Raw genomic sequence first — 71653 nt, forward strand, 5'->3', positions numbered from 1 at the left:
CATATATAGATGACCTTGTCATCGCAAATTGCTTGATAGATGCTAGAATTGGTTGTGCATGCCTTGTCACATATTTCATTTGCCATCTTATTGTGTGAGCATGCTGGTTGCATATTTTACTCATTTGAGGACATCCACTTGTTGTTTTGATTGTTTGGTTTTATTTCCTTTTGCCAAGTGGATGGACAAGAATGCCTAAGAACCTCCTCTAGCTATCTATGCTTTTCTCGTCTCAAACTCTATTCATGCTACATCACAAAATTTGATCAAGTCAGATTCGAACCACTCTGTGTGAGGAGCGCTCGGAGTCCCCGATTCGTCATAGACTTAAACTTCCAAAACCTCTTTATGATTCTCGGTCTGACCGATACCCTACTTTCGGTCCTACCGAGATCATTAAGTTGATCTAGGTTTTCGATCTCGGTGCAACCGATTTGAACCATTCGGTCACACCGAGTTGCAACAACTGTATATAGTTTTGCATCTCGGTGCCACCGAGTTGTTCCACTCGGTCACACCGACAGGGTCGGGCTATATAGTCACGGGTCAAAATTTGGAAATTTCTCCGAACCCCTTCGCCCGCGCGATAGCCTGCTCTGCCAACTTGGTCTCCGGATCGTCTCCTCGCCGCTAGCCGCCTCCAGTCGCTGGTCTCCGTCGCCGTCAATGGAAATTCAACCCCGCCGTTGTCGCCGTAGCGAGTCTCCGCCGAACTAGGGTATGGACTCGATCTTTGCGCTATTCCCCAATCCGATTCTTAGCACATTGTGATCATCATGATTCTTGCCACGTTTGTTAAACTTCTATCTAGTCAATGAACTCGTAGATTAGGTTTAATTCGAAAATTTTAGGGTTAGGTTTCCGCCGAAACCATCTCGGACCCACCGAGTTGAAAAACTCGGTCCCACCGATTTGGCTTATGCCATTGCACAAGTGAGACTCGGTCTGACCGAGAATTACTTATCGGTGTGACCGATTTTGGAACTCTGTGAAACCCTAGCAGTCTCAGTGCCACCGAACTATGACTCGGTCTGACCGAGTTCACTAGTTTAGGTGCCAAAACTGCTTCGGTATCACCGAGTTTAGAAATCGGTAGATCCGAGATGCTTTCAGTGGGAAACTAAAACTAAGTTTTTGAATTATTCTTTTGCAAAAATCTCTGCATTTTGTGATGCTTATCCACTCTATCTCATCTATAACCTATTCATAGGGTCAGCAGTCAGAGTTTGCATCATGTCAGACCAAAGTGATAGCCAGAACTTGCCAGAGCAGCAAGTGCAGATGAGTGAGGGCACTAGTCCCTCAAGTTCCTCAGATGATGGCAGCAGGAGCACCCCTAGCAATCTGCCTAAAGCTGCCACGAGACAGAGAAAGAAGAGAACCTCAGACTCAGAAGATGAGGATTATGTGGCAGAAGAGGAAGCAACTTCCAAGAGAGTTGAGCCAGCACAGGGCATAAAACCAGGGATGAAGATCAAAAGGCCAGCAGGCAGGCAGCCTATGTCAAAGGCCAGAGATTCAACTGAGAAGCCCACTCCCATTGAGCCAGTTGCTGCTGAAGGCAAGAAGAGGAAAGAAAGGGTGAAGAAAACTGTAGCCAGAGTGCTTGGCAAGGCTTCCATCATGGAAGATGAGGAGGAAGAAGAAGAGGTAGCTGCACCAGCACCTAAGGCACCCAAGCTGATGGGTGATGCCATAAGAACAGGGGCAGCTACTTCCAAGGCCAAGCTAGCTCCAAAGCCAAAGCCAAAGAGGAACACAAGAAGCATCCCAGCTACTAAGAAGAACAAGGCCCCAGTGCCTGAAGCTGCAGAAGAAGAAGAAGAGAATGTTCTTAGAAAGCTCAAGCCCAAGATCCCAGACCACAACGATGCTCATCCTGTGGCTGAGGATATGAAACTCAGGAGAGATTCAGGGCTCCGGAAGTGGAGAGAAGCAGACACGTATGCTTCAAGGAGAAGGACTGCAGTTGACTACATGTTTCACACCAAGGAGCAGCAAGACTTTTATGAGATAGTGCTGCTAGACAAGAAGCCAATTGTCTGTGATATGAGATGGGTTGATTGGCAATACATCAAGGACAACGAAGAGTACTACCCTGGAGTGCAGGACAGCTTCAAGGCATGTGGAGTAGAGGACTTTGTTGGGCAGAAGCTCACAAAGTGGAACGAGGAACTCATCATGCAGTTCTACTCCACAGCCCATTTCTATCCAGATGGCAGGATTGTATGGATGTCAGAGGGTACGAGGTACCAGTCTACAGTTGCTGAATGGGCTCAGCTGATTAATGCCCCAGAAGAGCATGACGATGACTTGGACATTTATGCCAAGAAGAAGATGGACCACAACTCAATGTCAAACATGTACAAGGAGATTCCAAATGAAGCACTTGATACGTTCAAGTTTGGCTCAGTACACTATCTTCTGTCAGGGCTGCCAACCATCAACTGGACTCTTAGGCACACCCTATTGCCCAAGTCTGGAGATCACAAGATGATCAGGGGCCACGCGATCAACTTGCTTCATATCTTTGACGTGCCACAGAAATTCAAAGTCATGAGCCTTATGATTGAAACAATCAAGAGGACAGCAGCAGACCAGAAGAGGAGCTGTGGATATGCCCCCACAGATTCAGGAGCTCATCAACTCTAAGATGGGCACGGGCATATACTTATTGGACAAGGAACACCTGCCCATCCGTCCAGACTTTGAAGATAATCAAGTGGTCATGACTGAGAATGAGCCATCATCTGCCCAAGCACAAGCCAAGAAGGAGAAGGCGGGGAAGGAGAAAGCTGCCAAGATGCCTACTCAAGAGGAGGCATCTGAATATTTCCTGAAAACCAAACAAGAGCAGCTTGGTTACTTGATTGCATCCACCCTGCGGATTGAGCAAGGACTAGCCACCCTAACTCAGAACCAGGCAAGCTTAGAGAGGATCATGGAACAAAAGTTCTATGACTTGGATGACAAAGTGACAGAGATTCAGACTGCAGTGGAGCAGCTCCAGGATGACATGCAGGAGAGGAGAGGCAAGACTACAACTGATGCCTTTGCCAGAGTGCCACGAGGTCCGAGGTCGTCTGCAGTGCCAGTTGCTGACCCCAGAGCCACCACGTCTGCACCAGCTACAGCCTCAGTTCCACCAGCTCCAGCGTCCACTTCAGCCTCGACTCCGACCACGTCTACAGAAGGCTTCGTCCTTGGAGTGCTCCGGACTCCACCACCACCTGAAGATCAAGCCTGAGTGTCGACTTAGCACTATGCATTTTCTAGAAACTTTTTGGTAACTTGTTGCCAAAGGGGGAGAAAATGTATAGATCATAGGCTTCGAGAGAGAGTGTTGCTTTTATTCTCTCTTGTTTTATTTGGTGGTTTTTCGAACTTTGTTTGCTTTTGTGTGAGATACTATGTCATTGCTCGTGAGACATTGATGATCATGTGTTTGATCATAAGCTACACTTAATGTTTGCTTAATATTATCATCTTATCTATCTTATGTGATCATTCACTATTCTTGGTGATGAGTGCATGTATTTCATTCTTATCATTTTAAGCGCTCCACCAAGATGTATGTGACATGGAAGAGTAACCCATGACTCTAACTCTTTGTGCATTTGCAGTCCAAAGCAAATTTTAAATATGCACAAATTTAGGGGGAGCTCTTACTTGTCACATACTTCTCAAAGCGACGATATATTTCATGCTTATTATCATTTGTCGAAGCTTTGATCTATATGTTGTCATCAATTACCAAAAAGGGGGAGATTGAAAGTGCAACTATCCCTAGGTGGTTTTGGTAATTCATAACAACATATAGCTCATTGAGCTAATGCTATTCCAAGATGACTATTTCAGGAAAGCTCAATGATTGGCATGGCATGGATGTGAAAGTGGAACCCTCAAAATGCTAAGGACAAAGGATTGGCTCAAGCTCAAAAGCTCAAGACTCTTCATTTTATATTTTAGTGATCCAAGATCACATTGAGTCTTTAGGAAAAGCCAATACTATCAAGGAGGGATGAGGTGTTGCTTAATGAGCCTCTTGCTTCATGTGCTTAGTGATATGCTCCAAAACCCTCAACTACTTTCCCATATCCACATATGACCTAAACCCTAAGCCAAACTCGGTCCTACCGATTCTTTCTATCCGGCGCCACCGAGTTTCACTTGTCATAAGCCACTGCCAAACCCTAGCAATTCGGTTCTACCGATAGGGATCTCGGTCTCACCGAGATGGGATTGCAAACTCTCTGTTTCCCTTTCGTAACTTTTCGGTCTCACCGAAAGAGCGAATCGGTCCCACCGAGATTGCAATGTAAACTCTCTGTTTCCTTTTTGTAACTTTTCGGTCTCACCGAAAGAGCAAATCGGTCCCACCGAGTTTACCTGACCAACTCTCTGGTTAGCTTATTACCAAACTCGGTCTCACCGAGTTTGTGTAATCGGTCTCACCGAGATTACGTTATGCCCAAACCCTAACCATATCGGTCCTACCGAGTTGCATGTCAGTCCCACCGAAAATCTCTAACGGTCACTAGGTTTACCTTTTCGGTCCGACCGAGTTTGTTGATTCGGTCCCACCGAGATTGGAAAACTGTGTGTAACGGTTGGATTTTGTGTGGAGGCTATATATACCCCTCCACCTCCTCTTCATTCGTGGAGAGAGCCATCAGAACACATACACAATTCCAACTCATATGTTCTGAGAGAGAACCACCTACTCATGTGTTGAGACCAAGATATTCCATTCCTACCATATGAATCTTGATCTCTAGCCTTCCCCAAGTTGCTTTCCACTCAAATCTTCTTTCCACAAATCCAAATCCTATGAGAGAGAGTTGAGTGTTGGGGAGACTATCATTTGAAGCACAAGAGCAAGGAGTTCATCATCAACACACCATTTGTTACTTCTTGGAGAGTGGTGTCTCCTAGATTGGCTAGGTGTCACTTGGGAGCCTCCGACAAGATTGTGGAGTTGAACCAAGGAGTTTGTAAGGGCAAGGAGATCGCCTACTTCGTGAAGATCTACCGCTAGTGAGGCAAGTCCTTCGTGGGCGATGGCCATGGTGGGATAGACAAGGTTGCTTCTTCGTGGACCCTTGTGGGTGGTTGCTTCTTCGTGGACCCTTCGTGGGTGGAGCCCTCCGTGGACTCGCGCAACCATTACCCTTCGTGGTGGAGCCCTCCGTGGACTCGCGCAACCGTTACCCTTCGTGGGTTGAAGTCTCCATCAACGTGGATGTAGGATAGCACCACCTATCCGAACCACGGGAAAAACATCCGTGTCTCCAATTGCGTTTGAATTCTCCAAACCCTTCCCTTTACATTCTTGCAAGTTGCATGCTTTACTTTCCGCTGCCAATATACTCTTTGCATGCTTTCTTGAATTGCGTGATGATTGCTTGAATTGTCCTACAATAGCTAAAATCTGCCAAGAACTAAAATTGGGAAAAGGTTAAGTTTTTATTTGGTCAAGTAGTCTAATCACCCCCCTCTAGACATACTTTCGATCCTACAAAACGGGATTCGAATTGAGTTGGCACGGTAAACATGCACTCTGCAAAATTTGAACGAAGCGGGGAAAGTCGCAGTAACCGCCCGAATCCAAAATCTGCGAGATGGAAATCACTACTGCCTATCCCTGCCACGCAAAGCCTATATGCTGGATTTCTATAGGTTTCGATAGGGGTAGGTTTGTAATTTCACCCAAACATGACGTAACCGCCTCTCACCCGGATTCATACACGGTGGGCGCCAAAACACAGTGTGTCCTCGGCCGAAATCGACTCCCTCCCTGATTCATATTCATACATGGTGGGCGCCAAAAAAAACTCTCGTCGGCAAATATTCGGTGTATGCGAGATTACCGTCCTATCCCCAACCGACTAGTGTTGCTGTGATGTAGTAGAAATTTGAAACGGGGGCTAAGTTTGTAAATTTCCTCACATTTGAGACAATTGCGCCCTGAATACATGGTTCCCCCCTTCCTCTCTACCTCCCTTTTCCCCATTCGTACTCCGTGGGCGCCAAAACACCCTCTCCACCCCACCCTCCTCCGTCTGCCACCGTCCGCCACCCCATCCACCGCCGTCCTCCTCCACCATGCCGGAGATGATACCCCGACGCCGCCGTCCATTACAAGAGATCGACCTCTCTCATCCACGGCTTCGGACCGGGATCCTTGCATCTCGTCCTCTCGCTTCATCCCCGCCGCCGTCCACCTTGCCGGCGCCGCTCCTACGACCGTCTCGTCCACCGCGCCCCGTCGCCACCGTCTACCCTCCTACATCTTCTTCCACGCCGCCGACAGCCATCGCTACCGTAGCACCGTCAAATTCTCAGCAGATGCTTACACGGCACCGCACCAGAGGCGGTACTCTTTCGTATCTGCTCAACTTATTTATCGCAGCAAGAAAATAGATCGCCATTGCTTTACTCTAATTTCTTGTCTTGGTTGCGAAGTTGCCTTTGTCCGGTTTGCACCTTCAGATCCGCCATGGCACGCTCAACACCATACTCGCAATACTTATGGTTTTCCCCTTTTATATTCCACACTAGTTAAATCACAGTAGACTAAATTTCAAAATTGGGTCAGTCGATTTTTCAGAGCTCGCCGGAGTTCGCCGGTGCAATCGAAGGGGGTCGGGTGGTTGTGGGGCCTCGCCGAACGAAGAAAACTCGACGCGGGTGGGGGTTGGGGTGGGGGTGGGGGTGGCGGAGGAACACAGACGGTGGGGGCCGGTGGTCCGGCCGGCGGCCCGTGCAGTGTTCTGTATGGGAAGAATCAGAGACGAGGAAGAAGAAGGGTTAGGAGACGTATGATCTTCATCAAACCGCCTGAAATGGTCGAGAGACAGCTAGGAGTTGCATTCTTAATGCACTCTGGTTCATCATGTTTGGGCACTACGCAGCCAACATTTTATTATCCAAAATCTGCTTGCTCTTCTTTACCATGTTCCTCTTCCGTTCTTCTTTAATATGTACTCTCTCCGTTCCTAAATACAAGTCTTTGTATAGATTCCACCATGGACTACATATGGAGCAAAATGAGTGAATCTACACTCTAAAATGTACATGGATACATCTGTATGTGATCCATAGTGGAAATCTCCACCAAGACTTATATTTTGGAATGGAGGGAGTATGATAGTAGTACTGTATGTTCCTTGTACTGAAGATGAGCAGAGACATTTGCAGTGTAGAGGTCTATACGGTCGATTGTGATGGACACTTTGAGCCTCTTTGATTTGTAGGATCTTGTAAACATAGGAATAGGATTTGTAGTGGCCTGCCCACTTGAATCCTATAAGAATAGCAAGGAAATGCGGGGAGTTGTGTCGCCTTTGAGAGTTACATTGATATTAACAGTACCGCACCTTCACTTGAAGAGATATGGTATCTGAAGCCTTTCTAGCCATACCGGCAATACTAGCACATATATTCCAGCAAGTTCCACTTTGCTGATTTTACTCTGCTTACAGTTTTCCCATTATATCTACACTATGATCTGTGTAGCTGCTTTGTGTCGCACTAGCAGCAGTCCATTTTTGAAGCTAAACACTGCAATGACTTACAAAAATGGCACCAAGGCATTGAGTGCCATTCTGGATGCAATGAAACTCATACGCTCCCCACCTGTTGATTCTTGTTCAGAATATGATCCTAATGACTATTCTAACCTCGACGAGTCGAAGGCAGATGGCCTGTCCTGTTCACCCATCAAGGTGCTTGTTCTAATTTGTCAATGTTTTATTGATTGCGGGTATCTTGCATATGTTGTCTTGCATTTCTTCTACTCTGTTGCACCGCCATCTGCTTAGTTTACTCATCATATATGTCGAGATGCCATGCCCATCCATTATCAATACATATTCCATCTGTCATCATACCATGTTTTTTCACTCAAATGCGGTTCTTGTGCATCAGACATCAAAAAGGAAGAGGGTGATTGCCGAACCTGAAGGAGCACCAGCAAAGTCCTTGAAAAACATGGTGGTGCCGGAGAAATCAGACAGCACCCCACTTATATTAGCTGTACAACCAGTGACACAAAACATAGGACCGACTCCAGCAGACTGTACCCATACTTCACTGGCCACACCACTAGCCCCGCCACACAGGACCTACACTCCAGCAAAAGGTATACCGATTTCATTTGCCATAGCACCAGCTGTACCACAGAAAAATCCCACTCCAGCAAAAAGTACAGCAAGTCCACCGGCCGAAGACCTATCCCAACTGCAGAGACGGCCAATTCCTGCAGATTGGAACCCCATTCCATTTATTCCCAGTTTAAAAGACAATGCTTTCAATGTTGTTAGGGACTACGTGCATATATTCCCATCATGGGAAGATTATTGTGAAGACAAACACCATTTTCACATCTTCCTGTCCAACTTACGTGTAGGTGCTATTATTCATGGCTATTATTTCCTATTTTCTGCTGATTGAACACATCAATGATTTACATTACATTGTTGTAACTAGGCGAGGGTCAATCTGGACAGTCATGACGAGCAAAGCTTGCTTGTGCTTTTTAAGGAAGCATTGCAGCAGTATCGGTGTTAGCTGAGGAAATCACACTTTGATGGCAAGTCTATAAACAAATTTTCGGTGAAGTCTCCTGTGCTAAATTTAGAAGATATTGAATGGGAAAACCTTGTTATGCACTAGTCTCGTTCCCAGGATGAGGTACTGTCTATGAAATCACATGACAATTTGAACTTCTACTTTTCCGCATGTGCCTTACGGATCTTTTTTGCAGGAAATCTGCTCGAAGAAGAATTCCGGTTTGACAAGAATGACGGGATATCGCAAATATGCTGCCTGCTGCTTTGCTCTTGTTAGTACTTGTTGTCCTGTATCACTGTACTTGCATACATACCTGGTTCATTATGTGACAGCAGTATGCATGATAGCTTGCTTATCAATTGTTCGCTCCAAATTATCTGATCTGTATGAATGGTTACATTAGTGTAGAATATATCCAATGCCAATGTTTTTTAGCTCTGCATTGTTCTTGTAAGTACATGCTGTCCTTTATCAATGTACTTATAATGACAGGTAGTTGTTCATGTACCATCACTCTGCGGCTTATTTTCCTTTGCCCTCCATTTTCTACACATCAGATCTATATTTACTCTTACCACAAGGTTGGTACTGAAGAAGTTTAGTTGTGCATTGCTCTTGGCTGTACCTTTTGCCTGTATCCCTGCACTTACATTTATAGCTACTTGTTTATGTAGCAGCACTCTTCATCTTATCTTAAATATTCTCCATTTTTTCGTATATTATCACATCTATATTTACTCTTAACAAAATGTAGAATAAAGGCAATGCTTTTGAAGAAGATTCTATGGTAAACTTCTTGAATTGCCCCCCCCCCCATCAGCATGGACAAGGCCTTATACAGCATGTCTTCACCAATAATGTAAGTTTGTCCATCTCAAGCCTTCAAACTTTGTTGTATATATTTGGTTAGGCATGACTACAACAGCTGTTTATTTTTGGTGTTTGCATCAAATTTATTCTTTAAAGTTTATTATATGTAGTTCATAAACAAAAGTTTGTCCTTTCTCAATTTAAGTTTTCAGTTGTACAACCAAGTTCCTTCTTCATACCATGTAAATTAAACTATACAGAGCAAGTGATCTTCTTTTGCACTGCATGTATGCTTCTGTTTTTCATCTGTAATCCAGTGGTGTGGTGAACCTACCCACTACAGCACAATGTCATATTCTGCAATGTCTTAACTATGAAAAATATCATATCATTCTACTATTATTTAAACCGTCTCTTTATTTGCCAATCTGAAATGGTATAAATTGACAGCACACTAACCATTGATACTTATGAGTTTTTGATCTTTAATCGAGTGGTGTCGTGAAGCTGCCAACTCCTTCACAATGTCATTTCCTGCCATGTCTTGACCTGAACAATACCATATTGTGTTAATGCAAATTTAAACTATGTCACTTTATTTGTCAGTAAGAAATGTGATGAGTTGTCAGCACTGATACTTTTATGTGCAAAACCTGTCATCTGTCTGCTTGTTTATCTTTCAGAGTGAGGAAGATATAAGTGTTGAACAAGCACAGTCTCATCATCTTGCTCAGCTGCTTGCGCTGCAGCTCCCTAGCATGGCTAACCTTTCTTGAACTCTATTGAAGTGTTGTCGGTTTTGTATATTATTTTGTCGGCGTGTTTATTTGCACTGGTGGCGATCTTTGATGCCCGTGTATGTAATCTGTTGTCTGCTTGTGCTTTATTATCATAGTGGCGAACTTTGATGCCCAGTGGATGTAATATGCCGTAATTTCTTTATTGTATAGTATAGGTTTTTTCTTATTCACGATGCTTCAGTTATTTAACTGTTTATATATCCTGTCTTCGCAGTAAACCGGCCAAACCGTAAAATTACGGTACATAATCGGGCCGTCATGCAATCACGATGTAGGTTGGGCCTGAAACGTGCCGATCAGCTCACGGGCCGGCAGCAGCCCGAAATGAACCCCGACCCATGATTGTGCGAATCAAATCACGGGCTTTTAACAGGCCGAAAAATTGTCTCGGTCCTTGTTTGGCCCAATCAGATATCGGCTGCGAGCAGGCCGGATGCAAACCGGGCTGTAGTTAGGCCCAACTATATGACGGGCTTTTAACAGGATGAAATTAATATAGGGCCGAAATGTTAAACGGGCCCTTAACAGGCCAAAACTAATATCAGGCCGAATTACTAAGTGGGCCTTTACCAAGTGGGCCCAAAAGCATAGTGTCCAGTTGACGGGCCGAATCTAATATGGGCCATAATTAGGCCCAAAACCTCTTAAAGGGTCGGACCTGATCTGGGCTGTAATTTGGCCTAGAACGTGGTAGGCTTTTAACGGGCCGGATCTCATATGGGCCACTATTAGGCCCGGGGCGTGGCAGGCCATTAATAGATCGTATCAAATATGGGTCGGCATTTGGCCCAAAACATGGCAGCCAGTTAACGGGCCGGCCTACTAGGGTCCTCAAAATCTTGTGGGCCTACAGCTAGGCCGGCCCATTAATGTCGGCGAAATCTCATGGGCCTTTAGCTGGGCCGGCCCATTATGATCCGCAAGAATTTTGTGGGCCTTTACCTGGACCGGCCCATTATGGCACACATAAATCTTGTGGGCCTTTACCTGGGCCAGCCCATTATGGCCCGCGAAATCTTGTGGGCCTTTAGCTGGGCCAGCCCATTATGGTCCGCAAAATCTCATGGGCCTTTAGCTGGGCCGGCCCATTATTGTCCGCAAAATATTGTGGGCCTTTAGTTGGGCCGACCCATTTAAACTTGTTGGGCCGTGCCATGTGTCGACGTATCATAGGCGCCTTCTGTCCAGTGAGTGGATGACATCTGTACCGACGATGAGCCGACACGTGTTTCCTCTAGCCAATGATGATTTTACACGTGGAAAATCCCCATTGGTCGGGGTTGTTAACGGGTTATCGGATCCAAAACCCGACCCGATAGCTTAACGGTGTTCCGTTACGATGGATGCCACGTGTCGGTCACCCTTGACGAAAGCACTTCTGTGACGCGCGATTTATCGTCATGGAAGTGGACACTTCCGTGATGATAATTTTGGTAATGTCATGGAACACTTCTACGACAGCATAGGTATGACTATCTTGATTCTGTCATAAATTTGTCACGGATGTACATGCATGACAAAAAAAGCGACCTACTGTGACAAACATGTATCATCATGGAAGTGTATTTTTTTGTAGTGTGTTCTTGGACTTGGGCACGTACCCAATCCCTTCCTTGGCCACAACTTCCTTTTGGTTGGTCAAGAGGTCGTTGAGGTTCTTCTCGCCTTGTATGCAAGATGCAAGACCTTTCTCAAGTTGCACCTTTAGCTTAGCGTTCTCCTCAACAAGATGCACATGCTCACAACACGGGTTAGTAGCATTTGCATTATCAATTAACATCATACAAGGAAAAGTGGCATTTTCCTTCGTTAGCTTTACTTGAAGTTGATCATGAGACTCTTTGAGGCTAGCATGAGCACCCTTCAAGACCTTGTGAGCCTTGTCAAGTAGATCAAACTCCTCTTTGAGTCTAGCAAGATCAACCTCAAGTTCGGCCTTCTCGGAGTTTAGCACACGAGAAACAATGAGATCATGATCAAAATCTTTCTTTAACTTAGCATGATCAACGTTGTGTGACTCCTCAAGAGCCAAACGAAGACCACACTCTTCCTCAAGAGCATTGGAAAGATCCGAGATCTCATCGGCATAGTCACGACTATGCCCCTCCATCTTGGAGATAGTATCTTCATGAGACTCGATCTTGTCATTGGCTTCACCGAGTTGTTCCAAGAGAGCAATAAAATGCTTCTTGGATTTACCCTTGAGTTTACCCATAAAGGACTCAAGCTCATTTTCCTCCACATTAGATCCCCCACATTCATCAATGCAATCTGTCAAGGAAGGATTATTAATGATGGTAGTTTTGATGTTGGGAGTTACCTTGTTGGTGGCTTTAGCCATGAGACACTTGGCGGTGATGTTCTCATTGGGTGAGTCGAAGAGAGATACTCATGGAGTTTTTGCAATGGCAACAGATGCCATGGCCACCGACTCACCATCATCATCATCATGGTACTCTTCTTGAACCACCAACGCCTTGTGAGGGATTTTCTTGGTGAAGTTGTTCTTGTTGGGGAAAGACTTGGCTTTGTCCTTTCGAATGAGCTTGCCACCATTGTCTTCCCTCTTCTCATACCGGCACTCCGCAACAAAGTGACTCACATTGCCACAATTGTAGCAAGTCCTTACACATTGCTTGCTCTTCTGCCACTTGAGTTGTTCTTGTTGAAGTTTGGCCTTGAGTTTTTCTTACTCCAAAATTGCCTTGAAGCAAGTGCCATGTGTTCATGATAGGCATACTTTGTATCTTCGGGGTTGCTTTCCTCTTCTTCCTCTTCTTCTTCCTCTTCACCGCAAATCTTGGCCTTTAATGCAAGGTTGGGCTTCTTTGCCCTTTGAGAGCGAAGCACCACATTGTCGGCGGTCTTGTCCAAGATGTTCATAGCCACAAACTCATCCAACACTTCACCTGAGGTCAAAGTGTGGAAGTCCGGCCTTTGACGAATGACGGAGGACATGGCCTTGTGGTAAGGCATCATTGCCTTGAGGAACTTGCGCTTGATCCAATTGCCATCCGTGTCCTTGCTCCCGTGATCTCGGAGTGAGACCGCGAGTTTGGTTACTCTCTGATAAAGCTCATGGGGTTCTTCATCTTCTTTCATAGCAAACTCATCGGCTTCATCTTGCACTACTTCATAGTTGGAGCGTTGAAAGCTCGTGCTTCCTCGGTAGAGACAACACAAAGCCATGCATCTTTGGCCAAGGCGAAGGGCCGAAGATGAGGAAGATCTTCGGGTGGAATTGCATCTTGTATGATGAACAGAGCATTCTCATTGAATTGATTATCCGTGGCTTCTCGAGGAGTGAAGTTGCTTCGATCATGCGGATGAAAACCTTCTTCAATGATTCTCCAAAGATTAGTGTTCACATGATTTAAATGATGCTTAAAGCGATAAACCCAAGAATCAAAGTCCTCATTTTTCACAATCTTAGGGGGAGGACCGGCATGATTCAAATGAGTGGAAGGGATCGGTCCACCATAAACAAGTGGTGGTTCCACATGGGCAAAGATGTCGGTGCCAATTTTACCACTAGAAGAAGGGGCCTTTTCACTACTAGCTTCCCCCTTATCGGAGATAGCATCCGTCACCTTGTCGGTGGGATCACCCACTTTCAACGGTGCGGTGGATAGTTTAAGCCCTTCAATGAATTTAGTAAACATGCTTTCAACCTCGATCATCATTGAGGTTTTCAATGTCTCCGGGGCTACATTGAATTCCTCATGGGAGACCAAGGTTCCCCCATCACCCATAGACGAGATCGGATTTACACCAAAGTGCTCCTCCACACCATCCACGGTGTCAACCATACTCTTCGGACGGCAAAGTCCTTAGTAAAGAGACGAGGCTCTGATACCAATTGAAAGGATCGATATGGTTGACTAGAGGGGGGGTGAATAGGCAACTAACAATTTTTAGCTTTTCTTTAACAATTTAAACTTTGCATCAAAGTAGGTTGTCTAGATATGCAACTAGGTGAGCAACCTATATGATGCAACAAAGATAGGAACACAAGAAAGCAAGAGATATATCACAAATAAGCTTGCACAAGTAAAGGCACGAGTTAACCAAGAGTGGAGCCAGTGGAGACAAGGATGTGTTACCGAAGTTCCTTCCCTTTGAGGGGAAGTATGTCTCCGTTGGAGTGGTGTGGAGGCACAATGCTTCCCAAGAAGCCACTAGGGCCACCGTATTCTCCTCACGCCCTCACACAATGCGAGATGCCGTGATTCCACTATTGGTGCCCTTGGAGGCGGCGATCGAACCTTTACAAAGAAGGTTGGGGCAATCTCCACAACTCAATTGGAGGCTCCCAATGACACCATGAAGCTTCACCACAATGGACTATGGCTCCGCGGTGACCTCAACCGTCTAGGGTGCTCAAACACCCAAGAGTAACAAGATCTGCAAGGGATTAGTGGGGGGAATCAAATTTCTCCTAGTGGAAGTGTAGATCGGGGCCTTCTCAACCACTCCCGAGCAAATCAACAAGTTTGATTGGCTAGGGAGTGAGATCGGGCGAAAATGGAGCTTAGAGCAACAATGGAGCTTAGGGTTGGAAGAGGTAGTCAACTAGAGGAAGAAGACACCCCTTTTATAGCTTAGGACAAAAATCCAGACGTTATCCACCTACCAGCCCGCGACCAGCAGTACTACCGCCCCAGACCAGCGGTACTACCACAGGGCCACATGGTACTTCCGCTTGCTGACAAGCAGTACTACCGCAAGGCCACGCGGTACTACCGTGCGGACCCGCGGTACTACTGCAACAGTCGCAGCAGCTAGGGCAGACCTGTAGCACAAGAGCTGAGGGCGGTACTACCGCGGGCGCGGTACTACCGCTCCCCCTTGCGGTACTACCGCAATGCAGGAAACCCCTAGCCTGGGAAGAGCGCGGATAAAGATACATCCGTGCCTACTTCCGCTGGTAAATGGAAGAAGCAAAAATCCGACACAGTACTACCGCAGAGGAGCGGTACTACCGCCTGGAAGCTGAGCCAAGCTGAGCACGGTACTACCGCGCAACAGATGCGGTACTACCGCAGTGGCGCGGATGTAAAAAATTACATCTGCCCCTACTACCACAAAGGTACTGCGGCTCTAGAGGAGCGGTACTACCGTGGGCACCTGCGGTACTACCGCGCTGAAGTGCGGTACTACCGCGGGTGCCTGCGGTACTACCGCTCAACAGGGAGCAGTACTACCACAAGCCCACCAACAGCAGTCAGGACAAGGGAAAGGAGGATCAACGGAGGATGCTCCAAAGAGCAAGGGAAAGGAGGGGACAAGGAAGAAAACATGTACGTGATGATTCCACCCAAACCTTTCCGACGCGGACCCCCTCTTAATAGTACGGCTTTCCTACGACTCAAATCCACCAAAAAGAAACATAGAAAAAACGCCGTCTTCAACAGTCTTCGAGGGGCACCAAACCGTCTTGTGCCTAGCGATGAAACGTCTGGGAAACTCAAGGCACACGATTAGTCCGCAAAAGCATTGTCATCAATCACCAAAACACCTTAGGGATAAATATGCCCTTACACCAGGGGCTACTCCAGTTAACGTTAAACCCTACAGGTATAATCCTATGCAGAAAACTGAAATAGAAAGGCAGATCACCACTATGTTACAAGAAGGACTTATTCAGCTGACCACTAGTTCCTTTGCCTCTCCAGTGTTGTTGGTAAATAAAAAAGATGGCACTTGGCGTTTTTGTGTGGATTACAGGCATCTCAATGCTATAACAATAAAACACAAATATCTTATGCCTATTGTTGAAGAATTGCTGGATGAACTAGCAGGGGCTAAGTGGTTTACCAAGTTGGACTTAAATCTGGCTATCATCAAATAAGATTGGTGTCTGGTGAAGAGCACAAAACTGCCTTCAAAGCTCATCATGGGCTGTATGAATTCCGAGTGATGCCCTTTGGGTTGACTAATGCTCCGGCCACCTTTCAAGCAGCTATGAATGCCCTCTTTGTTGTTCTGCTGAGGAAGTGTGTGTTAGTTTTTGTTGATGATATTATTGTCTACAGTGACACTCTAGAAGAACATTTGGAACATCTAGCACAAGTGTTTGCGATTCTTAATGAAAACAACCTGCATGTCAAATTTTCCAAGTGTACATTTGCTCAGCAAGAGCTGGAGTACTTGGGCCACATCATCAGTGCGGAAGGCGTGAGGACTGACCCTGCTAAAATTCAGGTTGTTCAAGAGTGGACAACCCCAGTGAATGTCAAACAGGTCAGGGGATTTTTGGGCCTTGCTGGATATTACCGGAAATTCATCCAGCATTACAGTCTCATTACTGCAGGCACCTGTTCTAGCCCTGCCTGATTTCACTAAGGCTTTTACAATTGAAACTGATGTTAGCAACATGGGAATAGGAGCAGTGCTCACGCAAGCAGGCCACCCTATTGCATATCTTAGCAAAGCCTTGGGTCCACAGGCTTAGGCCTTGTCCACTTATGAAAAAGAATGTCTGGCTGTTATTCTGGCAGTGGACAAATGGCAATCTTATTTGCATCATGCTCCTTTCATTATAAGTACTGATCATAAGAGTTCGCACCACTTAACAGAACAAAAAGTGAGCAAATCCATGCAGCAGAAGGCACTTCTCAAGCTTATGGGATTTAACTACACTGTGGTGTACAAGAAGGGTGTAACGCCCCGAGACCGTTGCGCCAGGTGTCTTCCAGTTATTCACTGTTGTTGCCATCTAATTTGCTTGCGTGTTGCATCTTGCCATGTCATCATGTGCATTGCATCATCATGTTTTCAAAACTTGCATTAGTCCGGGTCTCCCAGTTCCGTCCGTTGTCCGTTCTGAGCCCAGACACACTTGCACGCGCCCGCGGCATGTCCGAAATATTATTTATAAGTGGCCGAAAAATGTTCTCGGAATGGGATGAAAGTTGGCGGGTGGTCTTATTATAGTGTAGATAGACCGTCTGTCAAGTTTCATCGCATTCAGAGATCGTCTGATGCCCCAACGTATAACTATAGCGGCACCGCTGCCGGTCTAACGTCAGACATTTTCGGTCTCCAAAAACTGCTGCCGGGCCCTCTCTCTCTCTCTCTTCTCTCCTCTCAGTCTCGCCACAGCCCACCTAGTCCATCCACCTACCCCTCTTCGCGTCCGGAGCCTTCCGATGTGATCGCACGGTCCGAAAACCCCTCTTTGCACAGTGCACCGGCCCCCCTCTTGCGCGCGCCCGAAAACTACTCCGAACCCGAATCGGGCTATCGTGACCGATGAGTCCAGATCATCCCCAATCATCTCTAAAATATATTCGGTATATTTTTTGAACTCCCCTAGTCTGTTTTTCCCGTCCGTCCGATTTAAATTGGTTGTCCCAAAATTCCCCTCATTTTCACTATATATAGACCACCCCTAACCTAATCTAGACACGCCACCTAATTTTTAGGGATCCTCCCGAGCGCCGCCACTCTTCCTGTCTCTTCCTCATCGGGATCCTCCATGATCCAAAATCCCTTCCTCGTTTTTAGATCCACCCAATCCCTCCATCGATCCAACCAGCAGCTCCCCTCGAGCTCCACCTACAGGCCATCCTTCCCTGCTTCGTTCCCGAAGTCGTTGGCACCGAACTCCCCTTGCCTAGCTCGCCTCTGGTGCCAGAGACCTCTGCTCCCGCGCGTCTCCGACCCTCCCGGAGCCTCCTCGCCGGAGTAGCAGCAGCCGGCAACCACCTGGTCGCCACGCCCTACCTTCTCTTCATTTACTCCCCCTGCTTCTCTCCCTCTCAACCTCTCCAATCTCTCGCCTCTCCCTTCTCTAGCAGGGACCCGATGCCAGGGACGCTTGCGTCCCTAATCTTGTTGCGCCATCGCCTGGAGCTTCCCCGCCGGAGGCCTCCACCTCATCTGCGTCGCTGGCGTCCATCCCTGCTTGAACCTCGCTGCCTCTCTGAACCCTATGACCGCTGCATCGTCTCTACTTCGAACACGCCTCTGTTAGCAATCACAAGAGGTCGCCTCCTCTGTTGTCGTCCCCGACCTTCCTCGATCCATCGAGAATCCATTCCCGTCCTCCTCCGCGCTAGATACGGCAAGCACCGACCGGATCATGCGCCCCAGCAAGCCCCGCTGCCGGCCACCAAGTCCCCTGCGCCTCCTCTGCATCGAGCCCGCGGCACCAGCTTCCCCGCGCCACCGCAAGCAGCACCACCACCGGGACCCTTGCGTCGTTGAGCACCACCAGGACCAGCCCCGGTGCCACTCCGGCCTCCCGAGCCACCTCGTGCGGCTCCACCTTGAGGGCCCAGCCCTGCTGGACCCGCCATCGTCATCAACCCAGCAGGAGACAACCAGGAGCCGCCATGGATGGCTGAGCCCCTCGCCGAGTTCCTCCCTCCGCCATGGCCTCGCACTCTGCCGCCCTGCGTCGCCAAGCCAGCGCCCAAGACTTCCAGGAGCCCGCGGCCTTCTCTGCTTCCCCTCCTCGTGCCTCGTCGGCAGCAAGCTCCGCAGTGCCAAGTTCCTCGCATGCGTCCTCCTGTCGAGCAACAGGAGGAACGACAGTAGCTCCAGCCTCGCCTCGGCCCTCCTCGACCTCCTTCGCACCGGATCCGTCCCCCTCGTCCATCCACACGTCGCAGGAGGTCGCCACCATGCCCTGCATCCCGCATCGCCAGCAGCCGTCCCCTGCTTCACGAACGAGACAGCCAGCGCTGCCCCTTTGTTGACTTGGTCCAGCGCCAGCGTGGCCGGTCTCCAAGTACAAGGCTCCAAGGCCCCAGCCGCCCACTTCGTCAGCCCGAACCGCTAAGCCTGCAGCCAGCTCCACCGACTGGGTCTGGCCCATAGTGAGCACCCAGTCCGCCCAGTTTCAGCCCGATAACATTTTTTTTCAAGTTCTGCGAATTTATCTATTTATCCAGGAGTTTGCAGATTTACAGAAAACCCCTCCTTGTTCATGCATATAATAACTTGAGAACCGTGCATCGGATTAAAACAAATTATATATGTAAAATGCTTAGAATCTTGTGTAGATTAATAATTTGCAACTTTCATCTATGTTAAAAATGTTTAAAATGTTGTTTGTTTAAATTTGCTTAAATAACTTATTAAAATGTTTTAATTCATAACTTACTAACCGTAACTCCAAATTTTAACAAACTTTACATGTAAATAGGGTAGAAAAATGCCTAGTTTAACATGGTGGCTTTACATTGCATGTTTAAAAACTCCAAAATATGGTTTAGGGCGGAATAGTATCAAACCTTAAAATTTGCATATGAGGATTTTTACGGACTTGTTGTTTGTTGTTCCGGCCTCATTTAAACTTGCCTAGATAGGTAGTTTTTCATATGCTTCACCTCTTGCCATGTTAATCAAAATTTAATCTTGTTGGGTACATAAACGAGAGAGAACTAAATAAGTCATGTGGTGTTTCGTCAATATGCAACGGAGTTGCATATTGAGCTCCACTTAATAGGATTGCTTGTGCACTTTGCCATGCCATGCTTCATCAATCCGGACATGCATCATACTTGGTTGTGCATCATGCCATGTTTATGTGATGGTTGTTTTACTATGTTGTTTGCTTCTTTCCGATGTTGCTTCTTCGGGTTGGTTCCGATAAATGTCGCGTTTATGAGGATCCGTTTGACTACGTCCGTTTGTCTTCTTCATGGACTCGTTCTTCTTCCTTGCGGGATCTCAGGCAAGATGACCATACCCTCGAAATCACTTCTATCTTTGCTTGCTAGTTGCTTGCTCTATTGCTATGCCACGATACCCACCACTTGCTATATCATGCCTCCCATATTTCCATGTCAAGCCTCTAACCCACCTTTCCTAGCAAACCGTTGTTTGGCTATGTTACCGCTTTTGCTCAGCCCCTCTTATAGCGTTGTTAGTTGCAGGTGAAGATGAAGTTTGTTCCATGTTGGGATATCACGATATCTCTTATTTAATTAATGCATCTCTATACTTGGTAAAGGGTGGAAGGCTCGGCCTTATGCCTAGTGTTTTGTTTCACTCTTGTCGCCCTAGTTTCCGTCATACCGGTGTTATGTTCCTTGATTTTGCGTTCCTTACACGGTTGGGTGTTATGGGGACCCCTTGACAGTTCGCTTTGAATAAAACTCCTCCAGCAAGGCCCAACCTTGGTTTTACCATTTGCCTCACCACCACCTACTTTTCCCTTGGGAGTCACTCTCTCGAGGGTCATCTTTATTTTAAGCCCCCCCCCCCCCGGGCCAGTGCTTGTCTAAGTGTTGGTCTGAACTAGAGTCCTTTGCTGCGCCACCTCGGGGAAACTTGAGGGCTGGTTTTAGTTGTACGGAGTACTCATCCGGTGTTGCCTTGAGAACGAGATATGTGCAGCTCCTATCGGTATGTCGGCGCATCGAGTGGTCTTGCTGGTCTTGTTTTACCATTTGTTGAAATGTCTTGTAACCGGGATTCCGAGACTGATCGGGTCTTCCCACGAGAAGGAATATCCTTCATTGACCGTGAGAGCTTGTGATGGGCTAAGTTGGGACACCCCTGCAGGGTTTTGAACTTTCGAAAGCCATGCCTGCGGTTATGGGCAGATGGGAATTTGTTAATGTCCAGTTGTGGAAAACCTGAAACTTAACTTATTAAAATGCATCAACTGCGTGTGTGGCCATGATGGTCTCTTTCCGGCGGAGTCCGGGAAGTGGACACGGCATTGGAGTTATGCTTGAACGTAAGTAGTTTCAGGATCACTTCTTGATCACTTCTAGTTCACGACCGTGCTTTGCTCCTCTTCTCGCTCTCATTTGTGTAAGTTAGCCACCATATATGCTAGTGCTTGCTGCAGCTCCACCTCACATACCTTTTACCTACCCATAAGCTTAAATAGTCTTGATCGCGAGGGTGTGAGATTGCTGAGTCCCCGTGACTCACAGATTACTTCCAAAACCAGTTTGCAGGTGCCCATGATACCGTGTAGGTGACGCAACCGAGCTCAAGGAGGAGCTCGATGAAGATCATATTCGTTATGTTGTTCTGTTTCCAGTTGATCGGTAGTCGAGTCCAGTTGGGGCGATCGGGGATCTTTTGCATTAGGGGTAGTCTTCTTTTATTTTGGTTCCGTAGTCGGACCTTGATTGTATCTGGTTGATGTAATGCTATATTTATGTATTGTGTGAAGTGGCGATTGTAAGCCAACTCTGTACCTCTTCCTTATTCAGTACATGGGATGTGTAAAGGTTACCCCTCTTGCGACATGCCTACAATGCGATTATGCCTCTAAGTCGTGCTCCGACACGTGGCAGATATAGCCGCATCGTGGGTGTTACAAGTTGGTAATCAGAGCCTTCCCCGACTTAGGAGCCCCCTGCTTGATCAAATCGTTGGCGTTGTTGAGTCTAGAAAAAAAATGTTTTGAGTCTTATAGGATTATATATATCGGAGAGTAGGATTCTTTTTACTCCTCAGTCCCTTCGTCGCTCTGGTGGGGCATCCTGACGTAGAGTTTTGATTCTTCTCTTCTCAAATTTCACTAAAAAAATTGGATCACGCGGGTATCTTGGAATCGTTTAAATGATTTTGTGACGAGAACATTGTTCTTGGTGCCTCCTGACATTTAGGGGTTGTGGCAGTGTCCCGGGGAGTTGAGCTCTGAGGTGTTGTCGTCACAATTTTATCATTGAAGTTCTGGAATACCTGAGTTTCGCCGACATCGAAAATCTCTTTTATGAAGTTGTTGGTGAGATAACCTCGACGCCACCCAGTACTGGGGCGGGAGTTCGGGAGTATTGCCATAACTCGTATAACGGATGGTTTTTGAAGGTTGAGGTAAACGATTTCCGAAGGTTTCTTGGTTATGTGTTGAAGGATGGATACAGCTGGATGTAGGATTTGCTAGTTTTGCGTGAGATATTATGCTTCCCCTGTATCCCCAACTCCTGATTGCATAATCGGAAAGTTTCGGGAGTTTATAAGTGGGAATTCAAGTAGCTCCTAGGATATCTTTCCGACAGATGTATGATATGAAATTGGGGTTTGACGTCTAGTGGTCCGCCTATCCACGGTTGATTTTACAGTGGTCTCGTTGTGTCTTAAAGAGTCCTTGGCTATGCTGACTCGGGGACACTTCGTATGTCATGTCACTGCCTTGTACATGACTGTGCTGTACGATCGAGCCCGTGTGGGCCCCACCATGAAAACTTCGTACGAAATCTCTATCATATGTTTGTTCCGGCTTATTCTGGAAGCCAATCCTTTGTTTTGTTTTGAGTTGTGGTATTCGAGTTGCTTCAATGTAAAATGTGATTTCATACCTTTCCTAAGAGGTGTTCTTATACTCCTATGTGATTACCAATCTTTCATGATAATCGAGATTGTCATGTCAATCCTTTTCAACCAGCGTGTTTCTCTTCAAGTGGATCCGATCATTTTCAACATCCGCAAGATCTATTCTAAGTTCTCGCAACGGTGTTTGTTTCATCCTTCCCAAGTTGCCTTTTGTTTTACCCACCCTCCCACCCTTTTTTCTTTAAGGACTTAGATTTCTTAATCAAGTATCCATCTTATTGATGTGAAGTCTCTCCATTCTTTTTCGTCAATGTTCTTATCTGGTGATTCTCATGAATATGTTCTACAAGTTCATCATTCTTCGTTCGTATTCTTCTCCGGGGGACTCAATTCAAGTTTTTGGTGTTGATCATATTCCTTTCATTGTTTCAAATGCTTTCCCATGCCGTTGCACCTATTTATCATTCACCTCTCACTATTCATTTGTTCTGGGGTGCTCAAGATATCTCAAGAGATTCGTCTTTTCATTCAAGATCCGTTCAACGTATTTCAAGGTTGTTATCTCATTCAAGCCTTTTTAATTCAACCGGTGCAATCTCCTTTTCAAGTAATTGTTCAACGGTGTATCTTTTCAGTGGGCCCTAACCCATAGGTTTTTACCAGGATCTTACCTGACTCTTGTAATTTTCCCGGTGTTACACTCAAATTCTTTTCCAAGTTTGACGTAAGAATGAGTTATCATCAGTCAAATGCTTTCTCCAAGATCTTTCAAATTCTTTTCATCATTGGCTCAACCTTTCTATTCTTCATTATTCCGGAGTGCCTCAACAATTCATGGTGTTGTTTCTCATCGTCATTCGCAACACTTGAAGACCAAAGAAGAGCTTTTCCTCCAAATCTTATCTGTTCTCCCAAAGATTCGTGATTCTAGCTTGATGCCATCCTCTCATAATTGTTTTTGATTGTGAGAATTCTTTTCACCTATCCGGAGCAATTCAAGATTCTTTTCAATTTGATTCTCCAAAGGCCATCTTTTCAAATATTAATCATTCTCAGCTTTCACCTTTTGTTCTCCAAATCTTACCGGTGCATCGCTCAAGTATCCGTTAATTAGTTCAAGATCTCTTCATTATCTTGTTTCTAAATTCTCTCAAGTATCTTCATTCATTTTCCCATTATTCCCGGTGAATTGTGCTTTTGCTACTTTTCTTGTTCAACTCTTATGGTGGTTCGCTCAAGAATTCTCTTCCGTTGCTATACTATTTATTCATTCGTTGTTCCCTAATCCTACCGGTGGTTCGTTGAAGAATTTCTCAAGTGGGCACTATAACTATCTTAATCCTTTCTACGAGAATAAGTAGTATGCCAAATCCGTTGCTTGTCATCAATTAAATTGGTGAAGGATACGCATAACATAATTCTTATTCTTGTTTCATCCAAGTGATAAATTCCTTCCTTCGGAGTTTTTTCATGATGAATAAATTCTTGATTTTCTTTTGTTCATCTTTTATTTATCGGAGTTCCAAGCTATAATTATCACGGAGATCCATCTAAATCATTACAAGGTTTCACCTTGTGTTTTCAACTTCTCTTTCTTTTCGTTATCCTTTTGTTTACCGGAGTTCTTCATGGAGGCGCTACATGATGGTTCATAAAGGATTTAATTCCTTCTCGAAGTGTTCATCAAGATTCTTTTCGGAGGAGCTCAAGAATTCTTTAGCTTGCGTTCCGAAGTACAATTCGTTCTATCTTATCTTTTGAGATGGTGTTATGTCATTCTTGGTTCATGATTCACAAGTTATCAAGAATGAGGTATTTTAAATCCATCAATTTCTTCTTTGGATTTATCTTGGGTTATATTTCACCTAAAGCCTTCCCTAAGGATTGTTGCTATCTATGGTGCTCATAAATGATCCAAGTTCTTCTTTCATCCTCCCGGTGAAATAAGTTTCTCGTCTCCTTGTTCATATTAATCCAATCTGTTGTTTCCGCTAGTGGAAAAATTTCACCTCGTGATTTCAAGATGTTTTCCATAAGGCCATAACAACCTTATTATTTCGTGGTTGTTAGTCCAACAACTCCGTTCTAGCATCTCGTGTAAGCGTGTTTTTTAAGATCTTGTTTTCTCCATTCAGTAAATCCATTTCTTTCATTTCTTCTGGAGGCATGGTGATGTTGCTCTCTTCCTCCTATCATCTTGTTTTGCCAAGATCATGTTCTTTCCTTTTGCTTATCCACTCAACCGGAGTGTCGTGTTTTCATTCGAGCTCTCTCATCTTATCAAGTTTTACCTCCATTCTCAACCGGAGTGCCGTCTGAAATCTTTCTTACCCCTTGTGCCATTCTTTCAATAGTTTCGGAGGCAGTATGTTGTTGGTTTCATTAAGTATCTTCTCATCTTGTCAAGCTCATCTTCAATTCCTTACATTTACAGTCGGTGTGCTGTCCAAATTATATCATTCTTAATCCTTCTCTATCTTGTTTTAACCGGAGTGGTTTCAATATATATCTTGCCCTTCAACCTCAAGGTGTTTCCCAATGTTCTTTGTTCCTCTTTTCTAAAGGAGTGTTTTCGACTTTGTTCACCTTCGCTGTATTCTTTCTCGAATTTGTTCAACCTCGCAAGGTTCTTTGGTTTCACTCATTTGTCAAAGAAGCAACTTAGTTTTTACCTCTTCCTCTTCCTCTTTCGTTTTCTCTCCGGTGCCATCTTAGATCTCGGGACGAGATCCTCTCGTAGTGGTGGAGTGTTGTACTGCCCCGAGACCGTTGCGCCAGGTGTCTTCCAGTTATTCGCTATTGTTGCCATGTCATTTGCTTGCGCGTTGCATCTTGTCATGTCATCATGTGCATTGCATCATCATGTTTTCAAAACTTGCATTAGTCCGGGTCTCCCAGTTCCGTCCGTTGTCCGTTCTGAGCCCAGACACACTTGCACGCGCCCGCGGCATGTCCAAAATATTATTTATAAGTGGCCGAAAAATGTTCCCGGAATGAGATGAAAGTTGGCGGGTGGTCTTATTATAGTGTAGATAGACCATCTGTCAAGTTTCATCGCATTCGGAGATCGTCTGATGCCCCAATGTATAACTATAGCGGCACCGCTGCCGGTCTAACGTCGGACGTTTTCGGTCTCTGAAAACTGCTGCCGTGCCCTCTCTCTCTCTCTTCTCTCCTCTCAGCCTCGCCACAGCCCACCTAGTCCATCCACCTACCCCTCTTCGCGTCCGGGGCCGTCCGATGCGATCGCACGGTCCGAAAACCCCTCTTTGCACAGTGCACCGGCCCCCCTCTTGCGCGCGCCCGAAAACTGCTCCGAACCCGAACCGGGCTATCGTGACCGATGAGTCCGGATCATCCCCAATCATCTCTAAAATATCTTCGGTTTATTTTTTGAACTCCCCTAGTCTATTTTTCCCGTCCGTCCGATTTAAATTGGATGTCCCAAAATTTCCCTCATTTTCACTATATATAGACCACCCCTAACCTAATCTAGACACACCACCTAATTTTTAGGGATCCTCTCGAGCGCCGCCACTCTTCCTGTCTCTTCCTCATCGGGATCCTCCCCGATCCAAAATCCCTTCCTCGTTTTCGGATCCACCCAATCCCTCCATCGATCCAACCAGCAGCTCCCCTCGAGATCAACCTACAGCCACCTATAGCCCATCCTTCCCTGCTTCGTTCCCGAAGTCGTTGGCACCGAGCTCCCCTTGCCTCGCTCGCCTCTGGTGCCGGAGACCTCTACTCCCGCGCGTCTCCGAGCCTCCTCGTCGGAGTAGCAGCAGCCGGTAACCACCAGGTCGCCACGCCCTACCTTCTCTTCATTTACTCCCCCTGCTTCTCTCCCTCTCAACCTCTCTAATCTCTCGCCTCTCCCTTCTCTAGCAGGGACCCGACGCCAGGGACGCTCGCGTCCCTAATCTTGTTGCGCCACCACCTAGAGCTTCCCCGCCGGAGGCCTCCACCTCGTCTGTGTCACCGGCGTCCATCCGTGCCTGAACCTCGCTACCTCTCTAAACCCTGCAACCGCTGCATCGTCTCTACTTCGAACACGCCTCTGTTAGCAATCACAAGAGGTCGCCTCCTCTGTTCCCGTCCCCGACCTGCCTCGGTCCACCGGGAATCCATTCCCGTCCTCCTCCATGCTGGATACGGCAAGCACCGGCAGGATCGTGCGCCGCGCAAGCCCCGCTGCCGGCCACCAAGTCCCCTGCGCTGCATCGAGCCCGCAGCACCAGCTTCCCCGCGCCACCGCAAGCAGCAGCACCACTGGGACCCTTGCGTCGTTGAGCACCACCAGGACCAGCCCCGGTGCCACTCCGGCCTCCCGAGCCACCTCGTGCGGCTCCACCTCGAGGCCCCAACCCTGCTGGACCTGCCGTCGTCATCAACCCAGCAGGAGACAACCAGGAGCCGCCATGGATGGCTGAGCCCCTCGCCGAGTTCCTCCCGCCACCATGGCCTCACACTCTGCCGCCCTGCGTCGCCAAGCTAGCGCCCAAGACCTCCAGGAGCCCGCGGCCTTCTCTGCTTCCCCTCCCCGTGCCTCGCCGGTAGCAAGCTCCGCAGTGCCAAGTTCCTCGCCTGCGTCCTCCCGTCGAGCGCCGGGACGAACGACAGTAGCTCCAGCCTCGCCTCGTCCCTCCTTGACCTCCTTCACACCGGATCTGTCCCCCTCGTCCATCCACTCGTCGCAGGAGGTCGCCACCATGCCCTGCATCCCGCATAGCCAGCCGTTGTCCCCTGCTTCACGAACGAGACAACCAGCGCTGCCCCTACGTTGACTTGGTCCAGAACCAACGTGGCCGGTCTCGAAGTCCCAGGCTCCAAGGCCCGAGCCGCCCACTTCGTCAGCCCGAACCGCTAAGCTTGCAACCAGCTCCACCGACTGGGCCTGGCCCATAGTGAGCACCCAGTCCGCCCAGTTTCAGCCCGATAACGTTTTTTTAAGTTCTGCGAATTTATCTATTTATCCAGGAGTTTGCAGATTTACAGAAAACCCCTCCTTGTTCATCCATATAATAACTTCAGAACCGTGCATCGGATTAAAACAAATTATATATGTAAAATGCTTAGAATCTTGTGTAGATTAATAATTTGCAACTTTCATCTATGTTAAAAATGTTTAAAATGATGTTTGTTTAAATTTGCTTAAATAACTTATTAAAATGTTTTAATTCATAACTTAATAACCGTAACCCCAAATTTTAATAAACTTTATATGTAAATGGGGTAGAAAAATGCCTAGTTTAACATGGTGGATTTACTTTGCATGTTTAAAAACTCTATAATATGGTTTAGGACGGAACAGTACCAAACCTTAAAATTTGCATATGAGGATTTTTTCGGACTTGTTGTTTGTTGTTCCGGCCTCATTTAAACTTGCCTAGATAGGTAGTTTTTCATATGCTTCACTTCTTGCCATGTTGATCAATATTTAATCTTGTTGGGTACATAAACGAGAGAGAACTAAATAAATCACGTGGTGTTTCGTCAATATGCAACGGAGTTGCATATTGAGCTCCACTTAATTTGTAGGATTACTTGTGCACTTTGCCATGCCATGCTTCATTAATCCGGACATGCATCATACTTGGTTGCGCATCATGCCATGTTTATGTGATGGTTGTTTTACTATGTTGTTTGCTTCTTTTCGGTGTTGCTTCTTCGGGTTGGTTCCGATAAACGTCGCGTTTGTGAGGATCCATTCGACTACGTCCGTTTGTCTTCTTCATGGACTCGTTCTTCTTCCTTGCGGGATCTCAGGCAAGATGACCATACCCTCGAAATCACTTCTATCTTTGTTTGCTAGTTGCTCACTCTATTGCTATGCCGCGATACCCACCACTTGCTATATCATGCCTCCCATATTGCCATGTCAAGCCTCTAACCCACCTTTCCTAGCAAACCGTTGTTTGGCTATGTTACCGCTTTTGCTCAGCCCCTCTTATAGCATCGTTAGTTGTAGGTGAAGATGAAGTTTGTTCTATGTTGGAACATGGATATGTTGGGATATCACGATATCTCTTATTTAATTAATGCATCTATATACTTGGTAAAGGGTGGAAGGCTCGGCCTTATGCCTGGTGTTTTGTTTCACTCTTGCCGCCCTAGTTTCCGTCATACCGGTGTTATGTTCCTTGATTTTGCGTTCCTTACACGGTTGGGTGTTATGGGGACCCCTTGACAGTTCGCTTTGAATAAAACTCCTCCTGCAAGGCCCAATCTTGGTTTTACCATTTGCCTCACCACCACCTACTTTTCCCTTGGGGGTTGCTCTCTCGAGGGTCATCTTTATTTTAAGCCCCCCCCCCTCGGGCCAGTGCTTGTCTAAGTGTTGGTCCGAACTAGAGTCCTTTGCGGCGCCACCTCGGGGAAACTTGAGGGTTGGTTTTAGTTGTACGGAGTGCTCATCAGGTGTTGCCCTGAGAACGAGATATGTGCAGCTCCTATCGGGATGTCGGCGCATCGGGCGGTCTTGCTGGTCTTGTTTTACCATTGTCGAAATGTCTTGTAACCGGGATTCCGAGACTGATCGGGTCTTCCCGCAAGAAGGAATATCCTCCGTTGACCGTGAGAGCTTGTGATGGGGTAAGTTGGGACACCCCTGCAGGGTTTTGAACTTTCGAAAGCCGTGCCCACGGTTATGGGCAGATGGGAATTTGTTAATGTCCGGTTGTAGAAAACCTGAAACTTAACTTATTAAAATGCATCAACCGCGTGTGTAGCCATGATGGTCTCTCTCCGACGGAGTCCGGGAAGTGGACACAGCGTTGGAGTTATGCTTGAGCGTAAGTCGTTTCAGGATCACTTCTTGATCACTTCTAGTTCACGACCGTCCTTTGCTCCTCTTTTCGCTCTCATTTGCGTAAGTTAGCCACCATATATGCTAGTGCTTGCTGCAACTCCACCTCACATACCTTTTACCTACCCATAAGCTTAAATAGTCTTGATCGCAAGGGTGTGAGATTGCTGAGTCCCCGTGACTCACATATTACTTCCAAAACCAGTTTGCAGGTGCCGATGATACCGTGCAGGTGACGCAACCGAGCTCAAGGAGGAGCTCAATGAAGATCGTGTTCGTTATGTTGTTTCGTTTCCCGTTGATCGGTAGTGGAGCCTAGTTGGGGCAATCGGGGATCTTTTGCATTAGGGGTAGTCTTCTTTTATTTTGGTTCCGTAGTCGGACCTTGATTGTATCTGGTTGATGTAATGTTATATTTATGTATTGTGTGAAGTGGTGATTGTAAGCCAACTCTGTACCTTTTCCTTATTCAGTACATGGGATGTGTAAAGGTTACCCCTCTTGTGACATGCCTACAATGCGGTTATGCCTTTAAGTCGTGCTCCGACACGTGGGAGATATAGCCGCATCGTGGGTGTTACAAAGGGAAAGGAAAATACTGCAGCAGATTCCTTGTCCAGAGTGCCTGAGTCTGCTACACTTCATTCCATGACTTTTGGTACCCCTCAATGGTTGGACACTGTAGCCGAAGGATATTTGCAAGATCAGCAGGCCAAGGAGTTACTGTCTGAGTTGAGCCTCAAAGGATCTAATGACAAGGGGTTTACATTGGTGCATGGTATCATCAGACATCATGATAGAGTATGGTTGGGCAATAACAAGGAGGCCCATCAGGCTATTATGCTCTCTTTACATGCCAGTGGAGTGGGTGGGCATTCAGGTTTTCAGGCCACATATCACAGAATTAAGGCTTTGTTTTCCTGGCCTGCCATGAAGCAACATATTCAGGACTATGTCAAAAGATGCACCATTTGTCAGCAAGCCAAGTCTGAATATATCAAGAAACCTGGGTTGCTTAGTCCCTTACCGGTGCCTAAGGAAGCCTGGAACATGGTGAGTATGGATTTCATCTCTGGACTTCCCAAAAGCAAGTCTTATGACACTATTTTGGTGGAAATTGACAAATTCAGCAAGTATGGTCACTTTATTCCTCTAGCCCATCCCTTCACGGCCCTAACAGTTGCTCAATTGTATCTAGACAATGTGTATAAACTCCATGGGTTACCTCAGGTACTGATCACTGATCGAGACCCTCTCTTCACCAGCACAGTTTGGCAAGAGTTGTGTAGGTTGTCAGACACTAAAATGAATATGAGCACTGCCAATCATCCTGAGACTGACGGCCAAACCGAGAAGCTCAATCAGTGTTTGAAAATGTTCCTGCGGTGTATGGTTCAGTCGGCACCTAAGAAGTGGGCACACTGGCTCCCTCAGGCAGAGTATTGGTATAACACCAACTATCATTCGGCGTTGGGTGCTACTCCCTTTCAGGTACTGTATGGCTATCTTCCGCGTCATCTGGGTATTTCCAATCTGCAGAGTTCTACTTCTAGTGATCTCTCGAGCTGGTTAGCGGAGCGTAGCGCTATGACAGCGTTGATTCGGGATCACTTGCTGCGAGCGCAGTCCAGGATGAAGATGCAGGAGGATAAGCATCGCTCAGACAGAGTGTTTCACCCCGGTGATTGGGTTTTCCTGAAACTTCAGCCTTACATGCAGCAATCGGTATCGCGGCGCTCCAATCATAAGCTTGGATTCAAGTTCTTTGGACCGTATCAGGTGCTTGCTAGAGTGGGCGCAGTGTCCTACCTCCTGCGCTCCCACCATCAAGTAAGATTCATCCCGTCGTGCATGTGTCATTGCTTAAACCAGCTGATCCACCAGTTGCAGGTACCGACACTGGCGACAGTCTGCAGTATGCGGCGGTGGCGACTCAAGCATCCAGACCGGTGCAGGTACTCCAGTCAAGGCTCGTCCGATTTGGTGGGGGAACACGGCGCCAGTACAAAATTGCTTGGAGTGGTCTTCCATTAACCATGGCTACCTGGGAGTGGTCGAGTGCTCTGCCGGAGCTGGCATCAGCGTGAGGGCACGCTGTTTTCAAGAGGAGGGGCATGCTACATTCCCTGTGTATGGGCTGAGTGTAAGTGGGCCGGGTATGCTGTAGGCCGACTGTAGGCGACTGTAGGCGTGTGTGCCGTGTGGTGGCTACAGTACAAGTAGTCGTGAGGCAGTCGTGTGTGAGGAGAAAAGAATGTATTGAGCAAACCTTATCTTCTTCCTCCTGTAATCGAACCTCCTTCTTGGGTTCTTCCTTCCTGTCCACGTCTCCTTCTCTGAATTCGACGATTCCACACCCCGGCCATGGCTAGGGAGTTCTACCCGAGGGTAGCATCTACCGCTACGGGCTGCGCACGGCTGAGCTGACGGAGGTGTGCGAGTTGGGAGCTCTGAGATACCAGCGTCGTAGAGCTGGCACCTTCGAGCCTCATGGCCAGGATATCTTCTTCTTCAACGTAATACCTTACGTGGAAAGTATGGTTAGACTTAGGTCCTGTTTGGATGTCCACCTGCTTCCTGAAATTTCGGAATCTGTGGAGCACCCACTTGCCCGCTCCGCGAATTTTAACTGGAGCTCCGCCCGCTCCGGGAAGTGGCCTCGTGGAGCGGAGCGTCTCCGAACAGGCTCTTACTGCTTAGTCAGCCTAGCTTCATTAGAGGCATTTACTTTCAGCTTGCGATAAGCCTCATGTGTTTTTTCATGCGTATTCCTCATATGTAAAACGGTATTTGTACTGGTTGGGATAAAATCTGCAACAATATTCTAATAAAAGCTAAAAAAAAGTGGGTCCATCCGCATCCACCAGATCCACCTCATCCTGAGACAGTGAGATTGACACCGCACCCAAGTGCGCGCTGCTTAATTGTAAGTTAAGTTTCTTCAGTTCCTTATCTGAAATTTCTTTACTTTCCTGTCAACACTAAAAAATCAAGAGAATTGTTGTTGACTCCTTAAAATGCCTCTGATGGAGGCTCTTCAGCTTTCAGCGTCTTAGTACAGAGTTAAAACGACTAGCTTTTTCGAGTTAGAATAAAAGGAAACATATTTTCTCATTTTCTATCGAATCAGATTCTAAAACCATTGCTTAAAGCAGAAAACATGCATGATCCTCACAAGCATGCTTCAGTATGCCTTGGCTATATTTTGCCAATTCACCAAGGAGATCACTAATGCGCGTAAAACTTATCTCTGATTATCTGCAACTCTCTCAATGCATCTCCAATTTGAATGCGTTCAGTTGGCGTCTCCTTGGAGCATGAAATTCCAACCTGCAGAATCGAGACGATGCAACTAATTCTCATGTCTTCACTGCTCTGATACCCCCCTTCTGTCCCTTTGCCATTACTTTCTGCTTTTAATAGGTCTTGGTCGATGACAGTAGCCGCTTGGTCTGGCAGTGCCATTTGTACGTGCTTATGAAGGCTAAGCACTTCTCCGAATTCAGAACTTGTGGGTCTTTTACCGGTGAACATCTCGAGCAGCAGTATACCGTAGCTGTACACATCACCATGGATTGAAGCTTCATTGCCAAGTCCATATTCTGAAATTAACAAACGTGGCAAATTTGATACTAAGTGCTTCCTTGGATGGAGGGTAAAATGTGAAAAATCAAATGCAACAATACTACAATAGTTGAGAGTAGAACTATGCTCACCTGGAGCCACATAACCAATTGTTCCTCTTATTGCGGTTCGACTACTAGTTGGTGTCTCTGACTTGTCATTATGTTCGTCATGTAGGAACCTTGCAAGCCCAAAATCACCGACATGGGCAACCATGTTGTTGTCGAGGAGAATATTGCTTGGCTTGAGGTCACAGTGAACAATTGGAAACGGCTTCTGATGATGCAAATAGTCAAGCGCAGAAGCCACGTGCATGGCAATCTGGAGTCTCTGAATGAGATCTAGCATCTTGGGTTCGTTATCTTCCTCGAGATGCTTGTGTAGCCACTGGTCTAGATTTCCATTTGGCAGAAACTCAAACACAAGAGCCTTGAAGTCGCCACCTCGAGTGTCAATACTTGAGCACACTGTTATAACCTTCACAAGGTTCCGATGGCGGATACATCTCCAAGCCTCACATTCCGCATCGAAACTTCGGGATGCGCCAGCATGTTGCAGGTTGAGTACCTTCACTGCCACCATCACTTGTTGGCCAGAGATTTCCATTCTTCCCTTGTACACTGCACCAAAGCTGCCCACCCCAATGAGGTTTTCGGATGTGAAACCATCTGTTGCCTTGACCAATTCAGCATAAGAAACTCTTATGTATTTGTCATTGAGGAGAGTTATCTGTGGCTTTGCTCTTATAAGCTTGCTTCTTTTACATAACACGAACATTGCGGATAGTATGACCAACAGAATTCCGGCGCCTGCTGCGATAATCATGAGAAGCTTTGAAGATATTCTCCTTTTAGTGGGACTGGAGCACATTTTCAACTTGAGTTGAGGGATCCCACCACACAGAGCACTGTTTCCCATGACCGAGGTTGCAGCTGCATTGAGGAATATTCCGTCTTTCGGAACTTCACCTTCAAAATCATTGGAAGAGAGATTTAAACTAGCAAGGCCTTTCATGGTGCCGAGGAACTCAGGAATGCTCCCAGATAAATTATTCCGAGAAAGATCAAGCACTACGAGGCCCCGTAACTGTCCTAGTGACAGCGGAATCGTCGCGTCGAGATGGTTCCCAGATAAATTGAGGTACTGTAAGCTTCGACACTCCCCAATATTGGTAGGAATCTTTCCTGAAATCATATTGTCAGAGAGATCAAGTTCACCTAGATTCCTGAGATTTCCCACTTCTGAAGGCAAAGTCCCAGTCAGTGAATTATGTGCAAGATACATGGAACTCGACAAGCTTGAGATGAGGAAGAGTTCCTTAGGTGTTGGGCCGGAAAGATTGTTGTAAGAAAGATCCAGCTCCTCTAAAGGACAGTTGCTGAGAGCAGAAGGGATGGCTCCACTGAGCGCATTAGTATTAAGCAGAAGGGTTGTAAGCTTTGTAAGATTTCCAAGAGCCACTGGGATAGATCCTGACAAGTTGTTATTTGACAGAGATAACCGATTCAACTTCTTAAGCTTGCCGAGAGATGCTGGGATGGTGCCCTGGAGAAGATTATTTTCCATGTCAAGTTCATCCAAGTTGATGAAGTTCCCTATTGCTTCAGTTATCGTCCCTGCTATGCTGTTGGATGCAATGCCAAGAAACTCCATCTGTGTCGACAAATTGCCGATTGATTTCGGTAGCACACCTTGGAGCTTGTTTTCACTAACATCCACTAATATCATATTGCTGCAGTTGGTCAGACTAGTAAGGAAGCCCCATTCAGCATCGTTGGTTGCTTCAAGCTGATTCCCCGCAAAGTTCACCACAGAGAGCATCTCCTGGCGAGCCCCCAGGCACCGAGGGATCGTTCCCGACAGGAAGTTGTTTACTGTCTGAACCATCTGTAGCATGGAAGCATTGCACAAGGACGGCGGGATCACGCCATGAAACTGGTTATCAGACACAAGAAAGGACTGGAGACTCGTCATCGTGTCGCCCATGTCGAGCGGAAAGCCCCCGGTGAGGTTGTTGTGCTAGACGTTGAACATCTCAAGAGAGGAGAGGTTGAACAATGAGAGTGGCAGAGGGCCTTGTAGCTCATTGTTGTCCAGGTAAAGCTCAGCGAGGGCATGGAGGTTCCCAATGGCGTCCGGTATCTTGCCGACAAGCTTGTTCTCCGCGAACGAAACGGCTTCAAGCAACCCAAGGTTCCCTATAGACTCCGGGATGCGCCCCACAAAGCCATTGCTCTGGAGGTTTAAGGATGCCAGCGACGAGAGGTTGCCTAGCCAAGAAGGTATGGTTCCGCCGAGGTGGTTGTCTTCCAAATGGAGCGTGCTGAGGGATGACAGGCCCTGTAATGAGGAGGGTATGCTCCCTGACAGCCGGTTCGAGAAGGCGGTGAGGGCGGTTAGCGCCGACAGGTTCCCCAGCGAGGCCGGGATGGAGCCTGACAGCTGGTTGGACGCGAGGCCGAGGCCGACGAGGCTGGCGAGGCTGCCGACCTGCCATGGGATCTCTCCTGTCAGGTTGTTGAACTCCAGGACCAGCAGCTTGAGGTTGACGAGGCCGCCGACGCCGGAAGGGATGCTTCCTGTGAGCCTGTTCTGGCCGAGGTTGAGCACCTCGAGGCTCCGAAGCGAGCCCAACAGCTCCGGCGGGATGTGCCCCTGAAGCTTGTTGGTGTGGAGCAGGACGGTCCTGAGCCGCCTGCACAGGGAGAGCGACGGCGGGAGGCGGCCCCCGATGGCGTTGCCGCTGAGGTTGAGGTGGCTGAGCTCGCGCAGGCGGCCGAGCTCCGGCGGCAGCGCGCCCTGGAGGCGGTTGCCGGGGAGGTGGAGCCGCCTCAGGTGCGTGAGGTTGGCCAGCGCCGGGGTGAGCGTGCCGAGAAGGCCGAGCCCGGGGAGGTCCAGCGCGACGACGCGGCCACGGCGGCGGCCCCTCATGCCGCAGGACACACCGCGCCACTGGCACGGCGGCGGCGCGGGCCCGTCGTGGGCGCTGCTGCTCGTCCATGACGCCAGGGCCCGTGTCGGGTCGCCCCTCACGAGCGACCTGAAGGAGAGCAGCGCGTTGTAATCCGCGGCGCTGGCGGCATCGGGCTCCGGTGCGCCGGGCAGCGCGTGAGTGGCGACGGAGCACGCGAGGAAGAAGACGGCGACGAGGAGGGGGGACAGTGCTGCCATTGCCATTGCCGTTGCCGCCCCGGCCGACGGTGCTGTGGCAAGCAAAGTGATTGTGGAGTGTGGACTGGACGCGGCGGAGAGCATACGTGCGAGACAGAGAGGTAGATAGAGAGAGAGAGAGAGAGATATTTGGCTCGGGTGAGTGTTGCGTATAAACAAACTGTAGCCACCGGTGGCGACGCGTCGTCGTCGTTTGGCAACGGCGGGTTGAATTTTTCTGGGACGGGGGCCACCGGCAGCGTGATGCGATCCGTGGCTTGTTTCGTCTCTCTGAGGACTCTGGGCCAATGAGCCATGAGTAGTCGAGGTCAGTGATATGAAAAGCTGGTGGCCGCTTTTTGACGATGTTTCCTTTCACACTGACCCTGCCCACAACCGCTATCCTATCGCCGTCTTCTCCTTAGCGCTCGCTCATCGTGACATGCTAATCTCCGGCGAGCGCTTCACTCGCCGGCTTAGATTAAGCATAAATCTAGGTCAACTAAGAATTAGGCAATCACAAAAAAAGGGGGGGCGAAGAGCTAACACACAACAGCAGCTATTTATGTAGCTAGGTTATTGCTATTTTGGTTCGTGCAAGCATGCAAAATGCAGATTCTTATTTTATTTTTCTATGTGCCAAACATATAAAAATGCACTAGCACATACTATTCCTTTGAAGATTAGGACAAGAGAAGGTGAGCTAGAGAAAAACATTGCCTTATGACTACTCCAGGGTACGGACGGAAAATGCAACAAGCCAAATATCAGGAACCTACCGGGAAAAGATTACCAAAGTAGAAAGCTGGGAGACAAAAGTTACACGTAGCCAAGAAAATTCTGCCTCGCGGCTCATTTAATCGACTATACATATTACAGCTTAATAATCCATGCTACATGTATACATGGGTCAGACACTCGAGACTACCACTCGTCACTTCGTCTTTTTACTGCCAAAAACACATGCAAGAAGCCGCACGGTCCGAATGCTTACAATCATGGCTTCTGGTAGATGGCTGGTGGGTCAGGCAACTTGGTAGAGCTTCCTGATTCGGTCTTGACATTTCCGGGCTCATCGACGGCCATGGCATTAGCGTCGACCTGCTGCAGGCGACGAGCACCATGGACAACAAGAAAAGGAATATTTGGTTAGATAAGCCTGGCCATGGGCAGTGAGTGTACACTAGAGATCTTATACCACAGTTCACAAATAGGAAGGGAGGCCGACTTACATGAGCTTGCTTGGAGGGGCCGATGTCTTCCGCCATAGGTTCTGATCCTCTATGTTCACCTGTTACTCTGCTACCATCCTGCACAAGGTAAAGAAGAGCACACTTAGCATAATGCATAGCACCAAGGAATCCGAACAAGTTGCATACAATCATGCAAGTTTAACAACATTACAAGGCACTCTTTGCCACCCTTCAGTTTTCACGCACATCGGAAGAGCAAACAATAGTCGGTGGAAATTTTGCAATGCATCGTAGTAAAAATATTCCATCAACACCATGTATTACATGGTGAGAAAGCAATTTTCACTCTATCTAGGATTTTTTATATCAAGGAACTGTGAACAAAATGGTGGATCATGAAAAAGAACAAATCACTCGTCTGTATGAAGACTAAAATGATGTGGTCAAGTACCTGGTCTTTTGTCTCAGCTCCAGCTGATTCTCTCTTAACTCTTGTACCTTGAATAGTGATTCTCCTATAACAAAAATTTCACGAGGCGCACACAGGATAGCCATCAGAACTAATGGAACAATGACACAGGAATAAATACCATCTCTCCATCTCTCACAACAAAATAAATAAATACCTCGCTGAGTCTTCCAAAGGTGTGTGATACTCCAATTCCATATCAGAATCAGGGTCATCATGCCTTTCATCCTGATCCTCTTCATCTTCATCCGGCTGCATAATATAAACACATGCAAAGTACCCAAATTGCAATCAGTTCTTGCCATACACTTTCAAGGCATGACCAGGAATATAGGTGATAGGGAATATAATCCAACTGTGTAGATGAATATCCGATGCCACTCACATTAAGAAAGAGTGGTAACAATATTCATCTAGATGTAACAAGGGCACAAAAAAGGTCAAACCAACTAAATAGTTAATTTATCTGCTTGGAAATGGATTACAATTTAGAAATTTGCACAGCCTCCAACGCGCATCTTTGGCTGTTAACTTTTTGTTTGTATGTTAGTAAAAATTATCAAGTATACTGATGAATCTATTATTCATGACAAAGCAAATCATACTGTTTTGGCCTTACACATCTAAATACTCCCTCCGTCCCATAATATAAGCGCGTTTTTGAATGCTCTTATATTATGGGACGGAGGGAGTAGTTGTTTATATATTAGTGGTTAGAGTTAGAAAAGTTCGACTGCGCGCTTTCTATTAAGTCATGCAGCAGCAGGGCTACAAGGATTATGTTGGGCGGGCCAGGCCAAAGAGAGCCCAAAACTTTTACCCTTATGCTGTTTTGGGCTTATGCTGGACAGGCCACGCCACTGTTTTGTTCGTGTATAGCTCCGCCACTGAAGTCACGTATTTACGAACAGAAGTACTATTACTGTCCACTGTCTAGACTTTCTTTGAAATTAGCACAAGGGGACGTGTTCAATTGGGCATATTCAAAACTTCACCGAATAAAACAGTCGGGCTGCCATACCACGAAGCCGAATCATCATCACTATATAGAAGTTAGCTCAAAGTTCAAACATTATTTAATACTATAACCTAATAAGGTCAAAGTATGCACAGACGGTTCAATGCGCTGAGGTAGTGGTGGCATAAAATATACCGCCTCTGTAATCAAATATAAACATTTTAGAGAGTTACCTCTTATATTTGTTTACAGAGGTAGTAGTAGAAATAAACGAGAAAACAGGCTGTAACAAAAATCATGCCTTTAACCAAATAATACAGACCAGGAAATGCAAACATATCAAATGAACTGCACATGGAAGTTGGAAAATTTGAACAGATAAAACAGGAAAGAAAAAAATCACAACAACACGCTTCTAAAAAACAAAGACAACAGCAGACATGTACCATCCCTGGCAGGCTACCTCAATTGACTAGCATAGCAAGCATATGGAATCAAGAAAATAAGAGATCATGGCATTATAGAAAACACCCCTTGTATCAAGTAATCTGCCTTGTTACAAAAAGCATGAAAGTATTAGCAGTTTAGCAAGCAAATAGGAAATTAAGTGCTAATTCATCAGTTGTAAAAAAACAAAAGGCATCCTGATCCCATTATCTTTCCAGTCTTCCAGATTTTATCGACTTGAAACTAATATGAAGATAGTACACAGAATGCTAGCAACTGTTTCTTATTCTAATATTATATTTACAGGAATTTGTGTCTACTAGTAGGCACCATCCCTCCTTGCTGCTTAACAGAGAATAAAACGGTGCTCATGAAGGGAGTTTTTTTTTTAGCAATGAAGGGAGATTTTCAAAGACTACATCAGAAACTCCTCATCCTCTTATCATGTTTTGTTAGAGTAAAGAAAAAGGGACAGAAGTTGAATTCCTTCTTATAATGCAAGAACACTTGCTCACCTCAGGGAACTCAGTATCAGGAGGTCGCTCTTGAAACTGAACGCTAGGGGCATGTCGAAGTTTTGAAAGATTGTCAAGAAGTTTGGTTCTTATATTATCCAGTTCGTAGCGTGTATTTTTGTTCTCCATGTTACTTGGTGCTACATGAAGAGTGTAATCTGGACCGAAGTATTCATAGTACTCATTGACAGGCATCTTATCCTCGAGCTCTTGGCCAAGTGCAACTCCTGTCTGCACAAAGTTTAGAAGTGCCAGATGAAACAAACAGGATGGCATCAAAATGCAAAGCAATAAAAACACATGTAGTTCCAATAGGTACAATTACAAACATAAGCGTGGCAGAAGAGGCCAAGGAAAGAAGATAGTAAGCTTTTTTTTACCATACCTCATAACACCAACATCGTGCAACATTTCTTATGGTATAGCCACCACCGCCAAGAAGCAACAATGGAACATTGAAAGACCTCATGTACTTCACGCATTCTGCATGACCTCTGATCGAAAGATTGAAGCAGCCCAACCTATCCCCAGATAATGAATCGGCGCCACATTGAAGAACAACTGCACCAGGCTGGAAAACCTCCATAACTTTGGCCATTATAGGCTTAAACAGGGACTGGTAGCTTTCGTCATCAATCCCATCATCCAGAGGGACATTAAGGGAGTAATACTTTCCTTTTGAATGCCCAATATCACGGACATCCCCTGTGCCTGGGAAATAATCCCCAAACTTGTGAAAAGAGACTGTCATAACCCTGTCTGTCGTGTAGAATGCCTCCTCAACTCCATCACCATGGTGGATATCAATATCGACATATAGAACTCGCTGCAAATATAAGACAGACTATATTATAGCACAATAAAAAAAACTTGACCTAAAAGGACGAAACATCAGGCTGGTTTCCAAATTTCTAGTAGCAAGAGGAAAAGTCAGGAAACAAGGACACTGAGGAGGTGTTTGGTTGGCGTTTATTTGTCCGCTATCAGATTACAGCACGATCTAATACCAATAAACACGTCTGGTTCCCGCAGCACAAGGCCCATTCCGCCCACAACCCACCAGTAACGATTCACGTTACCACTCGACATCCCCTTCGTGGAACTCCTCTGTCTTCCTCCCCCAATCTCCTCAGCCTCAGATCCCTCCGCCCAAAACAGTGACGCCCTAGCCCTGCCCCCAGCCCCGCCAGCCATGGTTGCAGCCATCCATCCCGCCCAACATGCTCTGCATCACGAGCTGCGGCGCCCGCAAGGAGCACCCCTTCACCGCATTTGGAGCACCTTCTTCGGATTGTAAAATTCCAAGTTCAAACACATTCATTTACGGGGCATGAAAATAATAATTCAGCAATGAATAGCGCCAAACAGTGATTCATTGCTGGATTTGGTTTTCTTTTCATACCTCGTACTGAATTTGTGTCTGAACTTGGAATTTCACATGCTAATAGAACAATACCCTCTTAACATACTGTATTGTTTTGAGAATTTTTGAAAACTTCCAAACATGGTTTCCTTGTAACTTGGTTTCCACTGATATTCTCTCTGCCTGTAGTATACAGGCATACTCTAATATGATATGGTGCCATGTGCCATGATTGTAGGATCAGGGTTTGGTGGTCCACCGAATCACTCTCAATATTTACATTCAAAATAACTATATACTACCATTTAACAGTATACAGGCATATGACATGACATGGTCTCATTTGGGGCCTCTTGGGATAAAAGGTAGCAAAAACAGTTTATTGCATCAACATATATGAGGTATTCCGGTAGTTTACCCCTTTCCCCTTATCATCTGTTCAACCAATATCGTTAATTCCATAACTAATGTAGATGAAAGTTAACAAAAAACCACTAGTTAACTTGATGAAACAATTACAGACGAGAGGATGTAATCGAACCATTTAAAAATATTAAACCTAATGACATGAGCAAGGCGGGGCAAGGTCACCTGGTGGTGCTTGAGGAGCTCGAGGATGGCGAGTACGATGTCGTTGACGTAGCAGAACCCCGAGGCCTCGCACTTCTTAGCGTGGTGCAGGCCCCCGGACCAGTTGATGGCGATGTCAAGGCCGTGGTTGAGCTTGACGGCGCCGCCGACGGAGGCCCCCGCGTAGGTCTGGCAGAAGCTGTAGAGGCCGTCGAAGACGGGGCAGTCCTCGCCGACGTTGAAGCGCTTGAGGGCCCGGATCTGGTCCTGCTGCGTCTCGGGCGTGACGGAGCGGAGGAAGGAGATGTAGTCGTCGGCGTGGAAGCGGCAGAGGTCGCGGTCGCGGGCGGGGTTGGGGCGCAGCACCTGCATCTGGTCGAGGAGGCCGTACTGCGCCAGCAGCGAGTGGGTCATGCGGATGCGGTGCGGCTTCATCGGGTGGCCCTGCCCGTAGTAGTAGTTGCCCACCTCCGAGTCGTAGAAGTAGCACACGCGCCGCTTCTGCCCGTCGGGGCCGACCGACGGCAGCGAGTTGCCGCCGGCGCCGGCCGAGGAAGGGTCCATCGCGACGCCGCCGCCGCCGCGGGGCGGTGGGGTTTTGGGGGATGGATTGTTTTTGCGGGTTTGTGTGTGGGAGCCAGAAGGGTAGGTCACGCGCAGAAAAAACAGAAATAGAGGAGAGAAAAATAGGGACGAGCGGGAGAGGGAGGTGAATCGGGAACAGGCTAGAGATTCATGATGAATTGTTGCGTCTTTTCTCAGAGCATCCCTTCAATGAATATCTAAAAATAGTTTTTACTAAGGCAAACTAGTACGTGGTTGGATAGTTAAAAGGACAGTCGTATCCATCAGAGCTCAAATCCTGATGCTCATATTTTTTGCATTTATTTCAGGATTTTCAGTGATGAATGTTTTAGTGGGAAGAGATATTTTTGTCGACTACGAGATGCATGACTTCGTAAATCTTAAAATAATATACCGACTCACTCTCCCGAAGGTGCTCATACAGATAAGGTGTGTATGTGTACGTTTGTAGGGATGAGTTTATGCGTGTATATATAAGCGCTTGCGTCTGTACTATGCGAAAAAAATAGTTTTATCGAGAAACAGAAAGTTTGTGGCACCAAAATATTTTTTTGTAACAGATGATGTAAACTCGCGCCTTAATTTTTTTGCCCTTTTCTCTTTCAATTTCACAATTGCAGGCGTATTGAAATAGGACATGGCATACATAAGCAGGTTGAATAAAGGTATTTATGACGAGTTTTGCTTCTATACACCCTTCTAAAGTTTACATGAATCTTAAAATTAATTTTGAAAGGTATTCTCATACATCCACGATAAACTAATTTAAATTTATAATCTCCCGGTGCATTAAATAAGAGATCAGAACAGTCTAACATTTTTTATTGCATGGGTATCTTCTAATTCCCATCTTTAATCTGCATCAAAGTCTAGAAACTTTTCTAGGGGTGCGCCAAAGCAAAACTGATGTAGGGTAGGGCACCTCAGTTGTTCGATTTTTCACAATTTGAAGGGAATCAACAGAAACACTCAAAAACCAAAGAGGAACCACTCAAGACAAGTCTAATCACACATCTACTCTCATCACATACACATGTAAGCAGGGCCGGCCCTGACATTCGAGAGGCCTTGTGCGAACTGAGAAAATGGGCCATTAACACTACTATCTAATAGACAAAAAAAACTTCCAAGCCTATCTATCATGTACAACGAAAATTCATATAAAAGTAAAATTCATTAGCAAATATGGTCTTAATACACCACGGTCCATGGATATATCAGATGATTATAGGATTATTAGGATACACGCTCCAACAACCTAGAAGTCTTGTCTTAATTCTTAACTAAATATATATGTGACATTGTTCTCAAATTCTTGATCCAATTCCACAGAAGCTACAATTCCAACTCTACCAGTCCAACCACAAACATGCATCAGCAAATATCAGGAGCCACCTAACAAATACACAAAAAAGAAGTGAATGGCATACTCAAGAAAAACGACACCTTCGAGCATTTCTGGATGGAAAATCACTAATAATAGTGTCAAGATCAATGTTATCCGACATATCTTTCTCAATAAAGCACCATGGCCAAGCCATTCAATCTCTCCTGTGACATGGTTGATCTCAAATAGTTCTTTAGTGATTTAAGTTTTGAAAAAGAAACAGTTAAAAGGAGAGAGAACACCTGAATTCTTGTCTTCACGAATCCTGTTCTTGGTCTCTTGGAGCAAATAGAAGAAATCCAACGCTGCTCCACACTGCTCGCATCAACTCATCATAAGCAGAAAATAGACAAGGGAAAAAAATTGAGATGCAAAAAATTATGAGGAGTTGCCTGGACTCCACGTCTCCGCTCTCCATTGCCGGACAGGCGGACCACAGCCCCAACTATCGATGGTCGTCTGCCGGCTGCTAATCTCCGTGTTCCTGCCTGGGCACAGGGTGTGTCGTCGCTGGCCGGCTCGCCTCTCTGGATCCGTTCGCCGGGGCCCTTGGGGTATTTGTAGGATGCAAAGAAATACACTGAAGTGTGATACTAATGGACAATTCATTGATTGGCTTGGGGAGTTGGGGTTCTGGCCTCATAGGAACTCGGGGCAATCAATTGGATTTGGGGAAGAGGATGAGAACGAGAGGGAGACGATGAGTTGGCGGCTGGCGGCGTGTTTCTGGGACTGGGAGCGAACGGGATTGTTGGCTTCGTTCGTGCGTTGCTGCTCGCTTCTTCATGGGCTGGGCTGTTTGTCTTGCGTACAATTTTTCTTTCTATGAATATATTGTGTATTGTATGCACGCATAGGGTATGGGCCCCTGCTCGTGCTGGGCCCTAGGCCGTCGCACTCGCCGCCATGGCCCAGGGCCGGCCCTGCATGTAAGACCCGCGACATACATGAACAATCAAACAAAAATAAGGTAAAGTTCATCTCAAATCCTAGAGGAGATGAGGTCTCGAAGGTAGATAGTCTTCCCAAATCTCTATGGTCGATGGGGCCTTGCATCTATGGGGGGGTCTTCCCTTTAAGGGGCCTTGAATGCAATGGAGAATCTACTCCGAAGAGGTCTTGATCTTCAATGGAGGGATGGATGAGGAAAGCTCTCTAAATTTTAGTCTAACTGGATGAACTGTTGCACAATTGGCGTAGAGACTATTTAAAGAGACAAACTAATCAACTACGACTCGGAAGTAAAATGAACTATTTGAGACATATAGTTTGCTTCAAGCCAGAAGTTAAGCGAACTATTTGAACGCCCCCCCCCCCCCCACTATTGACAAATGATTTTGTCCATGCTGCATTTTTATTTGCATTGACTATAATCATTACAAGTAGCTCTTTATGATGATTTTTTTATGACATGAAGTTACGTGAACTATTTGAAGAGATCAACTACACCCATTGGCAAAAAGGCGTTTCTCATGAGCGGTCTACAAATGATAATGTATGTATTGCATTTGTGTGTACCCTATATATTTACCAGTGACAGAAGGCCATCTCCTTCTTTTGACAACCAAAGCAACTCAACAACCATGTCCCATCATAGAACAGTCGATTAGAAACAGCAACGGACAGTATTCGGGCAGCTCAACCATTCCAACACCTTATTTTTCAGAGTCATGTGTGTTGGAAATATGCCCTAGAGGCAATAATGTTTGTATTATTATATTTTCATATTCATAATTACAGAGTTTATGTTCTATGTTATAACTGCTATGATCCTGAAATATGCAATTCAATGGAAAACTCGTATGCATGTGTGGAATGATAAACGGTTAAATGAAAGGTTCCTAGTCTTGCCTCAAGGACTAGCTCAAGTGTTGTTAGTGACCACGTTTTCCGGATCTTAGGATATCGTTAAGTGTAATGATAGTCCTAAAACAACATTGAGATTATGACGTTGGAAGAACGATCATATTGAATTGACCCAATCTTGTCTGTTATGAATTGAGTTAATATCGTCTGCAATCAATTGTAAAAACATGGAATGTTAACGTGTGAATTTTCTCCTTAGACCCCGAGAGTAGCGCAATCACTTCTTACCATACGATGGGCTTTGGGGTTGCTCAAACGTCACTTGTAACATGGTGATCATAAAGACAACTTGCAGGTTCATCGAAAAGTTTGACAAGGGAGTAGATAGCCCGAGAGTGGGATTTGCTCCTCCAACGATGGAGAGATATTCTTAAGACCCTCTCGGTGTGACGACATGCATCATCGTTTGGAAGATACATGTGACCACATCACATGGATGCCGGAACACAATAACGAGAAAGAAGAACAAAACTGGTAACGAGGATAACGGTATAGTGAGCATGGTGATGACTCAGAAGGGTACTGATGCATCCCGAGTTTTGTGAAGTATGGTGAAGCAAAGGGAACATCCCATGATAACCAAAGGTTCACTCGAATATCATTCGCATGCTCATGGTGATCGATATGGACGTCCACGGTCCCGCTATCGGTCATTGAACGAACAGTTTCGTTAATGTCTATGAGTTATCGAACCTACGTGGTCACAAGCTTTAGGCAATCACGATCTGCTGAGTGTTATTAGGACAGGAGTGATGAGAACACATTTGTGGAATTGTTTCATTAATATTCAAAATAGTTCTGAGAGGATCTGGAAGCGTTTCGGAGTCACCGCAGGGGTTTCGGAGAGTATCGGTAATACCGGGTATTACAGATAAATAATATATAGGTCGAAAATGTTCCAGGGATGTTAAAATATATATATCAACGGGCCTTAAAAGTATATAGAACAATTTTATATTTAATTTAATATCAATGGACCTTAAAAGGCCAAGAGGAGGTAAACAACTTGGGCCACAAGGGCCCAAGTGGGGAAGGCGCCCCTTCCCTAAGGAAGGAGGCCGAATTGGAGAGGGGAGAGGATTCGTCCTCCCCTCCTCTGGCTGACGCACTAAGGGGGACTCCTTCCCACTTGGTGGCAGCCCTCCCTCTCCCCTCTAACTTATATATACTTGAGGATTTGTGCTCTTTTAATACACAAGTTTTGGAGCCTCCTCTAGTTCATCATATTGGCAGTCTCCATGACGAGGAGTGAGTAGTTCACCCTCAGGGCTGATGGTATATCCTAGTAGCTATGTGTTTGATCTCTCTCTCTCTCTCTTGTGTTCTTTTTTGGCACGATCTTGATGTACCGCGAGCTTTGTTAATATAGTTGGCTCATATGTTGTTTCTGCTCTCTATCTTGTTGTGATGAATTGAGTTTTTACCTTTGAGGTTTCACTATTATTGGATTGAATACTTTTATGAATTTGAGAACACTTGATGTATGTCTTGCATATGAATACCCTGGTGACAATGGGGTATTATATTGATCCACTTGTTGTATGTTTTGGCACTCAAGTCACGGGTCCCTGAGGTGACATTGGGATAATCTATGCATAGGGGTTGATGCACGTTTTCATCCTACTTTCTTCGGTAGAAATCTTGGGGTACTCTTTGAAGTTCTTTGTGTTAGATTGAATATTATGAATCTGAAGTTGTTTGATGCATATCCAATAATTAACTCACGGACACTTGTGGTGGCATTGGAGTATCTAGGTGACATTAGAGTTGGTTGATGCGTATCATATGGTGTTATTTTAGTACGAACTCTAGGGTTGTTTGTGACACTTATAGGGATGGCTCAATAGATTGATCGGAAAATATAACTTTGAGGTGGTTTTGTATCCTACAAGAATTTCATCTTATGTTCTCTACTAGATAAGAACTTTGGAGTGATTATTTGTCACACGTTGAGGGACTGTTATATGATTCAATTATGCTAGCATTGTTGAGAGATTGCACTAGTGAAAGTATGAACCCTAGGCCTTGTTTTCAAGCATTGCAATACCATTTGTGCTCACATTTGCTACTTGCTACCTTGCTGTTTTTTATTTTCAGATTACAAAAACATATACTATTCATACTACACATGTATCACCATCTCTTCATCGAACTAGTGCACATATACAATTTACCATTGTATTGGGTGTGTTGGGGACACAAGAGATTTCTTGTATTTGATTGGAGGGTTGTTTGAGAGATACCACCTTCATCCTACGCCTCCCACAGAGTGATAACCTTAGGTCATCCACTTGAGGGAAAATTGCTAATGTCCTTCAAAACTCTGCGCTTGGAGGCCCAACACGAGTCTACAAGAATAAAATATGTAGTAGACATCAACAGGCTATGCAGCAGTATAGCCTCAACCGATAAGGCAGTAACTGTAACACTATTCTGATGCAAGAAGTAGAGGGAAATAATAGGCGATATCAGAATGATCAAGGAGTTTTTGCTTGCCTGGAACTCTCCGGAGAAGGACGGGTCGTTGTCGACGTAGTCATACTAGGTGTCAGCGGCAGTCTCGGGGTCTACCAAAAGAATAAAGGATAGGGGGAAACGGATAAATAACGAATCAAACAAAATGCAACACAAGGCATGTCATGTCAATATGTGATGATGGTATGCACTAATGCATCACTAAGCATTTTAAAAGAAGAGGGAAAATATCTGTTAATATTTTCCCAGCTCCAGGTATTTCTCTGTATATCAATCCAGGGGGCAAATGTCGATGTTCACTATGTTAGAGGGGTGTGGTAGGTATGTGGATGGCATAATCGCATTCGTTATATTTAAACAAGCAACTTCCATATATAAATTATTTTCATCTGGCTTATGGTAGTTTATATGATTTTCTAAAGTTTAATTGAATTTCTGGATTTAATTTAATTCAAAATTCAGTTAAATACTAAATGCTAGGGGTACACAGAAGCGTACCTAGTTATTTGCAGTAGAGGCCAATAGTGGGGCCGAGGTCCGCAGTCAACTGTTGACTGGGCCGGACCTTATCTACCGGAACAGTGGAGTGGCCCACTTGTCATGGAGTAGGGGGGATATGAGAGTTTATATTATCTAGGGGTTAATTAATGGGGGTGGACCCACATGTCAGTGCCACATAGGTTAGCTATTTAGGATCTAACAAAACCCGAGGTTAATTAGGGTGCGGGACCCGCGTGTCAATGTCTCGGGGGGGGTTAAGTTAAATGACGCCACATCATCTGCGCCGGCATTTAAACGCCAGTGGCCAAACTGACGGTGGCATGTGTCGAATTTCGGGTTCCGGCAAAACCCTTGAGGTTCGAACACTGGGGTGCGCACAAAGATCTCTCCCCCTCCCTAGCTCGCACACTCTACGATCTCGCGGCCTAGCTCGACGAACCAAAGAACATGAGACACAAGATTTATACTGGTTCGGGCCACCGTTGTGGTGTAATACCCTACTCCAGTGTGGTGTGGTGGATTGCCTCTTGGGCTATGGATGAACAGTTACAAGGGAAGAACAGCCTCGCGAGGAGAGGTGTTCTTGTGCTTGGTGAACTTGAGTGGTTGGAGTGATATGGAACCAGTCTAGGTCCGAATCAGATGCCCCTCAATAAGATTGCCTCCTATGGTGGTGGCTAGTCCTATTTATAGAGGCCTTGGTCCTCTTCCCAAATATTGAGTGGGAAGGGATCTCACAACGGCCAAATTCGAAGGGAGACAACTAGTACAAGCTATCTTGACAAAAGTAGTCTTCGCCTGCCAAAGGCTCTGGTGGTGACGCCGTCTTGGGCTCCACGGTGACCTTCGTCCTGCCGTCCTGCTGGTCTTGGTCTTGTTGCACCGATATGGAAACCTTTGCCTGATGCCTCGGGACTCCTCGTCTGCGCTTGCCCCTTTAGCACCAAAGAGGAAACGAGGACACTGCGCGCTGGCGCCCGCCTGGCTCCAGTCGTCATGGCTTGCGTCACAGAAACATCGTGAGGTGCCCCTTGCCTTGATCTCTCCGCCCTTCGCGAGCCAGCCTAGTGAAGCCGCCCCTGAGGAGGTCTTGCGTCGTCCGCCTCGCGAGGCTTGGCCCCTCGTGAGGGTCTTGAATGTTTGCTGGTGAAGATGGGCTGTACAGGGCCGCTGGTGGAGCCACGCTGCGGGCCGCAGGCAGGCAAGTCTGGGGACCCCCGTTCCCGTAACGCCGACAGTAGCCCCGAGCCCAAGGCACACTCGGGCTTGGCTTCGAGGCGAAGCCAAAGGGCAAGCGCGGAGCGCCGCGGATCCTCGGCAACTGCCCGACTTGACGGGTCCTTGCTGCATGCAGAAAAAATATCATTATTACCTTAGATCACAGAGGCCGGCGATTGGCCTCCCCTTGGCTATAAATGGGAATTGGGGGACGGAGCCCCCGTCACCCGTCTCTTCCTCGCTCCTCCCGCTTCTTCTTCTTCCTTGATCTACTGCTCGCTGGTGCAGTCATGGCGCTGATACGGAGGTTCTCGGCCGCGGAGAAAGGCAAGACTCCCCTCAACGAGCCCGAGCTACTCCCGCCGAAGAAGAGGAGGTCCCATCGTCGTGAGATGGTCGTGAGGCCAGTAGTGTCGCGGCCGTGGTACGAGAGGCCACCTCTTGGGTACCCATTGCCCTTGTACGCTCACGCCGAGGGTTCTGGAGGGAGGAGCGATGAGCACCGCCACCCGCGCCAGGGCCGTGGTCGTCGTTCCGCGGAGACGCACGCTGTCGCCCCAGGGGTCCATGCCGCGGACTTCCTCACGTGAGTTCGTGCTGTGGGCGGTGATGCCTCCGAGCACTTGGATTCGCTTCCCGCAGTTCTTCACCGCCGAGATGCCGCCGAGGGGCCCTCTCGAGCTTTGGCTGCAACACGCCGACTGGGATGCCCCGGCGACTGGAGCGAAGGTTGAAGCCGTCACCTCCGGGAGGATCTTCATGACTCGAGTCTGGGGCGAGGTCGCCCGAGTCTGTCGCGCGGAGGGCGCCCTCGCCATCCACTTCGAGTTTGATGGTGCCTCCACGCTGTTCTTCAAGGTCTTCGACGAGGAAGGCCATTGCTTGGAGTGCTGCCCTGAAGTGGGTCGCCAGGACGGCGCAGCGGCTGGCATCGGGCCTACCGCTGGGCTCGCCCGCAGCTCCTCCAGCGACAGGGGTGACTACTGGTGGTCCAGCGACTCTCCCGAGCTCGCCGAGTCTCCGGAGACGAGCGACGACAGCTACGTGCCCCCAAGCTCTCACCGGGCCCGGAGTAAGGTCGCCGTGTCCGACCGCCGCCGTCGCTGATCTGGATGGGGTTGCCGCCGGCCTCCCGTGGCCCACTGTTGATGATGGCGTCGGCGTCGTCCGACGCGTGTAGATAGAGCTCCTAGGAATTCCCTTCCTTTTGTTCCCTGCGAGGAATAAAGCGTCTATAATGTCTTTTGTCGATATTATCCTTATTGTGAAAAGTTGCGAGTGCATGTCATGCTGAGGCTCGGTCTCCCCTTTCCAATCCTGCGGCATCTTGGTGCTCTAAGCTGACAGGTCCCGGTCCCCAGGGAGGCTGCAGCCGTCGCTGGTATGCCAGGTCGCGATGCCGTGGTCAAGGCCAGGAGGTGAGTGGCCCGAGGTCCAGTAAGAGCTCCCGAGGCGCGATGCTCAAGAGGTCCCCTTTAGCGTGCACGCAGCTACCTGAGGATAGGAGAGGGAGGCGACGTTGCCACAGTGGGGCAGCGAAAAGGCAAGAATCTTATGCTGTCGCGCTGGGTCGGTCTAGGTACAAGACTTATCTTGGCGTTCTAGAGCCAGTTTCTCGTGTCACACCGAACTTGAGCGTCAGCCGCTGCTGGGTAGCTAGGTTAGGCCCGCGCGGGCCTCCCCCTCTTCTCCATGCTCTTCCTGGTGCTCTACGTCCTTGGATCCCGGCCCTCGAGCGAGCTCAGCCGCTGCTGGTATTCCAGGTCGCGATGTCATGGTCAAGGCCAGGGGGTGAGGGCTGGAGAGTCAGTAAGAGTTCCTGAGTCGCAATGCTCAGGAGCTCCCTGTCGGTGTCAAAACCGGCGGATCTCGGGTAGGGGGTCCCGAACTATGCGTCTAGGCCGGATGGTAACAGGAGGCAAGGGACACGAAGTTTTACCCAGGTTCGGGCCCTCTCGATGGAGGTAAAACCCTACGTCCTGCTTGATTAATATTGATGATATGGGTAGTACAAGAGTAGATCTACCACGAGATCGGAGAGGCTAAACCCTAGAAGCTAGCCTATGGTATGATTGTTGTTGTGTATGTTGTCCTGCGGACTAAAGCCCTCCGGTTTATATAGACACCGGAGAGGGTTAGAGTTACGCAAAGTCGGTTACAATGGTAGGAGATCTGCATATCCGTATCGCCAAGCTTGCCTTCCACGCCAAGGAAAGTCCCTTCCGGACACGGGACGAAGTCTTCAATCTTGTATCTTCATAGTCCAGGAGTCCGGCTAAAGGTATAGTCCGGCCATCCGGACACCCCCTAATCCAGGACTCCCTTAGTAGCCCCTGAACCAGGCTTCAATGACGACAAGTCCGGCGCGCAGATTGTCTTCGGCATTGCAAGGCGGGTTCCTCCTCCAAGTATTTCATAGAAGATTTTGAACACAAAGATAGTGTCCGGCTCTGCAAAATAAGTTTCCACATATTGCCATAGAGAGAATAATATTTACACAAATCTAATCTGCTGACGTATTCCGTAGTGTGGCACACCACGGCCAAGCCTTTATCCGAGTTGTTTCATTATCCCACCTCAGCGCGTCATGCGAGGCGGTTTCCTTGGCATGTCTTGTTAGAGCAGAGATCGTGTCCCCTTATTCCGAGATTCTCATCAATACGGGCGTGGGTAACCCAACCGCGCCATTGATTACGGCGCTTGGAGATAAGCGAGTTTTACCAGGCTGGTGGGGACACGTAGTTGCGTACACCCATATAAGGGGATAAGGATCCACCTTTTCACCTACGCCTTCTTCCTCCCTTGCTTATCCATTCTCGCGCACTTGAGCTCCAGCGCCCAAGTCCGCACTCCCCACCTCAACCTTCTCTAGCCATGTCCAGAGCGGGAGGCAAGTGGATGGTCTCCTCCGTCACGGAGGGACACATAAAAAAACTGAGGAAGGTCGGATACTTGTGTAACGACATTGCGTACCGGCTTCCCGAAAAGGGGCAGCTCATCCCCACCCCTAGGCCCCATGAGAGGGTGGTGTTCCTCCCCCATTTCCTCCGTGGACTGGGCTTCCCTCTTCACCCATTTGTCCGGGGGCTCATGTTCTACTATGGCCTGGATTTCCACAATCTAGCCCCAAACTTTTTCCTCAACATCTCGGCGTTTATCGTCGTGTGCGAGGCTTTCCTCCGCGTCCGCCCCCATTTCGGCCTATGGCTCAAGACTTTCAATGTCAAGCCGAAGGTGGTGCGCGGCCACCAGGCGGAGTGCGGAGGCGCCATGGTGGGCAAGATGGCCAACGTCTTATGGCTCGAGGGCTCCTTTGTGGAGACCCTGAAGGGGTGGCAATCGGGGTGGTTTTACATCACCGAGCCGCGCGACCCCGAATGGGTCACAGCCCCCGAGTTTCGATCCGGACCCCCTACGCGGCTCACCTCCTGGAAGGAGACGGGCCTGTCGTGGGGTAAAAAAGGAGAGCTGACCGGAATCCAAACATGCATCCAAACCCTGGTGGACAAGAAGCTCAAACTTGTCAACGTAGTCCAGGTTATGCTCATCCGCCTGATCCTCCCGTGTCAACAACGGGCTTTCAACCTGTGGGAGTTCGACCCGGCGCGGCACCAAACTCTGAGCAGGCTCTTCAACACGACGTACGAAGATGCTTGGAAGGTGCTTTTCAAGGGCGCCGAGGCCCCCGCATCCGCTACCGAGGATCGCGGATTCAGTACGCAGCGTCATGCTCATGCGGTAAGCTGTTTTTTCCTTTTACAGGGTATCAGTTTTTCATAGTTTGACTCCATGCGGGATCTAAGCTCCCTTACCTTTGACAGGATTGGCAGGTGACGTCCGGACAGATCCACTATCCGACTCCTTTGCCCGAAGGCCAACCGGACGCTCGCTTGGCGAAGCTGCTGGTTCTGGCACCCTATGTGGTGCCGAAGAAGAAGGCCGCGAAAAAGGCCCCGGGGACTCGAAAGAGTGCCCGGCGCCAGGAGGTGTCGGATCCATCATCCGACGGTTCCGAGGCGCATTCCTCCCGTGAAGACGAGGAGGAAGAAGAAGAGACCTCTCCCCCTCCAGCGGGAGGAGAGAAGAAAAGGAAGGCCGCCCTCTCTGGGGAGGCCGGAGGGTCCAAGAAGGGGAAAACCCTTCCTCCAGACTACTCCACCAACGCCGATGACGGTGGAGAGGAGTGGCCGCCCAGGGCCAAGCCCCTGGCAAAATCGTAAGTATCCGGATACCAGAGTAATTCATAGTATTCATTTATTGCACAACTTTCCCTTATGTCGAATATGTTTATGCAGCCCACCCAAAGACCGGCTCGACACGTCGTCGAGCGGCTCACTGGACTCGTCAGATGTGAACTCGCTTCCGACGGCTTCCTCCCCCCACCCTACGGATGACACCGAAGTGTTGTCCCAATAGGTTCCAAGCCGGGAGGAGGTGGTCCTGGAGGCGCCGCAAGGCGACCTCCCGGACTCCAGGAGTAAAGGGGATGAAACCCCCCAGGGCTCCAAGTCTGGCTCTAGGCCGGACACCGCTCCGGAACCTTCAAAGGTTCTAGAGTCCAGCGGGGGACCTCCTTCCAAGAGGAGCAAGCCCACCGTGCCGGTGACCCCCGTCCGACCGGAGGCGCCAGACAATTTGTTGGAGGCGCTCCAAGGCGCCTCCATCGACGAGGAGCACCGCGCCATTATGAGTGCGGTGGTCCAGAAGGTTCAGTCCGCCAAGAGCGGACTGACTGAAGCTTGTACTAGCCTTTTAACAGGCTTTGAGGTAAGTAAAGAATGTGTAAATAATATTACCGCATAGACAGTAGCCCCTGATGCTCTGTTTGGTGTTCGGGAAGAAAAGCCGAATAGAGGATCAAATAAAATTCGCAGGAGTCTAACAAAAAGGAGTCAATATGCGTATGCAGGCTTCTCTGCTTGCGTCCGCCGCACTGACTGCAGAAGTGGACATGCTAAAGCAGAACCTCGAGCGGTCCGAGCAAGAGCTCGGGCGTGCCAAGAAGCAGCTCGAGGACAATGAAGGTAAGAAATACCTTGTTTAAATATATATAAAAAGGTGTAATTGCAAAAAATGTCAGGATTATCGTGGCTATTGTAGGGGCCACGTCTGAGGTGGCGACCCTTAAGCGAGCGCTGGTCGAGGCCGAGAAGAGGGCAGCCACGGAGCGCACCGAGCGGGAGAAGTATGAGGCCGAGGTTGGCAAGGTACGGCAAGAGCTCCAGGCTCTCATGGAAAAACATGAGAGTTTGGAGCTTGACTCAAAGACGCGAGCATCCGAGCTCGCGGTGGCTATTGAAAATGCCAAGTCTGCCAAGGCCGAATCCCAGAAGACCCTCCAGGAGTTGGATGAGGTGAAGAAGATAGCGGCGGGTAAGGCATTCTTTATGCAAAGCAAACACATAAACGTGAGTTACTTGTTACTTACCTGAATCCGGAGCTCTCCAGGAGCGTTCACAGATCTTCCTCGGAGTGTGTCCGATGCCGCCGCATTCTATCGAGCCGAGGAGGGCAGCTCAACAGAGAAGGTGTTCTGGTCTCAGTATGCTGAGGCCGGACACCCCATGCCCCTGAGCGACCAGCTGAAGCAACTGGTCGAGCTCCACAAGGCGGTCGAACATGCCATGAAGGGCCTCATAGTTCGGCTGTGGCCTGGAGGGGCTCTGCCTGGGAGCTATTTCGGGCTGGTGCGGTGGCTGGTGGAGGCCTGTCCAAGGCTCGAAGTCATCAAGCGCTCCGTCTGCATTGAAGGTGCCCGTAGGGCCCTTGCCCGTGCTAAGGTGCACTGGGGCAAGCTGGATGCTGAGAAGCTTGTGAAGGACGGGCCATCGCCGGGGAAAGAGCATCGCAAGCCCGAGAATTATTATAAGGATGTTCTGAAGGGTGCCTGCCTTGTGGTGGATGAATGTTCTAGGGATGTAATTTTTGAGTGAAACTTGCTCGTTTTGTCCTGTGCGCTGAAAACTTGTTCATATGCGCTAAGCAATGCTGTTGGAATTTAAAATATTACCTTCTGTGCGGCTGTTTATCACTTCTGCGAGATGGCAAGTCGTCGGCTTCTGCCCCCATGCCGCTAGTGCTGGGGTGTTCGGGGATAAACCTGAGTGCTCTTTTTCCCATGTTTGGGTCCTTCGAGGGAGGCGCTCAGCCCAACGAACAAGGCAATCGGACTATAATGCGTGAACACTCTCACTTAGCCATAGAATTCTATAATTTTAAATTTCGGCGAATCCCCTGGTATTCGGAAGACCGAGTTCGGGGCGCTATCCACACCTTGGCCGGACAAAGCCGGCTCCTCGCCCTAAGCGGCATAAGTCTTTAGGGACTCGAAAAACCTCTCAAACAGCGACCAGCTCTCGCTTCATCATGACAGTCAGTTTTAGCTTTCTCCACTGAGGTGCTCGACCCAGCTCAACTGGGGCACAATCGCAGTGGTTCTCCTAGTGCTACCTTAGCCGATATAGCGGAACGTAAGGCACCAAAACATAGGAGCCGGGCAAACCCAACTATTGACCGAAGACATGATTCGGAGCCGATGCATATAATGCTATAAGTTCGGGGTGCCGCACTTGTTAAAGTGTTCGGACCTCTCACACCATATTGAGGGGTACTAAAGCCCCGGGCGTATTTTGGTCGTACCAAAGTGTACGGATGCAACATGTCATTAAGGAACATATATTAAAAAAGAGTAATGCAAAAATAGACAAAAGCTATGCATTGTTTATTAAAGTGGGCTGCGATCAAAGCAAAACGATACAAATAATGCGATAAGCAAAAGGTTGGACTATTTAACGTGTCCGTTCCAGGGGCAAGCTGCGGAATAGTATGCGAAATAGGAATATTGCTCGTGATAGAGACCACCTGGGAGTTCCGTAATGCGGCGTGGCTTGTCTGCTTCCCTGGTTCTTGCATCGTTTGTTCGGCAATTGAACTGCCGAACGGGCCTTCCGAAGAGTGGAGTCCTGAAAGTAAGAGAAAATTAAAAAATTGGCAGCCCCTGGTGCGGTTTAAGCCGTGTTTCGGGCGTGCCGTGATGGTGCCCCTCCCCCTCTACCTATGGTATTTCTAGAGCGTAGTTATGTACGTGAAGTACTGGTATCGCATTTTTGCGAGGGATGGGGTTGGGGCCGCATTGCTACGCCTGCTCGGGTCGTGCCAGGCGGTCTTGTTGTAGGTTACTCCGGGCGCGCTTGACGGTGTCCGGTCATTTAATGGCCGGACTGGAGAACTGCCTAGAGAGGCTGCTTTGTACTTCTGCTACAAGGGCCACCGTGTGCTCCTCCGTTCGGAGGGAGCGTTCGGTGTTTCCATTGACCGTAATTACTCCTCGAGGGCCTGGCATTTTGAGATTAAGGTATGCGTAGTGCGGTACCGCATTGAACTTGGCGAATGCGGTTCGCCCGAGCAGTGCGTGATAGCCACTTCGGAATGGGACTATGTCGAAGATTAACTCCTCGCTTCGGAAATTATCCGGAGATCCGAAGACCACTTCAAGTGTGACTGAGCCTGTACAGTTGGCCTCTACACCTGGTATTACGCCTTTAAAGGTCGTTTTGGTGGGCTTAATCCTTGAGGGATCTATGCCCATTTTCCGCACTGTATCCTGGTAAAGCAGGTTTAGGCTGCTGCCGCCGTCCATAAGGACTCTAGTGAGATGAAATCCGTCAATAATTGGGTCTAGAACCAATGCGGCGAATCTGCCATGACGGATGCTAGTGGGATGGTCCCTTCGATCAAAGGTGATCGGGCAGGAGGACCATGGGTTGAACTTTGGGGCGACTGGCTCTACCGCGTATACGTCCCTTAACGCGCGCTTCCGCTCCCTTTTGGGGACGTGGGTTGCGTATATCATGTTCACCGTTCGCACTTGTGGGGGAAAACCCTTCTATCCACTGTTATTCGGCGGCCGAGGCTCCTCGTCGTCATCGCTATGCAGCCCATTGTCTTCATTTTCGGCGTTTATCTTGCCTGCCTGCTTGAACACCCAACAATCCCTGTTGGTGTGATTGGTCGGCTTTTCGGGGGTGCCATGTATCTGGCACAAGCGGTCGAGTATTTGGTCCAAACTGGACGGGCCCCTAGGATTCCTTTTGAATGACTTTTTCCGCTGACCGGATTTAAAGCCTCTGAATCCGGCATTAACTGCAGTATCCTCAGCGTTGTCGCCGTTAATGCGGCGCTTCTGCTTGTTGCGACGCGACCTACCACTACTGTCCCTGGTATCCGAATTACCAGGGTTCTTGGTCATATTGTTGCTACGAGCAAGCCAGCTGTCTTCTCCCGCGCAAAAGCGGGTCATGAGTGTCGTGAGTGCTGCCATAGACTTCGGCTTTTCCTGTCCAAGGTGCCGGGCAAGCCACTCGTCACAGATATTGTGCTTAAAGGCTGCTAGGGCCTTAGCGTTCGGACAATCGACTACTTGATTTTTCTTTGTTAGGAACCGTGTCCAGAATTGCCTGGCTGATTCTTCTGGCTACTGAATTACGTGACTTAGGTCATCGGCGTCTGGGGGTCGCACATAAGTGCCTTGGAAATTGTCGAGGAATGCGGCTTCCAGGTCCTCCCAACAACTGATTGATCCTGTTGGCAAGCTGTTAAGCCAATGCCGAGCTGGTCCTTTAAGCTTGAGTGGGAGGTATTTGATGGCGTGGAAATCATCGCCACGGGCCATGTGGATATGAAGGAGATAATCCTCGACCCATACCATAGGATCTGTTGTGCCATCATATGATTCGATATTTATGGGTTTGAAACCCTCGGGGATTTGATGATCCATTATTTTGTCTGTGAAGCATAGTGGGTGTGCGGCGCCTCTATACTGGGCTACTGTGTTCGGCCCTACCAAATTTGTGGCCGGCGTGACAGTTACTGTCTTGAGCCGTGGGGCACCCACGTGATTCGTAGATCGATCTTGTTTGCCTTGCCTTGTCCTCCAACATATCTCGTAAGTCCGGCGCATATTCCCATGCCTTGGTATGGGGTGCGGCTTGAGTGGAGGGCCGAGAGGCCTCTCTATTGCGGCCACGAGGTGGCCGGTCGGCCACATCAAGTGCTTCCTCCTCTAATCAGGGTAGCAACCTGCGCTTTGGGTAGCTCTTGGAGGGGCATTCGAGTTTATACTCTTCGGCCGCAATGACTTCAGTCCATCTGTCGACTAGCAAATCTTGATCAGCTCTAAGCTGTTGCTGTTTTTTCTTGAGGCTTTTGCCGTGGCCATAAGCCTACGTTGAAAACGCTCTTGCTCGACGGGATCCTCTGGCACGACGAATTCGTCATCGTCGAGGCTTGCCTCGTCTTCGGAGGGAGGCATATAATTATCGTCCTCGACCTCTCTGTCTGCCGCTCTCTCATGAGGGCTGGTTTCTCCATCCTCCTGTGCTAAATCTTGCTAGAGGGGGTTTTCTTTGGCGCTTTCCGAAGTATTATTATCTCCCGTGCTGGAATCACCGTATTTGTTTTGGCGGGATTTTGAGCGGCGCCGCTGACGCCGGCGCTTAGGCTGTTTCTTGGAGGGGTCATCCTCCGCTGTTCCATCGCCATCTCCTTCTTTTGGGGTGTCCACCATGTATATGTCATATGATGAGGTGGCTTTCCAGGGCCTGATAGGCGCTGGTTCTTCATCGTCTCCTTCATCGATGTCCATACCGTCGATGTCTTCGGAGTCGAAGTCGAGCATGTCGGTTAAGTTGTCGACAGTGGCTACAAAGTGGGTGGTGGGTGGGCTTTGAATTTCTTCATCGTCCAAATCCCAACCTTGCTGACCGTAGTCCGGCCAGGGCTCTCCTGATAAAGAGAGAGACTTCAGTGTCTTCAGAATATCACCGAAAGGCGAGTGCTGAAAGATGTCCATGGCAGCAAACTCCATAATCGGCGCCCTATCGGATTCGATCGGCAGGGGCGCGGAGGGTTCGGAGTCCGGAGAGGAGTCCGGCTCCTTGGAGTCACGAGTCTCGCAGAGTGCGGGGCTGGTGTTCGGCTCGATCGCTGTTGGGATCGCAGCCCCTGAGGCGGCGTCCAACCACCCATCCTCGATCGGCGCAGTTGGCTCCGAATTAAGGGTCGAAGCCGATGCGGGTACGGCCTCCAGGGCACTGTTCGGCGGCAGAGCTAGATCATGCTCGTCATGACAGTGCGGCGCGCTCGGTAGTGGCTCGAATCCGTCGAAGATCAAGTCCCCGCGGATGTCAGCCGTGTAGTTTAAACTTCCAAATCTAACCTGACGGCCAGGGGCATAGCTTTCGATCTGCTCTAGATGGCCAAGTGAATTGGCCCGCAGTGCGAAGCCGCCGAAGACGAAGATCTGTCCGGGGAGGAAGGTCTCACCCTGGACTGCATCGCCATTGATGATCGTAGGAGCCATCAAGCCTAACGGTGACGACACAGAGGAACTCTCAATGAAAGCACCAATGTCGGTGTCAAAACCGGCGGATCTCGGGTAGGGGGTCCCGAACTGTGCATCTAGGCCGGATGGTAACAGGAGGCAAGGGACACGAAGTTTTACCCAGATTCGGGCCCTCTCGATGGAGGTAAAACCCTACGTCTTGCTTGATTAATATTGATGATATGGGTAGTACAAGAGTAGATCTACCATGAGATCGGAAAGGCTAAACCCTAGAAGCTAGCCTATGGTATGATTGTTGTTGTGTATGTTGTCCTACGGACTAAAACCCTCTGGTTTATATAGACACCGGAGAGGGTTAGGGTTACACAAAGTCGGTTACAATGGTAGGAGATCTGCATATCCGTATCGCCAAGCTTGCCTTCCACGCCAAGGAAAGTCCCTTTCGGACACGGACGAAGTCTTCAATCTTGTATCTTCATAGTCCAGGAGTCCGACTGAAGGTATAGTCCGGCCATCCGGCCACCCCCTAATCCAGGACTCCCTCACTCCCCTTTTAACGCGCAAGCAAATTGTGTGGGAGAAGAGAGAGAGTCTGCGGTCCCGCACGCTGTAGTCCTCAGGAAGTTCTTGCAGGTTAGCGCGAGGAGGGGCGCAAATCGCCATGGTGATTGCTGGCCCGTCGTTGGCACGTGGGAGGGGACTCCCTACTGCGGAGAGTCCCCGGGCCGTGTACAGCCCCGCCCTGACACGTGGCTTGCACGGCAGGGCTAGACGAGGTGTATTTGGGCACTCGTGAGCTAGCGCAGGACTCATGAGGTCCTACCTCAAGGCGGGTTGCGCCTAGTCTTGGGTGCGAGATGGTTAGACAACCTGCACCGAATGGATTTCCCGAGGCTATCGCACGAGAAGGCCAAGCACCAATGACCCCAGGAGGTGACATGAACGGGGCCGGCCCGCCAGACAGAGCTCAGCCGTTGGATTTATCGACGCTGCAGGGACGGGCCCGAGCACAGACGCCGTCCCTAGCCTTCTTATGCGAAGGATCCTAAAGAAAGACGATCGGCGCGCGGCTCCCATGGTGGGTGACAATCAAGCAGGTGATAACCATAGAATAGATTGTGCATGAAAAGCAACTAGCTTAGGTAAATGCGAGAACGATACATGCCACTGGGTCAGACCTGAGCGGCCTGGGGATGATGCAGCCCGAGGGGCGCCCCGAGCAGGGTGAACTAAAGATGCAAGCGGATACATGCCGCAGGGACGGACCCATGCGGCCTAGGGATGATGCAGCCCAGGGGCGCTCCCAGCTGAAGAAACTTGGAAAAATGTCACCTGGTCTGGTTGCCGAAAGAGTGTTGGGGTAGCTGAAGACACGTGGCGAAGAAGTCGCTTCTCATGAGCCGTCGAGACCCTGAGCCTTGGGAGGCTCTGGAGGATCAGGTGGCCTCTGGAGGACCGTCTCCATCTCCGCCAGGACCGCATGGTGCCTAGCCTCCTGACCTGGCAGGATGCTCCGCAGATTGCACTGGAAGGCGGCAGCCATGCTCAGCAGGTCGAACAGCATGCGAACATAGCTGTGGGACGGGCCCTCACATCGGCCAACATGCAAAGGCCAGAAGCGTTCCTGAGATGCGGCCCTGTTAAGCCCTGGAATGTCGATGCAGAGGCGCAGCTCACCACCCTCGCCTAGGTGGGGAGCAATGCCAGGTGGGCGGCAGTCGCCGCGTTTTGATCTTGCTTCCTGAAGCTCCTGAGATGCCTTGGTGATGAACTCCTGAGCGTCGGGCGCTCCTCGCCCGGTGTCCTCCTGAGGGAAACATGTCGTGAAGCACGCCTCCACGTGGTGCCCGAGCGCCTCCCTCGTGATGTTGGCCAGGTCCGAGGCCCTCCAGAAGAGAGCCCCTGAGCCCTGCCCAAGGAGGGCACTGGGCACACCTCCCTATGCGAGGGAGGGAGGCGCCCCAGGCGCTCGCGCGGATCCTGAAGTGGCGCCGCTGGAGGTGCCGCTCCCCTGAGGGCCAGTGCGGAGTAGCTGCTTCTTCTTCTTGCGGTTGGCCTCAGGAGGGTACTGCGCATCCGTGCTGTTAGGGTCTTTGATTGACGCAACCTGGAAGGTGCGCTCGAGGGAGCACACCGCGTCTCTTTCTTCGCAAGGGACCGTGATGATTCCGCCGCTTCCCGGCATCTTGAGGACATTGTAGCCATGGTGGGTGACTGCCATGAATTTGGGCAGTGCTGGGTACCCAAGGATGGCATTGTACGACAGGCGGATGTGGGCGACATCAAAGTCGATGAGCTTGGTGTGGTAGTTTTCACGCTGACCGAAGGTGACAGGGAGGCAAACTTGCCCTATCGGGGTGGTGGAGCCGTCTGTCACTCCTGAGAAAGGCTTGATGGACTGGAGCTGATCGTATGGCACTTGAAGGCCGTCGAACGTCTCGACAGACAGGACACTGAGTCCTGCGCCGCCGTCGATGAGGGTCTTGGTGACTTGGACATTGCTGATGACGGGTGACACTACAAAAAAAGACACATCCGTGACATTTTGGGCCGGACAATTTTTTTTTCTGTCATACTTATGACACTTCTATGACGATAATTGTGACAAAACCCGGTATCATCATAGATGTGGTGGGCTCCTACTTCTATGACAAAAAATCATGACAGAAAATGGGCTTTTCGTCCTGGGCGGGCCGGAGACGCAGCCGCATGACATTCTATGGGCCGTGCATGACGGAAAAACCATGGTAGAAGTGAGGGCGAGGAAAATATCGGGGTGTTCCCGGTTACGGTGGGTGGTCGGGGCCGAGCAATGCGCGTTTCTCTCGTACACACACGCACGTGGGTGCGAGGCGTTCGGCTCTAACTAAACCCGAGCGATTGCAGTGCAGGCTACGTATTACTGAACCCGAGCGATCGATCGATGGCTGTTAACTGAACCCGATCGAGCGATTCCTTCGCTACTGCTGCTAACTGAAGCCGATCGATGCTGCCTCTGGATGAACAATGAGCGTTGCTGGGGGGTTGGATGAACAGTTCCCGATGGTGGTGGATGAACAGGACCCCGATCGGTCGAGATGGTTGGGGCTGGATGAACAGTACCCTGTGGAGGGCTGGATGAATAGTAGACGGTGGAGGGCTGGATGAACATTAGCCCGTGGAGGGGTGGTTAAACAGGAGCCCGTGGAGAGGGCTGGTTGAACAGTAGTCGATGGAGTAGCACACGGTGGAGGCTGGATGAACAGGAGGTCGTGGATGAACAGTCGCAGGTGGAGGCTGGAGGAGGTCAATGGTGGATGAACAGTAGCCCGTGGAGGATGGAGGGGGTCGACGGTGGGGATGAACAGTATCCCGTGGAGTCCCGTTTTGTGGTACGCCACACCCCTCCCGATGAACAGGACCCCCGTTTCGACCGTAGCGCTCCAACACAAGTCTGTTTCCTCCGTTTTGCGGTACGCCACAAACAGGACCCCCGTTTCGACCGTAGGAGGTCCGTTTCCTCCGTTTTGCAGTACGCCAGACCCCTCCCGAGGAACAGGATCCTGTTTCTACCGTGGCCGGTCGAACACAAGGCCATTTCCTCCGTTCTGCGGTACGCTAGGCCTTGTTTCCATCGGCTGTTCCGTCCAAGCCCTCCCGATGAACATGACAACACATTCCGTTCCGACCCAGCCGGTTGGCTCCCCATGAACACGACGACGACGCAGTTTCTCCGTTCCGACCCAGCCATGTACACGAGCCCTGGCCGTACGTATGCGCGAGTAGGCGTTTGAGACCCTGCCCGTATGTACGTATGTGGCTATATTTTCTTTCTTGCACACTGGTCGCTGTACGTACGTGTACATGCTACATGTGCGCCTCTACTACGACACGTGCACGCTCTACATCGACCAGTATGTACGTACACGTTCACGACCAGAATGACAACGCTACGTACGCTTCGACCAGGTGGGTCCTGACTGTCAGGCACTTCCTTGCGTGCGAAGATATAGCTGGTGGGTCCCAGCAGTCAGGGGGGCGAATCGTTTTTTTGCCCGGACGCACTTCCTTGCATGCGAAGATGTAGCTTATGGGTTCCAGCAGTCAGGAGGAAACGTCTTTTTTTGCGAAATACAGTGGCCCGTCCGGTGGGTCCCCGCTGTCAGGTGCAGGAATAATTATTTTACGCGTAATAAGGAGGCACTTCCTTGCGGCTGCCGTGGACCCAACTGTCAGCCTCTCCACATACAGTACTCCTCCAATGGAAGTCGGTCGTTGACCATATTGACCATGCCGCGCTGAGAGCACCAAGGCGGTGGATGACGGCGAGGCCTAGGAAGGGGACGATGCGGAGCCAGGAAGACGCGGTAGTGGATGCCCACGTGGAGAGGAGTACGAGGGTTCACTTGTTCGGCTGCGGTGTGAGGTTGCCATCGCCGCAGAATAACAGGGGGTGTGGGTGTGTAGAGGGATGGCCTGGCCAGCGGTGGGAGTAGTAGGGGCGGTGAGGCCTCCGCGGCATCACAGCCGGCCACGGGAGGCAGGAGCACGCGACACGACCGACGCTGGTTTGGGCGGCTGGAGCAAGAAGACCAGAGGTTGAAGAAGCACTACGGCCGTTGGATGGACATCGTACGGTCACTGGAGCTAGAATCGTTCATATACCGACTAAGGTCACAAAGCCCTCCGTCCCCATCAACTTAGTAGGCCCACAAGTCAGCCTTCCACTGTGGTGGGTCCCAGCTGGCAGGGGGGTATTCATTTTTGTGTGCGCAATAAGGAGGCACTTCCTTGCGTGCGAAGATATAGTTGGTGGGTCCGACCTGTTAGCGGAGGGAACATTTTTTCGTGAAATACAGAGGCCCTTCCGGCGGGTCCCAGATGTCAGGTGGAGGAATCATTATTTTGCGTGTAATAAGGAGGCATTTCCTTGTGTGCGGCCGTGGACCGAGCTGTCAGCCTCTCCACGTGCAGTCCTCTTCTGATGGATGTCGTTCGTTGACCATGTTGACCACACCGTGCCGAGAGCACCAGGCTGGTGGACGACGGCGAGGCCTACGAAGGGAACGACACAGAGCTGGGGAAGACACGACAGTGGCTGCCCACGCGGTGGAGAGTACGAGGGTTGACTGGTTCGGCTGCCGTCGCAGAAAAATAATAGGAGGTGTGGGTGAGTAGAGGGATAGACAGGCCAGGGATGCGAGTATATGATGGGGCCGTGAGGTCTGCCCGGCAGCACAGACGGCCATAGGAGGCGGGAGCAAGCGGTCCTGCCGGCGCTAAATTTGGCGGCTGTAGGAAGAAGATCAGAGATTGACGAAACACGACGGCCGTTGAATTGACATCCAATGGTTACGTCTGCTAGAATCATTTGTTGATGTATATAATAACTAAAAAAATCTTGCATACGCGTCAACTTAATAGGCCCACAAGTCAAACCATTCCCTCTTTTTTTAATAATTTATATATAGCTCATTGCGACTTCTTATGCAATTTATTGCAGTCCGTTTTTTGGTTGTCCAGGGCCAATTTCACATATTTCTATGGGTTCCAAACTATTTTTAATACCGAAATGTCAAGCCAGATTTAAAGTACTTTGAAGATATATTTAAATTAGGTTAATGCCCAGTGAAATAGGAATCTAGAAATGTGAAAAAATCAGAAATTATAAAGTAATTGCTAATTTGTCATCTGTTTTTACATTTACAACCCATTTCATATTGCTTTCAAGATTTGCAGGCGTCTTGAAAGAGTTGCAGCCCATCAGGGCGTAGAAAAATAAGTAGGCCTGAATTGGGTATTCTTCAGAAAAAATAAACTTGGCTCATTTTGACAAAGAAAAAATAGCTGGGCTGGTCACATGGTGAATATAAAATATAAGCCTGGGCTAGACGGGCCACAGCCCAATTCAAACCCTGCTCCATCTCAACAATAACAAAAAAATACTGCTCGAGCAGCTACGACCCAGGTGTCAGCCGATCTTGTGCTGTTCTCTTGTCTATTGACTATATATGCTCACAATGTCGTGGGTCCAAGATGTCAGGAAAACACTAGGAAGAAGCATTTTATTTTTTCATACGCTCACATGGTGGGCCCCTACTGTCATCCTCTCCACGTACTTCTGCCGATTCCTATTGTTCGTTGACCATGTTGACAACACGAGAGGGCGGCGCCGCGGTGAGTGCACCAAAGCGCGCGGAGGACGACGGTGAGGCCTCGGACGTCCGCGTTAACGATTTAGGAGACGGTGGGGCGGCGATGCGTGCACTGAGGCACAGCCAGCCGTGGGAGGCGGAAGCAGGCGGCCCCGCCGGCGCTGGTTTGGTTTTGGCGGCTGCAGGAAGACAGGACTGAAGAAACACGACATACTGTAAAAGCAGCAGGAGTACTTAACAACCTTAACTGAAACCAGCAGGGGCACTTAACAACCATAGCTGAAAGCAGTATGAGTACTTATACCGGTTCAACCATACAAAGCACGCCTCGAACAGTGCTACTTTGCCTACAGTTAACCAAGGGTGAGGCCGCCAAGCCCCAAGACAAGGCCTAGGCGCCACCCCGCGCATCCACAACCTTCTGAAAGCGGCTTCATCTCGCAATGTGGTCAATAAATAGGATATTCGCTTTAGAGCCATGGAAAAGCAGGAACATAATCTTCTGTCCTATTCTCCAAGATGGACGGGCCTTCATTATGTGAGACCACCCATGAATAAGTATCTTTTCACCTCCAAGGGGAATGGAGTAGGTCGACATAAACATCATGTTGTGACCAAGTGTAAGTCTGACCCGACCATGGTCAAGCATCTGTATAGGAACAATAGAACTGGGCAGTTTCTGTTTCAAGAAGATCACAACTGCAAAAATGTGTATAAGCAATAGTTTATGAACAACATATATAACAAAAAACAGCTCATACCATAAGTTTCTCAACACAGTTGGACCTGTTCAATGGGTGCAGCAGTGGCACGCATATCCCACATGGCCTTCCACCATTGAAATGCCCCACAAGGACCTCAAGACGATCAATAAAGTGTAGGAACTTGTGGATGTCGTCCCAGTCAACTTCAGTGCCATCAGTAATAGCCGAGTTGTTACAGAATAGCAAACGAGCAACCTTCTTAACTCTGAAAAACCTACACGTGCCACCAGTTATAAGAAAATATTAGTTAGAAGTAGCATCTTCGTGAGAGATTTGTTGCTACTTCTAAAATTAAATTGCGATTAATTAGACAGAATAGGTGGATTAAGAAGTAATCGAGGCAACAAGCAAGAACCAGATACAAAACTAACATGGATGAACAATTGGAACAACGTCGGGGTGGAAGATCGCAGTGAAGATGAGACCAGGTTCTGCTATTTCCATCAACATTCATGCACCAACTTTCAGTCCGTAACACTTGAGAAAGTTTATCCAAGTTCGGCCATAAAAAAGCAGCGATCTTCTTGGTTCATGAACCCAACTCGGAACTTATATCCATGGTTTGTCTTCACCGTGACCATTAAACTAGTGTATTCAGTTATGGCAAGGCCGAGCATCTTGAGTACATGTGTTCTGGCAGAGCAAATAATGCACTGCAGGAAAAATAATATGAGAACACAATGTATTCCCTATCCAAATCTAGAAATAACTTCCTCCTTGTAAGTGCATCTAGTGCCACCCCTAGTTGGTTTTGGAGTATTGACGACAAACCTAGTTGAGGGACTAATGTGTTTGTGAGAATTGCAGGAAAACACAGGTAGAAGTCCCTCATTGATTCGGTTTTACTACCAGAGATGACCCCTAAAAATGTATGAAGACATTGAAGACAAAGGTGGTATATGAAGATATTCACATTGAAGACTATGACAAAAGAAGACACGTTATGAAGCCTATGGAGCTTGAAGACTTGGATCTTTCGTAGTTCTTTTTATTTTGTGTTGAGTCATAGGAACCACCGTACTGTTAAGTGGGGTCCAGGAGAACCAGTCAGAATGACTGAAGTGATGCCTAAATCAAAAACCTATGTCTTCGAGTGAAGACAATGAGAGCGAACCTTGTCCAGAGCCGGACAAGTCAGCTTTGCTTGTAGCCCAAGTAAAGTTGCCATGAGGGTTCGAAATCTGATCGTTGAGACACGTGTCAGTTCCTTAGTGACCCAGGGTCATTTCGGACAAATCAGGCCGGGTTGCCAAGTGGCTATAAATAGCTCACCCCCACAACCATAAACGGTTGGCTGCTCAGATTTCAGTGCACGACTTTTGTCATTTGAGAGCAACCCACCTCGAAGCCTTTGAGAGAAAAATTCCTAGTGAGGAGAAAAGCCCTAACCACCTAAAGCCAGAGTAAATTGGGCATCACTTAAGTCTTCGTGTCTGTGTGATCTAAAGATTTATTACACTTGAGGACTGTGAATCCTCCAGACGGTTAGGCGTCGCGTTCAGAGCATCCAAGAGACATTGTGGATTGCCAGTGAACGAAGTCTGTGAAGGTTTGGGAGTCTACCTTGAAGACTTACCAGAGTGATTGGGCGAGGACTAAGTGACCTTAGCTCAAGGAGAATACGATGAGGACTTGGTGTCCTGAACTGTGTGTTCAGGACTGGGTGTCCGGGACTGTGTGTCCTAAGGTTTAAATACCTAGCCTCTCCAACCAGACGTACAGTTGTCACAGCAACTGGAACTGGTCCAACATATCATTGTCTTCAACGAGTCACTGGTTTTATCTTCACTTCCTTCTCTTACTGTTACTCATTGTGAAGCCATTTCATGCTTGCTTTATCTTTTTGTCTTCACAACGTGAAAGTATGATCTGTTTGGCTTCATAACTTCTTCCTACCTGATCCTTATTACACTGAAGCTGTTTATCATTGTGCTTTTACTCTATTAAATACATGACCATGGCTGGCCCAGTGTAATCTAACTTCCGCTGCATAGTAATAGGCATACTCTTCGCTGTTTGTCTTCATAACTCTCATGTTTTGAAGACTTTCATAAAAATCGCCTATTCACCCCCCCTCTAGTCGATATAACGCACTTTCAATTGGTATCAGAGCTTGGTGCTCCCTTGTTCTGTGTGATTCGGTTTAACCACCTGGAGTTTTAGCTATGTCGACTGCAGGGATAATCAAAGTCTCCGCTGCGTGCCCCGTCTTCGATGGAACTGAATATCCCTACTGGAAGAATAAGATGCACATGCATCTTGAAGCCATTGACGTCGACCTATGGTATGTCGTCGAGAACGGCGTTCCCAAGGCTGGAGAAGGTGTCACTGCTGCTGATGTCAAGAAGTTCACTCAACTGGACTCTACTGCCAAAAATATCATCTGTGGTCATCTGACAAAAGGACAGTATGGCCGTGTGAGTGCTTTGAAGACATCCAAGCTGGTCTGGAACTGGCTCTCCAAGGTGAATGAAGGCGTCTCAACCCAGAGAGATCAAAGAATTAGTGTTCTTCGCAACCTCTTCAACCGCTTCAAGCGAAATGACAATGAGAATGTCCAGCACACATTTGACCGGCTCACTGACATAACAAATGAGCTTCAAGCCCTCGGCGCCACTGAGATCACCAAACATGAAATCGTCAAGACGCTGCTGAGATCACTTGATAGTTCGTTTGACATCCTGGCCCTGATGATTCAAGAATGTCCTGATTTCAAGACACTCGATCCATCTGACATACTTGAGAGGCTCAACACACATGAGTTTCAACTTTCTGAGAAAAGAGATATCTACGGTCCAAACTATGGGCGAACTCGTGCCTTGAAGGCAAAAGTTGTTTCCTCATCTGAAGAAGAATCTGACTGCAGTTCTGATGATCCTGAAGACATTGGAAGAGAACTTGCAATGCTAGTGAAGAAGTTCCAAAAATTTACCAAGAAGAAAGGCTTCAGAAAATCTTCACGATCAAGCTCAAGGAATGATGAAGCTTCTGCTCATGACTACAAGAAGAAAACATGTCACAAGTGCAAGAAAACTAGACACTTCATCTCTGAGTGTCCACAATGGGACAATGAGAACAGAAGGAAGAAGAAGAGCAAGGAATATGATTCTGACGACAAGAAGAAGAAGAAATACTCAAAGTCTTCTTCCAAGTCTTCTTCAAAGTCTTCAACACACAAGAAGAGCCCATCTGGCAAGGCACGTGCGTTTGTTGGCAAGGAGATGGATTCAGAGGAGGAGTCCGCACCTGAGGAGGCAGAGGTGGAGTCCGAGGAGGAGTCTGATTCTGGCATTGCGAGTCTGGCTACAGCATACGTCGCCAAGTCCATCTTCAACACTGAAGACAATGACTGCATCACCGACACTGACGCAAATGACAAGAACGACTCCACTCCTACCTACTGCTTCATGGCACGCGGTGCCAAGGTAAACACACGCACTACTCGCTATCAAACATCTAGTGACGATGACTCTGACTGTGATTCAAAACCCAGCTACAAAACACTTGCTAAAATTGCAACTGAACAACAGAAAGCTATGGAACATATTCAAAAACTGTTAGACAGAAGCGATGATCTGTTGGGTGCTGAAATGACTCGATCTGAATCCTTAATTGAAGACATAAAAAACCTTCACGTTAAGTATCAGGAACTTGAAGATCGTCTTGATACTCTCTCAACAACTCATGAAAAGCTTTCCTATGATTATCTTCAAAGGAATCAAGAACTTGAGAAATTGAGAGCGGCTCATGAAGATCTTCAAAAGGAAAACGAGTCACTTCGCGCCGAACAGATCAGTCCCGCTCAGGAAGGATTTGAACCACCATGTCTTAAATGCATTGAGCGTGATAATGCTACTTCTGTTGCTGAATGTTCCACTGCTACTGCTGTTTCAATATCTTCAACTATTTATGTGGTAACTAACCCCTCTGCTGAGGATACCACTGCTATTGCTGATGAGAATGCTAGGTTGAAGACATTGCTTGAAACAGGGATGTACAAAAGCCTTAAAGGACATCAGACATTATGTGATGTCCTCAAGAAGCAGATTCTGAACCGAAACCCTAGGAAAGAGGGTGTTGGGTTCGTGAGAAAATAAATGCAGATGGCTCTTACTGGAAACCTGAGCAGTACCCCAAAACCACATGGGTTGCTGCAAAGGAACTTTCAGCAGATCCATCCAATTTATCTGGCTTCACTTGTGCTAACACCATTATCATTGATGAATCCCTTGATGCAAACTATAAACTGTTTAAGAATCAGAATGGTGAAGTGTTTGCCAGGCACATTGGTACTAACTGCAGGAATGGACCGCCTATGAAGAAGATCTGGGTTCCAAAAAGGTGTCTGGAAAATCTTCCTGTGAATGTCTTCATGACACCTCACTTGAAGAAGACAAACCTCAGACCAAAGACTTCATACGGTCCAATGGCTTCATACAAACAGAGGACTCACCTGAGTCACACTAACGCAAATGTTTTGCAGGGAAACCATACTCAGGCATATGAATATGAGAGCGGTTCATCGAACCGTCATGTTCATATGACCAAAAATTATTCTGCTTATTCCTATGAGTATTATTGTCCATCTGCTAGACTGTTTGCTAAGGCTTCAAAGCCAAAATTCTCAGATGCTGCACTTAGACTTATTGCTTCTAAGCCACCCTTGAAGATGTGGGTGGTTAAGAAAGCTTAACTCTCTTTTGCAGGGAAAGGTCTCCAGCAGAAAAACAAAATCTTCTGACGCTATTGCTGGGGACCTTAAAAATCTTGTAGGGCGCAAGATAAAATGCCCGAATGGCATCATTATGTACCTCGTTCCTGAATCGCATGCTACTCTCCCTATTAGTCCTA

At 48.2% G+C, this 71653-nt stretch overlaps 2 protein-coding genes across 3 annotated transcripts; both read right to left on the reverse strand.

Annotated features, from left to right (window-relative positions):
* Positions 1-32333: 32333 nt before the first annotated feature.
* On the reverse strand, positions 32334-34851 carry LOC123127306 (putative receptor-like protein kinase At3g47110). The gene is made up of 2 exons (XM_044546954.1): positions 32958-34851; positions 32334-32843 (listed from the first exon to the last, which is right to left on the reverse strand). Exons 1-2 carry the CDS (start codon positions 34849-34851, stop codon positions 32470-32472), a joined length of 2268 nt encoding a protein of 755 aa, XP_044402889.1. The 3' UTR covers positions 32334-32469.
* A 1983-nt stretch (positions 34852-36834) lies between these two features.
* Positions 36835-42189, reverse strand: LOC123127307 (probable histone deacetylase 19). Of its 2 annotated transcripts, none has more exons than XM_044546956.1 (7): positions 41552-42189; positions 39983-40423; positions 39598-39828; positions 37835-37929; positions 37660-37723; positions 37248-37325; positions 36835-37116 (listed from the first exon to the last, which is right to left on the reverse strand). In XM_044546956.1, the coding sequence occupies exons 1-7, from the start codon at positions 42092-42094 to the stop codon at positions 37012-37014; spliced, it is 1557 nt and encodes a 518-aa protein (XP_044402891.1). In that variant the 5' UTR covers positions 42095-42189; the 3' UTR covers positions 36835-37011. The 2 variants fall into 2 exon arrangements, with proteins under 2 accessions (XP_044402891.1, XP_044402890.1); XM_044546955.1 differs by having other exon boundaries at positions 36835-37119; positions 41552-42188.
* Positions 42190-71653: the final 29464 nt, after the last annotated feature.

This window comes from Triticum aestivum, chromosome 6A (assembly GCF_018294505.1).
Source record: "Triticum aestivum cultivar Chinese Spring chromosome 6A, IWGSC CS RefSeq v2.1, whole genome shotgun sequence".
Lineage (NCBI taxonomy): Eukaryota > Viridiplantae > Streptophyta > Magnoliopsida > Poales > Poaceae > Triticum > Triticum aestivum.

Coding starts and splice junctions, on each gene's coding strand:
- LOC123127306 (XM_044546954.1), bottom strand. CDS start 34,851: ATGGGCGACACGATGACGAGTCTCCAGTCCTTTCTTGTGTCTGATAAC. Junction 32,844..32,957: donor AATTGGTTATGTGGCTCCAG/GTGAGCATAGTT, acceptor TGTTAATTTCAG/AATATGGACTTGGCAATGAA.
- LOC123127307 (XM_044546955.1), bottom strand. CDS start 42,094: ATGGACCCTTCCTCGGCCGGCGCCGGCGGCAACTCGCTGCCGTCGGTC. Junction 40,424..41,551: donor AGCTCCTCAAGCACCACCAG/GTGACCTTGCCC, acceptor TTATATTTGCAG/CGAGTTCTATATGTCGATAT. Junction 39,829..39,982: donor CACGATGTTGGTGTTATGAG/GTATGGTAAAAA, acceptor AACTTTGTGCAG/ACAGGAGTTGCACTTGGCCA.